At 34.5% G+C, this 71425-nt stretch overlaps 6 protein-coding genes across 9 annotated transcripts; 3 read left to right on the top strand and 3 right to left on the bottom strand.

Moving 5' to 3' along the window:
- Positions 1-16427: 16427 nt before the first annotated feature.
- LOC113709896 (caffeoylshikimate esterase-like) lies at positions 16428-17634 on the bottom strand. The gene has a single exon (XM_027232741.2). It carries the CDS (start codon positions 17621-17623, stop codon positions 16613-16615), a length of 1011 nt encoding a protein of 336 aa, XP_027088542.1. The 5' UTR covers positions 17624-17634; the 3' UTR covers positions 16428-16612.
- Positions 17635-25889: 8255 nt separating this feature from the next.
- LOC113710295 (WPP domain-associated protein) lies at positions 25890-35289 on the top strand. 3 transcript variants are annotated; one of them, XM_027233217.2, is made up of 6 exons: positions 25890-26146; positions 26722-29237; positions 29834-29960; positions 30709-30810; positions 34301-34379; positions 34812-35289. In XM_027233217.2, the coding sequence occupies exons 2-5, from the start codon at positions 26734-26736 to the stop codon at positions 34376-34378; spliced, it is 2811 nt and encodes a 936-aa protein (XP_027089018.1). In that variant the 5' UTR covers positions 25890-26146; positions 26722-26733; the 3' UTR covers position 34379; positions 34812-35289. The 3 variants fall into 3 exon arrangements, 2 of the variants coding, with proteins under 2 accessions (XP_027089018.1, XP_027089017.1); XM_027233216.2 differs by having other exon boundaries at positions 34852-35289; XR_011821337.1 differs by lacking the exons at positions 34301-34379; positions 34812-35289 and having other exon boundaries at positions 29775-29960; positions 30709-30758.
- Positions 35290-36815: 1526 nt separating this feature from the next.
- On the bottom strand, positions 36816-46285 carry LOC113709277 (uncharacterized). Of its 2 annotated transcripts, XM_027231997.2 has the most exons (7): positions 45916-46285; positions 45284-45431; positions 42489-42680; positions 41008-41136; positions 38401-38570; positions 37932-38062; positions 36816-37031 (listed from the first exon to the last, which is right to left on the bottom strand). In XM_027231997.2, the coding sequence occupies exons 1-7, from the start codon at positions 46088-46090 to the stop codon at positions 36954-36956; spliced, it is 1023 nt and encodes a 340-aa protein (XP_027087798.1). In that variant the 5' UTR covers positions 46091-46285; the 3' UTR covers positions 36816-36953. The 2 variants fall into 2 exon arrangements, with proteins under 2 accessions (XP_027087798.1, XP_071922283.1); XM_072066182.1 differs by lacking the exon at positions 37932-38062 and having other exon boundaries at positions 45916-46225.
- A 1249-nt stretch (positions 46286-47534) lies between these two features.
- LOC140014666 (uncharacterized) lies at positions 47535-51445 on the bottom strand. The gene is made up of 3 exons (XM_072065750.1): positions 51178-51445; positions 48441-51105; positions 47535-48297 (listed from the first exon to the last, which is right to left on the bottom strand). The coding sequence occupies exons 1-3, from the start codon at positions 51443-51445 to the stop codon at positions 47535-47537; spliced, it is 3696 nt and encodes a 1231-aa protein (XP_071921851.1).
- Positions 51446-59037: 7592 nt separating this feature from the next.
- Positions 59038-62612, top strand: LOC113710319 (probable receptor-like protein kinase At1g30570). The gene is made up of 2 exons (XM_027233262.2): positions 59038-59470; positions 59662-62612. The coding sequence occupies exon 2, from the start codon at positions 59748-59750 to the stop codon at positions 62337-62339; it is 2592 nt and encodes an 863-aa protein (XP_027089063.1). The 5' UTR covers positions 59038-59470; positions 59662-59747; the 3' UTR covers positions 62340-62612.
- A 3256-nt stretch (positions 62613-65868) lies between these two features.
- Positions 65869-68873, top strand: LOC113709447 (uncharacterized). The gene is made up of 3 exons (XM_027232208.2): positions 65869-66198; positions 67223-67820; positions 68151-68873. The coding sequence occupies exons 2-3, from the start codon at positions 67362-67364 to the stop codon at positions 68580-68582; spliced, it is 891 nt and encodes a 296-aa protein (XP_027088009.1). The 5' UTR covers positions 65869-66198; positions 67223-67361; the 3' UTR covers positions 68583-68873.
- Positions 68874-71425: the final 2552 nt, after the last annotated feature.

Genomic DNA, 71425 nt, shown 5'->3' on the forward strand with positions numbered 1-71425 from the left:
ATACTTTGCACTTTCAACCGAGTACCATTTTTTCATTTTGTATTCTAAACTCTCAATTTTAGATACTTTACATCCTACACTCTCAAGTTTATTAGATCTAAGTTTAATCAATGATAACATTAGCAAAATTAACTGTATAGAAGGCCCTACAAATCAGTGAAAATTTGTTGAAAGTGGTAAAAAAAAGCTAAGGTATCACAGGTAGAATAAAACGATACATTGTCATTAATTTACACTATCTTTTATCTCATTAATTTTACTAATAATATTAGTAATTAGAACCATACAAATCAATGGTAATGTGTTGAAAGTAACCAAAAGAAATCAGGATATTGCAGGTAGAACAAAATGATACATTATCATTAATTTATACCAATCTTCATTTTGTTAATTTTACTAATGTTTTCATTGATTGGATTTAAATGGAAGAAACTAAAAATTGAGGGTGTAAAGCATCTAAATTGAGAGTTTAGAGTATAAAATATCTCAAATTAAAATTTAGTGTACAAGGTGAAAATGTGATACAAGTTCAAGAGCATAACGTAGCTTAATGAATTGTCTAGCTAGACAATGCCCCATTTGGCAAATGAATTTTTTGGGTATTTGCCTAAAATTTGACAATAACTTAATGTAAAAGTTGTAGGAAAAATTTTTAAAATGGAAATTTTTTTTTTCTCTTTCTTTTTTTTTTTTCTTTTCTTTCCTCTCTTCTTCTTCTCCTTTGTCAAAAACAGGCTCATGATATCTTTTATCGTTTCGCCAGGCAAGGATGGTCCCTTCTCTTTCTTGGGACCAGTCATTTGCATCATCAATAATTTAGTAAAAACAACTAATTCTTAGGTAAACAACTAAATATTGTTTTGAAACTAGACCTGTCAATTGAACCATGTGAGTCTGACTTTAACAAGCCTAGATTTAAACTCATCTAATTAGTAACACTTTTTGGGTTTCAAATCATGAGTTTTGAGTTAATAAATGTAAAAATCACACTTGGTTCATAGAACATTCGAATTTTGAATCTAATTCAGGTTTAGCCAAAATTCACTTATTACTTCTTAATTTTCTTAATATAATTACTATAGTTATTAAGTCATAAAATTAATTTAATATCCACAATATTAAAAATGTATGTGAACTAGTAACAGTCCATTAAAAGTTACATAAATCAAGAATTTTTCAACAACAATTATATCTAATTCATTCAAAGCACATGAAAAATAGTAATAAAATATGATCACTAGTCAATACATTTTCAAAAGTTAGAAATTCTCCATAACCTTCTTCTCAATTTCCTCCTACTAATATTCGTCCACTCCCTTTGTTTACAGTGAAAATATAGCATTTGAATCCAAATAGAAATAATCAAATTGATTTGTCTCATGAGTCATGTAAAAACCCATAGGAAAGAAGAAAATAGACCAAAAAGTGATGCTGATCAATTAGATAGAGATTAAGCTGGTAAAGTATACAAAATACATGCTTTATAATTGAAACTATCATTATATGCTTTTGTAGAGATGGAGATTAGAGATTGGAGAGGCCAATCATGGAGGTGGAGTAGAGATTGAAAACGTAGAGGCTGCTGTGACAGTGGGTCAGGGGAGAAACCAGAGGGATTAGGGCTTTCGTCATTCTTTTGTCTGAATCTTCTGATATGTTTTTTTTCTGTATTTAATATTTCTAATATATATTGATATATTTTGACATATAAGTATTAGTATTTAGAAATTATATATTTATTTTGATATAATTATATATACCAAAGTATAAATATATTTGACAAGCGCGGGATATATATAACAATTAACTCATCCACAGTCAAGTTTTACATTTATAAATTTCTAAATACCCCACATGCAATTTTTCGCAAGTATACGAGACGAAAGTGAATATAGGGTATTAAGGGTTGAATCCGCAGGGAAGAATGTCAATTATCGATGTTTTTCAAATTCCTTTATTATTTAGACTATCATAAGTACAAAATATTAAATCTACATTACAAACATGAAATAAAATTAATAAAAATAGCAATATAAAACTCCTAGAGGTATGGAATTCCTCACTACTCTTGCAAATAAAATTACCGATTAAGTGAATGTTATTATCTTGTCTAGTTATGGTGTAATTTCCTAATGTATGTGAAACCTACTCTCGTAGTGAATCAACTATAATTGTAATTAAACCATACCTACTCTCATGGTTATGAAATTAACTACAAACTCATTTCTTCTATGAAATTACATGAAACAAGTCACTAAAACTACAAAGATGCACCTCTACTCTCGTGAGTGTACTCTCTAAGTTTATCACTTCGTTGAACTAGTATTAAATCCCAATTTTCATTACAAACTTAACTCCTTAAGATTATCATAATTAATGGTCGGTTAATCATGATTAGAAAAGCAAAAGTGATAAATAACTTGCTCAAAATAATATCATTAAATAACCAAGTAAATATCACTAACAAGATATAACAAGTTCATCCATAACTTAAACATAAACTTTAACTAAACATGAAGAAAAAGATCCAAACTTGTATTATAGTTAAATATGAACTTAAATACAAAAGAGAAAGTGATAGGAGAGAAGTCACCCTTGTCACATGAGATACATCTCCCCATCTTTGTTTCTCAAATCTTCATCTAAATCTAACTATAAATACAAGAAGGATAAACTACACTAACTATACTATACTAATGAACTAAGAAAAACTAGTGAAGACTACATTTTTGTGAAGTTTCTCTAGCTTTCCAAAGTTATCAAAATGTTCTCCAATACCTCTATTTATAGAGAGATTCAAGCCACAAATGAGTTGTTTCTGGTTGGCAAAGTTGGCTCTTGAAACGCTCAAAAGTTATTTTTACAAAATTCCTGACTTGCTTGCACATCTCCAGTCGGATTTCTTGCAAAAAAGTTGGTCAAAAAACTTGTATGAACAGAGCACAAGTTGCAAAGCAAGTTGCAGCCGCAAAACAAGAATATGCAGCCTTGAAAACGCGACCTAACTCGTTTTTGGTCAGTCTTCATCCTTACTCTATTTGGGTACCAATTTCAACCGATATTTTCTCAATGTTGGAGGCTGAATTAGGTCTTGTACAAAACATAAAAGTTGTAACCCTTTGAGTTAGCTTTCCAATGACTAAAGAATCATCCAATTTAGAGCTCTGTAGACTGAAAAATTACCAAAATACTCTTAACTAGTCAGAATCCTGTTTCAGCTTTCGACAACAGAAATGACCGACTATATTTTGACTTGGAAAACTCATGAACTGGATTTCGATGTTTCCATAACAAATATAGAGCTATGTGTTAGCCTCAAAATAGCATAAGAATCACCTCAATTTGATACTTGTAGTTCAAGATATAGCCGAAATACCAACAGGTATCAAAGCTGAAAAATTGCCTTAATTGCATTTCATCTCTTGCACTTCATATTATCTTTAAAACCACTTCAAATCATAAAAAACCATCCAATTATCTTCTCAATTCACTCCATTTGATGATTGAATCATTAAACCTACAAAAACATGAAGTTTTTACCATTAAAATTCATAGAAATGCAATTGTTCATACTTAAATCATAAAATGTATATTTTCACTAGAATCCTAATTAATTAGCTATAAAAGTAAATAAAACACACCACCAAAACTAATTAATAAAATATACTAAAAACATACAACAAATGCACTTATCAGTATTATATATATAGGTACAGATTAACGAGTCGGACCTATATCAGATTTCAAGTCTAAATTCGGTTCATATTTAATTCGGACATAATATTTAGGCTTAAACTCAACCCAGCTCAATAAAAAATTAAACTCATCGAGCTTTTTATCATGCTGAAGTCGGATTGGTCTGACTCCATTGACAATAAACCCCAAACCCCAGGCCATCTTCAACCAATAGCAATAGACATTAGTGGCTAGCTTTTGAGCTAATTCAGAATACCTAATCCAGCAAAGCTACTTACTTCTAGAGTTTAGGCTAGTTTTGGGATGCCCTTTGCATTTCCTTGTGAACTTGATTCTCTCTTATGGTTCATAAAATTTTCTTTAAACTTATCTGCATGGGAACTCGGAGGAATTAATACAGACTTAAGGGCATTAGTTTTAAACATACTTTTTTGGGGTTAATTTATATAAAGATTGGTTGAATCATAGGAGTAACCTTTAAAAAAGAAGGAAAAAGAAAAGACATACTTATAATTGCTCTGATGCATTTGATTAGAAGGTATGAACATATATCGAGTTGATAATTGGTACCCATGTGTTTGGTTGAGTTAAATTTCAGAAACTATGAAAATGATACCCAGCATACTCTTTGAATCGGAAGAAAAAGGAAAAGATTTCAAACATATATGATCTACATCATTTTTCTCCATAATTATTTGAGTGTTACTGGGTATTCTGTTTAATTCGATATTAAATGCTAACCAAACAAGGAAGAACTTGAAAATGGACAATGTCGCCTGCTTACAAAATGATGATTAAAGTTAGCTTATATTAAGCCCTGTAAATGTTGGACTTAAAATATTCCTTCTTCTATAGATTTGACAGGTTGCCACAGAAAGGTTTTATCTCCTATGTTAGGGTTATTATTACTTTACCCTTTTAACGTTTGGTGTCGCTATTAACTTTTCATTTAGTGTTATTTTTTAGTCACTTTAATCCTAAAACTAACGGTCAAATTTAACGGAGTTTGTTAATTCAAGTGAAAAGACATGATTAGCTCTTAAAATTATTATCACTTTATGCTTGTAAACAATTGCCTTATTATCAATTTACCCCCCCTAGAGTTATTTTTTGAGGAATTTATCCCACCATTAAATCAATTTAGTAAGTTAAAAAGCTTTAGAAAAAATATCCTCCTCTTTGTATAATAAAAACAATGAAAAATTTAGAGCGGCTCTTCTCCTTTTTAATACCAAGAAAAAAAACGTCAAAACATTAATCTCTTTCTTCTTGACAATCTTATTAACATTGAAAAGAAAGTAGAAAGATAGGAGGCAAAGAGAGAGAGAGAGAGAGAGAGAGAGAGCCCAATTCTTTTTTGAAAAAATATAATAAGAAAGAATTTAATATTTTTATTGTTTTAAAATTACTTTACTTTTTTGTTAACTACCCAATTTCAATCATAATCCCAACGACATTAAAGTAATACGATAATATTAGATTTTTCCTCATTTTCTTTCTTTGCAAAATCTATTTTTCTAATTCATTCTCTCCTCTCTCTTTTTATTTCTCTAGTATTAATAAGTGTGAAAAAGAAATTTGAGAAAATATTTTAATTTTTATGTTTTTGGAACTCTTAGAATGAGAAAAAGGCAAAATTACCATTCCAAATTTTTTATTTTTAATTATATATAAAAAAGGGTAAATACATTTAAAAATTTTTGAACATATTGGTAAGATTAGCGATAGGGTAAAATGCCTAGAAAATAATAATAGGGAGCAAAGCGATTGTATCACTATTATTTAAAGGGATAAGGTGATAATAATAATGTAGCAATGCTATAAAATAAAGGGTATTTTTGTCTAGAATTTGTTAACATGCTGAGTTGAATTACCTATGGGGTGAAGTGACTAAAAGATAATAATATGAGGTAAATTGATAGTAGTAGTATAGTTTAAGAGGGTAAAATGATAATAACGCCTATGTTATAATTCTTAGCTTTCACCTTTGTGTTATGCCATGTTTTAGATAGTATTTGTAGTTTCACATGATTCAGTGAGTCTATGGGACAAAAGATTACCTTATTATAACATAGTGTAACACGAAAATTGTATCAGATCATCTACAATTGCCATGTAATTTGTTACAGGTATTACATATGGTACTTGGTATACTGGGACAAGTGCTTTGCTCATTAGATTGTCTACGTACATCCAAATCCATGAAATGAAACAAAAGCTCACGAGAAAAAAGGAGGATCTATAACTTGTGGATTTCCACTTGATTTCCCACAAACTTTTTTGGGTTAATGGCTTATATTGGCATTAAACTCTTTCTTTAGTGGTCAGGTAATAACAGAAGGGATAATTTTAGAAACCTCCCATGAGGTTTCTAACAATTTCACTTGAATCTCTCAACTTATGAAAATCTCACTTAGCCCTCCTTTTTGGAACTTTTATGTAACATGTAAGCCCAAATCTTAAAAGGTTGAATAGAAAAAAAATTGTTGGAGAAAAAAAATGTAATTTGGTGCCAAAGATGCCCTAACTATTTGTTGCAACTATTTATTAATTTTGAGAAATTATTAAATGAATTAAAACTTGGCAAACAAAAGTAAAAGCCTGTAAATTTCAAAAATATGTAGCATATGTATTAGCAAAACTTTAGATGATTAGACTAACCAACATCTAAATTTGCAAAGTAACTCAACTAAATATAAAAGCCAAAATAAAAAACTTAAAAAAATTAAATGATGTAGGACACTTTTTTTCTAATAGTACATAACTGACTATTAGAAAAGTGTGCCATTTGAATTGTGAGGAGAAATTCGCACCAATTTACCGAAGATAATTGGCCAATTTTCTTTCATTTTTTCTTCAAATATAGTCCAATAGCAATTTTTTAGGGATTGTTAGTTAATATCACTAAATACTAAGGATATAAAAGTCATTTTGCCACGCATTATATCAGCCATGGGTCCCAATTCTCCATTAAGGGAAGTATATGAGATTTCTAGAAGTTGAAGAGAGGCAAGTGAAATTATCAAAAACAGCAGTGGAGGTTTTTGAAATTAGCCCACAGCAGAACAACATCCTACTGGGAATTTCAACCCAAGTTAAATACTTGGTTAATTAATTTAGCCGACACGTAGTAATTATATGACTGTTACTCAGTATTCTGTTCAATTCCTCATTACTCTAAATGCTAACCAAAAAGAAGAACTTGAAAATGGACGATGTCCCGTACACAGAAAATGGTGGCCCTAAAAATATTCCTTCTTCTGTCGATTTGATTCCAAATGTTCCTCACAACAAATTTATGCTTGAAGATTAGAATAGGATAAGGGTTAAGGAAAAAAAAATGGCAAGAGAATAAGGATTATCTAGAATTATATGGCAATAAAACGAATAAAGGCAAAAGAAGAGAGATGGAAGAGCATAAGTTATTTTATGAAACACGTTCCAGCCACTTATTATGTTGTCAAGGCACGTAAGAAAGAGACAAAATAAAATGATAAAACTTTATATATACTTTTCATTGTTTTAGCACACCAACTTATAGATAAGCATAATTGGTTTTGCAGGTAAAACTCGTACATAATACAAGGCAAACGGATACATATAACTAAGCTGCAAATGCACCTTTAGTTTGACATATTTTTCTCGAGGGTCAAATTATTATTGGTCAAAATTCAACCAAGCTCATGGATATGCTTGAATGTGTATATCTTATCTTATCTTATCTTATCTTAAATATATAAAAGGGGGAACGCCCATTTGCTACAGTGCAGCATGGGCCGGTTTCCACCGTAATTCGGATGACTTCATGGGGTATTTTGATCTTTCTCTGCCAATTATTGATGTGTTGCTCTCTGCCAATTCGATCCAAGCTGCGGGAAAGGAAAGATTTACAAGTCCACAATTGCGGCTGGACTTCAATTTGCTACCAAGGAAAGGAAAAGTCAACACAGGAGCTTTTCCCCTCAATGGCTTACAATAGCCTACGAGAATGTTTCCTTTACAAGTCCACAATTGCGGCTGGACTTCAATTTGCTACCAAGGAAAGGAAAAGTCAACACAGGAGCTTTTCCCCTCAATGGCTTACAATAGCCTACGAGAATGTCTTTCCCTTATTATTATTAATTAATTATTAACATCTAATCTAATCTAAAATATATAAAAGGATCAACGCCCATTTGCTACAGTGACCGATTTCGATGGTAATTCGAATGACTTCATGGGGTATTTTGGTCTTTCTAATGTGGCATAAAGGTCAAATTTGTGGCTCCTGAATTTTCTGATATTGACTTTACATTTTCTTTCTCTATAATGCCCTTAGTGGTCAGGTTTTGCCCGTAAATTTGGAGACTTGTGTGTCCGTTTATTAATGTTTGGATAGCCTTTCTTATAATTTTGACCATGTTTGTGCTCTTTTATTGTTCTTTTCCTTTACCTTATCGGGATTACCCGATGGGATTGAGTTCGAGGAGTCAGAAATGCCCATTTTTTCTCTCATTTCTTCATCGTTGTCTCACTCTTCAGCTCATCTTCCCATCAATCATTCTCTTATGGGTTAATTACATTTACCTCCCCTGACGTTTGATCATATTACCAATCAATCCCTGTAATTTGTCCAAATAACAGTCTCACCCTTTGAATGATCAAACATTTAACAAAAACCCCCTTAATGCCGAAAATGCCCTTATTGAGGCCATGTTGCATTAAAGAAAAACATATTTTTATTTTATTAACCCTGAAGCAATAAAAAAAAAAAATTTTGCTTATTATTTTATAAAAATCATATCTTTGCTTCCATAAATAGTTTTGAATCAATAATTATTTTAAATCTTAAAATGAATATTAAAAATTAGATAAATTGAAAGAAAAATGAAAAAGAAACAATTATTTTAAATCGTCAACTATGGTTCGAATTTGTGGTTCAAGGCATGTTGCGGAGAGCACAAGGCATGTTCTATACTTACTAAGATTGAGGGTAATAGGTTGTGACTTTAGTATTTATGTTCACTTGTAGCCTTTCTATTATTGAAATTTGCAAATTATTTCTTGATAATCTTACAAATTAATTATATATGTGATAAATATCATTGTTAAGTTTTTAAGCTTAAAACGACTTATAAATCTCAACTTATTCAACCGTTATTGTAAATCTCAGACTCTCTTAAAATATGTATTGCTAAGTTATCTACATTTTCAAAACACAACTTTGTCAAATCCAGCATAAACTTTTCTGCATTTCATGAAGTATAATAACATAAAGGAGGGCTTGCGCTAACATTTCTCTTAAGTATTTAAATACTTTGCACAAACAGTATTAACATGGTTGAAAACATAGTTATATTAGTATTAACATATCCAAACACTTCTAAGACAAACTGCAAATGAAACTTTGAAAACAAATTGACTTGAGTTCTTATCCTATCTTTAGAATTCTTTTTCTGTGGTTTATATGCTCAACAATTAAACGCTTGCATATTGTATAAGCAAGTGCAAGATTTACTATAAGCCCAAAAATGCGCCCTTTTCTTTTGGACCGACTTTCCTTTGTTTTCTAATAAATCTAACGCATTCTTTCTTCTTTTGGCTATCTACATTGAATTCTTCTAATGTTACAATTGCAAAGCTTTAAAAATATGTGAAGAAAAATAATTTTTTCTCTTTTTTTTTTTCCATTATGGAAACACCAAATCTCCTTAATTTTTATTTATTGCTTTAGGGAATGTTATCCTTAAATGTCGCACTAATATTGCACCAAATATTCATCCAAGTTATTTTTTAGAAAAACATTTACAAGAATTCTTACTTTGATCGCCTGTCAAGGGATTTTTTTTTTTTAATTCCTTTACCCAGCTTATCTGATTTGATTTTTTTTTTTGTGGATAAATAAGCTAGAAGAAGAGCATGCCTGCGGCAAGTGATAAGTGATTATGATACAAGCTTTAAGATTCAACTCTGATAACACTTCAGTATTTGTGTTCACTTGGAGCTATTCTAATATTGTTTGACTTTTAATTGTAGTAATACCCTTTCATATTACAGCAATCATTTGAAAATTAAGTTTAACTCCCTGGCTTCGTCACGGGCTACCCGCGCTGGGCGCGGGGGCCAAAAACTAGTTTATTTAAATAAAGCAAGTAAATTCCTATTGAGAAGTTGACCATATGCACAAAACTCGACTACATGTAATCAAAATCTTTAGAATTTGATATATTTAGCTGAAATATCCACTAATTGAGGAAGTATTGGTCTAGTAGCTAAAGTCGAAATCCTAAAAGTTAGAGGTTTTATATTCAAATCCCCTCTCCCTCCCTGCTTTTTAAATCTCATCTTTGCCCTGCTAAAACAAGAAAAAAAAACTGAAATATCCAATAGAAATCCACCTACAAGAGCAAGACCCTGACCTCTTTTTTCTTTTCTTTTTTTTTTCCTAACAATTAATCTCTCCACCTATGACTCGTGAGCTTACGAGAAAAAACAAAGTTCCATACAAGATTGATCATGATGAAAAGTTCCATACACTTCTTATTCCTAGTTAATTAAGCTCATTCAGGAAGCAGAAGGGGATTTACAATCACATGTAAAGAGTAACAAAGAAGAAGAAAATTAACCGTGCATCCAATAGAACCCGTGATGAGGGCTCCAATACAAAAAATAATTAAATAGATTTATGGAGAACATTGAGTACTATGAGGGATTTTCATCTTAACTGCAAAATGTCATTTCCCTCTATGCTGGTATTAGTTTTGCCCTTTTTGGGTTATTTGTCCCCCTATAAGTGAGTTATTGAATCACATCATAGCATATAAATTAAGGATTTTTGTGTTCTAGGGACTCTATATAACTACACCAAAAAAAAAAACTATGAATATTTATAATTGAATCTAGTTCTTGAATTGTGTATACTTTTTTCGTAAAAAAAGGTGAAATTGGATTTACCTTTATTCATTCAACTAAAGCACGGAATAGAAGAATCCCATAACATACATGACAATTTATTAAGATTTTTCACAACAAGGAATCAAAGACTTTTCACAAGAAGGCAATCAAAATAAGGCCAATAATTAAAGGATTAAATACCATGTCTAGGACGAGCACCGAGCGCCAAAGCAAACTCCCAGAAGGAAGAAGAAGTACCAGAAGGTTATAAAGGCCTCCAAAGACATTTGCAGCAAAGAAGTACCTAGATACATGGCATTATCTCCATTTAGACAATTAAAGGGAAAAAAAAAAAAGAACAAGAAAAAAGCCAATTTTTTATCTTAAAATTCAAAGTGAGACCCAAATTATAATACAGCACAATTGAAATAAAAAAAAAAAGACACAAAAAATTGCTCGCTTGAAGCTATTCCAGCAGTTGAATTTTGCTATGAATATGTAATCATCTGTTTCAATTTTCTCAGAACTGGTGGCCATGACAATTGCTGCAACGATGGCTGATACAAAAGCAAGGTTTCTTGCAATAATTGAGCTTGTTGTCTTTGTCATCGATGAGAATTCTATGTTATGGTTCAAATGTATGACCCGCTGAAAACATGAATAAAAAAGATTAAGAGATCATCAAAATCCAAAACTAAACTAGGTTTTGTTAGTAAGAATATATAAGAATCATCATCTCAAAATTCTTTTACCAGAAGGGTTGGTTGGGTGGAAAGAAGAAGAGTCAAGGGACAAATTAAATAAACGATCAGTTTTGAATCTATAAGTGACAGCACTTTTTAATTGGAGGCATAGATAAAACTTCCAATCCAATAAAAAAGATTAGGAGATCAAAATCCAAAACTAGGATTTGTTAATAAGAATAAGAATCATCTTCTCAGTACTCTTTTACAATTAAGAGAAAAATTCAGCAAATGATGAGTGTTAAACCTGCAAGTGACAGCATTGTTTGATTGGAAACACAGATAAAAATTCCAAATGAAAGTATTTTCTGAGGATTAAAGGCCAGTAATCATGTTTAATATTGCATTTGAATGAACTTAATGATAACCTTTTAAGTGATACATATTACAGCTAAACATTACAAATCTACTTCGTAGAGAGATGTATTCGTAGCTTAACTATGAAGTAATTCATTAATGTATGTAGTTCTTCATGTGAAATCAAGCATTGCCTTTCTTCTAATTGCTATTTTCTTTGTAAGACCTACATTTAATAACAGTTCTATAAAGCTTTAAGATTTTAGAGTTTCAGCAGAGAACTAAAAAACACACACAAAGAATGTAAAGCAAGGGGAAGTTAGATGGTGTGAATTATGGAGGCAAATATATGTACTGAAGTGTGTGTATGCAACTGTGATCATACTGATCTCAAATCACTAACCTCTTTTCGAAAATTGTGGAGGTAAAAATTCCTGAAAAAAGCTACACAAAAAAAATATTCAGCATAAGAAGGCAAAGTTAATTTTGGAAAGAAAGTTGAAGTTAGTTTAGGCTTAGAACAAGGGGGGAAAAAAAAAGAAAGAAAAGAAAAATCAACACCAAGCTGGGATCATAGTAGAGCAAGAGAAAGAAATAAAGAACTCATATGCAATAAATAGATCAAGGGAAGAGATTGCAACAGACAGTATAATTCCTGCAATAAATTTTATCATCTACTCGAACAAGGTTTTAGTGTGAAAGAAAATAAAATAAAAAAGATTGTTTATGAAAACATTAAACCTCTATTGAAGAGAAAAGTAGCCTAATCAACATAGAATAATGTAACTTGTGAGTTATGAATTACCTCAAGATCTTGCAGACGACTTCAAAGAAATTGTCGAAAGAGATGGTGTTTCAACTTTATGTGCAGCAGGGCTTTCTAATAACCTAATAACTAAATTAAGTTGCAGAATAATGAGAAAACCACCTCCAGCTAGCTTCATTGTTTATTTTAGGCAAGAGAATATGGAAACATTATTGAAGATTGTGTTTGTTGGATTCTGTGGGAAAGAAAAAAGAAAAAGAGTATTCCTCCAATAATTTTCCTGTTTTTTTTAACGCGTTTGTTTGGCTTGCAAGAAAATTGCAGAGACTATATATAATTAGGGAAAGTCTTAAGTAGTAAGTTGTTGCTTATTTTGAGAAAACTTAAATAGTCCTCAAAACTTGGAGTAGGTTTAAATGAAACTCGAATTCGACCATTTTTTGCATATTTTGGAGTTTTACAAAACTAATTGTATTATTTTCTGTCTGTTTTTAAAGCATTAAACAGAGTACTAAATTTTAGGTGGATCAAGATGCAAAAACTTTTCTTATTGTTGAAGAAAGAAAGAGAGAAGAGGGCAGATTTTTTCAAGTAATCTATATATATATATATATATATATATATATATAATCCCAAAATGTTTGAGGAATGAAATGCCATGCGTATTAAAAAATTATTCTCAAGAAATATATCTTGGAGCATGATTGGCTGTGCATTCCTAGGGTTCCCCCAATATGTTCATTGTTTTAATTTTCTTTGCTATTTTTGTTCCTCCTATAATTTAATTCAAAAAATGAATAAAGAACGGTACACCAACTTTATTTTCAATTTCACATGTTCATCAATCAACAGAGATCTTACCAAAATAAAGTTACGTGTCCGCGAACAATATATTACATCGAAATTCATGATCCAATCTCCAAGATAATGCAATAAAAATTTCAAGTTGTCCCTCAACTTCAATGTCTTAATCAAATACTTTCAAATCTAAGCATGAGGTTTTAACGTTAGATATGACTAATTCAACAAGATAAAAATTTCACATGAAAATATAAAGTGTGATAAGTATTGCCTTTTTTACATATTCTAGATCAACTAAATTTTGTTTTTTTTTTTAAAAAAAAAAGGTGATGGCATGAACAATTGAATCTTGTAAACAAATTATCGTTTTTTACAATTAGTATGCAATTTGCTAAATAAAATTACTCGGACCTTAGTTATTTCTCAAAAATTTGTCTGTGTATATAAACGCCACAAGTCGGGTACTACTCGCGGGTTCTCAACCCTCTAACCTTAGCCTGCACTACATGTCTATGGGTACCCAATCCTCCTTTGCTTTGATTAAAAAGTACAGATACTCCAAATTTAAGAAGGAACAGGACAGGTTCTGCATCTCAGCGATTATTTTCTTTTGCCCATCCCTAAAGATTAAGGTGTCTTCTGGTTAAACAGTAAGAGAAAACTTATTACTGTATTATACTAGTTAGACTACGGGCCACCCGCCAAAAAAGATCAGGAAGATCTATCTAACAATAAATCTTAACATAAAGCATGGTATAACCTTAGTTTTTCCTCCAATAAACCAGATGCATGTCAGAAACACCTTTTTGATACTGGATCTTGTTGGTAAAATTGACCATTAAGTTTTCTTCAATAAACCAAATTCATGTAACTTTTCGGAATTAGTGGAATAATTAGTACTATTTGATTACATATGTTCTGCTATTACTGAATCGATAATCCTTTTTTTCTTTTTTTTTTCTTTTGGAGAATTCATCAACAGCTTTTATTTAAATGAAAGAATGAGGAAGAAAAAAGAAAAATAAACTTTGTAGACAGGGTTTTTTCCTGAGGCGTTAGTTCTTGCAAGAAGTTAAGTTAAACCAAAAAGTGCCAAAATGCAAGGGAACTATAATTGTGAGGTCTATGCCTTTGATCTTTAAATGGCAATCATATTTGGGTCTAAATCAAACTAAACCATGTCAATTAAATGCTCATTAGAAAAAATCCTTTATACAAACTTCAAATCTTTTATATTTTTATTTCTTCCTTTTTTTTTTTTTGGCAGATCTGTACACAGGGGAGGGATGCCAGCTTTTATTTTATTAAATAACTATTAAAAAGCAATTGAAGGAGGGGAAAACCTCCAGTACAATTGAAAGTAGCAAACTAGGACTACAACTCTCTTACATTTGTAATTCTCAGATAAGGAAAACTAAAACTATCTAGTTGTACTACTGATTTTACATTTTTTTGGTAATTGCTGGACAGAGTGGAAGAGAAAATGTCTTGTGAAATGAAGACCCATTTAAAATCTGCAATTGGTGTTTTAGTTTAGAAAGGGATAATTTCGTAAACCTCCTTTGAGAATTATCGTAAACCTCCTTTGAGATTCACGACAATTGCAGCCACCTTGCTTGAGATTTGAAAAACTACACTTATCTTCCTTGGTATTGTGAAAAGACTATAATAGTTTTGACGACTCCACAAATCCTAAATGAAAAGTAGGTGTAAAGAAAAGGAAAACCGTCATATTTTTCAAATATTTCTTAATCCAAAAGTTCTACCCTCATCTCACCTAATACATTATATTAGGTTTCTAGGTCATTTAAATGGATTTCTTGTTTAGTTTCATAAATAGCTGACTGGTAGGGATGCATTTGTTAAAATTAGTTTCATCACAACTTACTTAGCAAAGAATAAAAGAAGTCCAAACATTAAAAATAAAAAAAAAATGATGTCTTGAAACATGGCCAAAATTTTGCTGCAAAGATTACCTTAAAATTTTTTGCTTGGCAAGTAATGTTGATATTTGATTTCTTTTGTCATTTAATTTGTTTTGTAAATCAAATAGGGGCAATATAGGATATTCATTAGACTTTTTGTACTTACATCACCATTTGTTATCAAAACATACTTTCTAGGGGAGGTTCCCATAATTTTTCAAATCTCAAGAGAGAGGTGGCTGCATTTCTGAAATTATCCCTTTTAGAAATCACATTGCACAAAGGCCATCTAGAAAACGTGGACGAAGTAAACAACAGTTGCAGCAATTGAGAATCAAACTTCCGCAACAATCCCATTAATTTGTCTTGCAACACATAATTCCAATCCAACACACAAAAGCTTGCGCCTCTGCCTGTAACACCTCCATCTCCCCAAACTCCTCGTAATGAGCGACTACTACTTAGCCACGATGATCCCGATCTATCCCACCACCCCTCACACGGCCACCTACCACGCTAGCATCCGAAATCAATTTGAAAGATCCCTGCTGCGGAGGCTGCCATGCCACTGATATTTCTACTTCTTCCTCTATGAGAAGAGTTTCTTGGATCTTGCTTCTCTATTTAGCAGTGTTTTGAATCTCAAACGGGTAGTAACTCAACTAAAGTACCCAAAAAAAAAAAGAATAAAATTGTTTTTCTTCCTGGTCTTTTGCAATCAAGAAACAGGGGTCAATGAAGTGCTGGTGTTTTCCAATTCAATGAAGTGCTGGTGTTTCAATCAGCCTATTCTCGGTCGAACCGGTCAAAGTGACCGGTCTGGTCCAAGTTTAGTAATCACTACTCTCTGACTCTAGCTACTCATTCTACACGTTCACAAATCACAAGTGAAGCAATTTTTCTTCTGAAACTAAAAAATATAAATGATAACCTGAAACGTTGCATTTATTAAGTCAGAAGAAAGCTTAATTGCATACCGACATTCATGACAATGTCATACTATTTGTCCTTAAAGTGAAAAAGAATATGCCTTTGACAGAAAACCAAATAAATTCTGTATCAAGATTTACTCCATGTACTGCAACTGCTTAGCTCAGGGATCTCACAAATTTGAATTGTCATTTTTTTTCAAAATTTTTTTTTCGAACATATTTCTCAAATATCTTTTTACTTCACATATAACAAAGTACTATAACATATTTTTCTACAAATACTTCAAAAAATAGCAATCTAAACGGTTAATTTCTAGCATAATTTGCTTAAAGTAACTGAATAAAAGAATAGGCTAATTGGACAAGATTTTAAACATTTGAATTTCACAGTGTCTGTGTGAAAACATAAGCCTAATCTTATAGGTATTATGTATTTATAGGTATAGTAATCTCTTATACATTTTCACTGTGTCTTTCTATAAACAAGATAACGGTAATTCTCATGGACTTTCTATATCGTAAATTATTGAAATACATCAATCAGGGGAACTTTAGGAATTTCGAAGGAGTGAGCCTAATCTAATTTACGTGAACCAAATCAGCTCTCACTTCAATCCAAGAAATTACTATACCAAAAATAAGCTCAACACTTTCATTTGGTTCTCCAATTAACTGATGCCGCATTCCAGGAAAAATCTTCAAAGTCTTATCCTTGCTAGCTGCTGACTCAAACACAAATTTAGCAGCCTCAGGGTCACAAATCCTGTCATCTTCCCCATGCAAAATTAGCAAAGGAACCTCCAATTCGTGGCATTTCCTCTGAATATAACTGCAAGTTTTCATCAGCTCTTGAGCAGTAATAGCCGGTGGTCTTCCCGAGCTCGGCCGGTTTGGACTTTTGGCCACCAGCTGCTTCTTCCAGGCCTCCTTGTAAGACCCTCTTGCTGGAGGTTTCATGAAAGTTATCCTCCAAGAAGGTGCAATAAAAGCAGCCACTGGGAGAAGTTTCTCCAATGGCCATAATGGTTTGAACTTATTCGAAACTCCACACATAGGACCGCTCAAAACTATACCATTCCATTCATTTCTTTGCCCCAAGCCAATGAGGATGGCAATTGCACCTCCCATTGATTCTCCATATAGAAAAGCTGGCAATTTTGGATGCTCAGCTCTTGCTGAATTGAAGAAGAGGATGCAGTCAGAGACAAGAAACTGAAAGTTGGAGATTTGACCAGGTAAGCCTTCGGAGTATCCATGGCCCTCAAGGTCAAGAGCACAAACGAAGTATCCAGCTTTGGCTATGGCTACTGCGTTTAGTTCAAACAGCCAGCTGCTTTCTGAAGAATAGCCATGAACCATTCCCACTAACCCTTTTAGCCTAGCTGTGGAATCTGGCTGCCATGATTGAGTGAAAATCTTCATGCTTTTCTTGTTCAGCATGAAGCTTTCTTTATGAAGTATTTGATGTTTCTTGTAGAATTCCTCTCTTGTAAGATCTCCATAGGGGCTGTTTTCATTAGCTTGGTGAATGGGATGGGAAGAAGCCATACTTTTTCGTGTCCTTTTGGCTTTGCTGGATGTATAGCTCATTGAATATTTATAGTTAGCCAAACATGTAGGAAACTCTCTCTAGCTGGTGTAGGCTACTTCTACATCAAGGGATATCCCATTTCTTTTCTTTTCTTTTTTTCGTTTTATTCATTCATTTATTTATTTATTTTGGGGAATGGAAGTGAGGGGAAAATTAGGAAGATAAAGTCGAAGCCCTCCATTGTTTTTTTCCTTTTTTTTAAGATAATTTAAAATGATTTCGTGTAGAGTTCCATATTTGTTTTCATAGTAGACCTATCAAATTAATCAAGGAGTGCACAATTAATAAGGCCAAATTACCTTTAACCCTTCTATGATTTAGCATTTTATTACATAATTTTTTTAACTTAAAAATCTATACTCAACCCTATTATAATTTGGCCTAAAATTTCATCTTTATTTTTTTTGGTTAAAACTAACCGTCAAAATTAAAATGTCAAACAAAAACTACTTTGGCAAAAGACTACTTCGGCTTACTAAATCATAATAAATTTTAATTTGCCCCAAAAACTGCTTTGTTGTAGCCTATACTTATCATTCTACACTCTATGAATGATAGTGTTCATTTTCTTCTACGCATCTGTATGAATGGTGGCGTTTCGAATCATCCAATGTCAATTCTCCAACTGTGATAACGGTGGGCACTAATGAATACATATGAGGAGACGCATCAAACTCCATGCATGACAAGTCGGCTGTCCTTTTACGTATTTGGCTTGTACACAAGACAAGGAATTTCAATATTTTTTCATACTTCTACACAAATTAAGAAATTTAATGTGCCAACAAATGATTGATCCTCACCAACTCGAAAGTAATAAAATGTAAACCGACAAGCATATGAAGAGGGTACAAGTGTATGATGTTGGTTTTAAGATGTCAAACGACATTAAAGTCTGCAAAATAGCTGTTGTTAGTTGCCAGTTGTATTATGAGGTTTTAAGAGAAGAGACATTAATTGAAAGCAAAATCTGTAAACCCCAAGAACCTATTATACTAGCAAGGCCACAACGTAAGAATCTGAAGATGATTTATCCATTTTGATGTTTAGTTGGTAAGCTTTCTCTAATGAAATTTTATGAGCTATCAGATACAAAATGAATGAATAACTCAGATTAATTTTTAAAAAATCCAAAAACAAAACCGTCAATGACCTAAATATGGACAAGATTTTCTTCTTTTGAACTTTTCCTATTACCTGCAAAGGTTTTAATAATAATTTGAGGATTCTTTGGTTGCTTTGCAGGTCTAATAAATGTTCGGATTGGTGTCTGCCGAGAGGGGTGATTTGTCATCCATTGCCGTCTTTTGTTTCTTTTATTCAAACCAACATTAAAGCATTGCCATCTCAATTACTAACCACTTTAGTTAACCTACACTTTTTTGATGGCATCTTTCAGCTAAGGATTGACCCATGTTTCAAACAGAAATAGACATTTTTGGCAACATGACCTGATACTTAGGGTTTCATGGGATTCAATGCTGCATAATTGTGAGTATCAATTGCACAGAATATTGTATACAAATAACTCTAAATAATTACAAAAAAATACTATTCATTTATGTAGCCAAGCACATTTTAGATTACTCCAACTTTCTTCTTGCTACATAAAATTCAAATCAGAAGATCTCAATCATGAATTATTTCCAAGAATGGTTATTGTCATTTGTCAGGTGCTGACTTTCATTTGCTAAGAAACTCTTCCTTTTCTCGTTCTCTTTTTTCAAAAGCATATGTAAGTTAATAAATATTGTCAAGAAAAACCGCACCGGAAGCCAACTAGCTGACAACAACAAATCCAGAGAAATCTTGTTATATACTTCAGTGGACATAGTTTTATACAGCAGTGTGAATGTGAAGGAGGATTTGATTGCACCTCAACTGCCAAATTATCCTGGTGAAAACTTGTGGGCTTAAATTGATAGGGATGGTTTTCGGACCTAACAACCATAACTCGTTGACATTCTTTATACTGACAACAGATAAGTTATTAGAAAACCAAAAATAAATAAATAAATAAACCAACTGACCAAGTGATAATTGGACCGAAGATCTTCATATGAAAAAGTTTGCAACTTCTTTAGATAAATTAAGGGATTAAGCTTGAGAAGAGGAGTAGAAGAGAGGCAGCTTTCAGCGATTTCGTGCTATATGCAATTTCTTATGCATCAAGCAATGAAAACTTGTCATATTCAATATGGGCTGATTATGCTGGTTGACCCTAACCTGCGACTTACAAGAATAAACAAACAATATTTTAACATGTTTTGATGGGAATTAGGAAGATCAAAATCAAATTTAGTTTTGTGCTTGATGTTATGGTAAGAAATCACATCATTAGATTGCCCTCTAGCATTTATGTAGTATTTTTTGCATGGCATGAATCATGAGAGTCAAAGTCGAAGGTGAAGTGATTGTTGTATCCCAGCTCAAGAGTGTTATCGTTACTAGCACTTTTTATGGAGTAATAGAGAAGAAGAGAAACGAAAACTTCAAGCCCCCCAAAATTTAAGTATTTGTATGTATGAAGAATCGGAAGAGGAAAGGAAAAGAGATATGTAAGTAAGATATGGGGAGACTGTGACATATGTTCTTTTTCTTTTTTTTTCCCTTTTCTTTTTGCCTCTTATTGTAGTAATAGACATGAAGAAAAGGAAGAAAAACTGGACTTACTATTTCCAAAGAGATGGAAAAAGAAACAAGAGAAAAGCAATCACATTAATTAGGTTCTGCCAATTGAAGAAAATCAGGCATTTATATGATTTAATATGGGTTGAATTCAGAGATTTAGCAGTGTCTTACTCACCAAACAATGAAACAGTGCCATTAATTAACATGGGCAGATTGAACTGGTTGACTCTAACCTGCCACTTAGATGAATAAACAAATAATTTTTTACGTGTTTTGCTGGCTTTGTCCTTGACATTATGGCAAGATATCACATCATTAGATGGCTGTTTAGCAATAAGTAGCACTTTTTTGCATGGCATGGATAAGTTTGGTACATGTTTTGATGGTTAAGAAAAAGATCAAAGTTACTTGTATCCTCAACATTATGGCAAAGGATGGCATCATTAGATGGCCGTCTTGCAATTATGTACTTTTGTCATGGCATGAATCATCTAGTAGCCTAAGTCAAAGGTGAAGTCAGTATAGTGTATTTGTATATTGTATTCCAGCACAGGATCATTACCAGCTTCTTTTGTCCAATAAAGAGGGGAAAATAAAAAAAAAAATTCAAACCTCTCAAAATTAAAGAATTACTTTATATGTGCGATTAGAGAAGAGGAAAAGAAAAGAGATGATAAGATGTCATAAAGAAGAGTGTGATACATGTTCATAGGTAGTAGACACAGGGAAATGAAAGACAAAGTAGATTTACTGTTTCCAAAGAGATGGGAAAAGGGCACAAAAGAAAGCTCATAACATTAGGCTCTGCCAAATGAAGAAAATCAAACATTTGTCATGATTAATTCATGCTATGGCCTTTAAATTTTGTGGCAATTTTTTTTTTTTTGGTTTTTTAAGTTTTAATTGAAATTTTACAATTCTTTTGGCACCATTATTTCAAGTTTTAGTAAGAGCTGTACAAGTAGCCCTTTGATTGTGCCAATTTAACAATTTCCACGAATTATATGCTCCAATTTCAAAAGTAGCCTTTTGATTCTTTTCTGGGAAATTCGTCTGTCAACTCTTTCTAGCTTATGGATTAAGGCAAAAAAAACAGTCTGAATTAGGTACAAAACTAAACTATATGGAGTAGGGCATAAATCCAGGCAAAATTAGGTAGTATATAGTAAAGTCTAAAGTATAATTTCTCTCCTATCCTTTGGCATTGACCTTCTTAGGAATTGCCAAAAACACCAAAGTTTTTATACACGAAAAAAGTTCCAAGCCGATAAACCAGATTCTTGTTTTCTTTTTCCCTCCTTTTTTTGTGCTCTAATTTTTCTTTTCTTCATCGTTATCCAAGCATATCTAATCCCTTGAAATTCCTCTCTTCTGATTCCATCTACTATCTCAATTGCCTAAAAAATAAAAGCGAGAAAATTTAAATACATTTCTTTTATCTAATGTGAGATTCCAAACCTTACAATCGAAAAAGGAAAAGAAGATGATTTGAAAGTCGAACTAAGAACATCATGGTCGCCTGACTAATGTCCTATGCAAAATTGAGTATTTAAGCACAATAAATACTCAATTTTGTATGGTAAGTTAATTAATTAATGAACCATGAAAGAGAAGCATATGAAAATGAGATTGTTGATCAAAGATGAGTGTCCTCAAAATAATAGCGGACCCAAGATTTGCAACTTGGGGCGGGTACGTGTTCATCACATCCACGATGCTTTTGATACATATTTACACCAGATGAATCTGATGAACATATTTTGAGAGCCCAATTAATTACACATGCAAGGATCTAATGGAAGCCAGTATGAGAAAAGAATCCTCCAAATGAATATTTCAGACATTTTCTGGCCCGATGTTTGTGGAGGATTTAAGTATTCTGTTGCGAAGGATGAAATTTAATTCGTGATCTCAATATTAATTTGGTTAAAAAAGTATATAAATTTTGGGAAGTGAAATGCAAGGGTGGAAATTAGATAGCAATTGAAGTAGCGTAAGTTTTGAGGTAATAATTAAGAGAGAATTGTGATTTGTGTTCTCAAAGTTTAGATACTGCTCTAAAGTAGGTTTTAACGTTTCTACAAAACAATTCTGAAACTTTAATGTTTCCAATTTTAACCAAGGTGGTATATAAAGTCACGAAAATAAATATCCTTCCATCATCATCATGATTCCAATTCTAATAGGAAAAAAAAAACCATAATGTTTTAAGGTATACCAAGTGACCACTTATTGATACACACGATCTGCACCGAATTTATGATATGCATGCAAAAATTTATAGTTATTACCCTTTTTCCCTTGCATTTAAATACTTGGCTTATTTAACTTAATTCTTTTTTTTAAAAAAAAAAAATTAACACCTGAATCTCATGTTAACGAGTGTCCACTCTTAGACAAAAAAAAAAAAAAAAACACTGGTGTGTTAGAATTTATTCAATTAGCTATGATGAAAGTATTCCACGAATAAAATGCGTCTACATGTTTATCAATTCCACGCAAGTTTGAAGTCTTCTAGTACTATATTTGCAAAATACCCCCTTAAAATTGTCAAAGACCAAGATCAATGCCACAACCTTTTTCTCACCCCCAAAAAAAATGTAAAATTGGTAATACAATCTTATCAATGTAGTGCAAGCCAAGAGATTAGACAAATTGTTAAGTGTCACATAATAAACCAACTTGATTTCAATCTAGAATGAAACATGCACCGATAATTTACTACTAATCCTCTGACATTAAACAAGAGATCAATACTAAATCATCAATGTGTTTGCTTCAAGATTACGTAAGTATAGAAAGACTACTCAAATGGTGGAATACCACTTATAATTTTTTTTTTCGAAACGATAAATTGTATTGATTATGTCAAAAGTACGTACAATCTGAGCAAAGACTCAATAATCACTATACAATTTGTGCATCTTTAGCACAATGGAATAGGATAGACCCATTCCATATCTTGAAAGCTGCTCAAAGCTTGAGCACCAATTGTATAACTAATCTTAACACAATGGAATACCATGTCTAGTTAGTTGATAGGAAAATATTTGGGTAAACCTAATCTTATATATTAGGTGCTTTAAACTAGCATTAGCATTTGTGCCTTATTCAGTGTATATTGGTCAATAAAACCAAACTTATCCAAGTAGTATTTGCTTGCTTGATTTAGCAAATTTCATGCATGACCAAAATGTGCAAATATTTCATCAGTCGGGTCAGTGTTGAATAGTTTTTTGGTGGACCAATTGCTTCAAACCAATTCACTTGTTCGACCCGTGAATAAGGACAACTTCAGCCTACGGATCCAATTGAAAGTCTACTGGGCCTCCTCTAACCAAGTATAGCTTAACTTTCATAACCTTTTAACGATCTGCGTTGGGTTCCAAGCAATAATTTGCCGGACCCATCAGCGCTTTTTTTAAAATATATTTATTTTTTATTTCTAAATACAAAAGTTCAAATTTTTTTTATTGGACCTGTCTAACGGGTGTCGGACATTGTTAAGATGGATTTCAAGTGTTCATATTTTGAAAAGATAACGTTAATTAGGGAAATATATAAATGTAAGATAGTATAATAATTATTTGTGTGTGAATTCATATGATAAGTTAGGTGTGATATAAATATATTAATGAGTGCCCATTGGACGCCTATTAAAAAAATCCTTTTTACTTTTTGAATATTGATTGAGTTTGTGTTAAATGCTTGATTTTTGTAGGGTTTGGCGGAAGAAGAAATATGTGTTCGAGTTGGAAGAAACACGGGTCAAGAGTTTGCATAGAACAAATGTGTGAAAAATTACGTTAATTAGGCTTTAAATCAACTCCAAATCTAAATTTTAAGCCCTTAAACTTAGTATGTGCATTGCAAATTTAGCCAATAAAAATGAGAATATTACACATTTATCAACATAACATATAAATCATCCAAAATCAAAAGAATAGGGTGTCAAGTCACTGACAAGGCAAATGCTTTGGGACAAACTTTCCAAGTAGACAAGGTGGCTACTAGTGGACAAACTTTCCAAAATCAAGAGAATGAGGTGTAAAGTTACCAAGTAGGCAAATACTTTGGGTAGACCCAGTCTACCGCCTAGGCTGTGGACCATGTAGCCGAAAACTCGCCACGTCGTTTTTTTTTTTTGTCGAAAAGCCTGAAGATTTGTAAAGTAAAAGGGGCGACATGCCTTATTTATTTTTGCAGGGTCTATTTTTAAGTGACGGACCAAATCTATATAAGTCTTTGCCAAGTAAGTATTGAATAAAAAAAATTGAAGGTGCAAAGTGGAGACTTTATTAATCCCAAGTATTTTTTTTTTTTTTTGTCGCAACGATAGATGTCCTATAATCTAATCTAGCCTAGTCTAAAGGGAAGGGGAGGGGGTTCGATGTGAGTACAGACTCTATCGATGAACATCAATTAAGACCGCCACAAATTTGTCAAAATTTGTGAGAGTCAGGAATTGAACCCCTGACCTCCAACATCACCTTTAATGGTGATGACCACTGGACCAAATGGCCAGTGGCTATTAATCCCAAGTACTTGGCATTCATAAAGCAGATTTTTTTTTCTTTTTTTTTTTTTTAAAGAGGAAGGATCAACAATTCATATGATGCAATATTAGTTTGGCTAACAAGCTACCTAAAATTACATTCTAGCTTTGAAATAATAACCTTTAACCAAACTCGATATTTAAGATGAACTTCAATGAAAGGTGAGGTTAGTCAGCTCTTAACATACCTAATACTATTTTATTATCCTACAATGTTCAAAATCCTGAGCGGATAAGTGAAGTGCCACTGTTGATACTCTTTATTTAAAGAAAAAAAAAAAGAAAAAAAATCCTCTGATGAAAATGAAAGTTACCAATGTTAAGATTCTAAAATACTTTCTCAACCATCCTAAGGATCTTTTGGAAAAAGAAAGGAGAAGAAAAGAAGCAACCACCAACATTTAATAAATCTCCATCAATCAGTGGTCACAATCAATTGGAAAGCAAAACGCGTCTGCTTATAGTAAATGCTTATTACTTAACTCGGTGGGAAATTTTCACTTTATGGTTTTGGAAGCTTTCGAGCGGGCCCATCAATGCAATTATGAGCTTCCATGATTGCTTAACAAAATTTTTAAACAAACAACAACCTTAATCATGGAAAATCTTAATAAAATTCCACTTTTTTTTTTGTTAATAACACTCATATTATTTATTTTATCATATAATTTAATAAATAAAAATCATGTCATAAATATTCTTATGAATTATGATGGTCATCCTGTGGAGAGGATTAGTAACTTAGTACCCCTCTTTTTAATGTGGTCTTGGAAGATTGGATTTGATAAGAAAAGAAAGAAAAGAAGAACAAAAGGCTTTCTTTCTGTCATTTGGGAATTTTCGAGAGATACAAAAGAAAAGAAAAGAAATCAAAGAATTTGGATGGAGAGTATGTTGTTGCTTTTATTGATATACTTTTCCGCCCAAATGTGATCGAAAAGCAAAGGAATGTTGAGGAAGTCTAACAAAATATTTTAAAATATCTATTTTATTTTTAAATATATATTGAACAAATTTTTATTAACGTTTATATATTTCAAATCATCTCATTTTTTATTTAAATTTCCAAACAACATTAAAACATGTTTTCCTTTTTTTCCCTTCCTTTCTTTTCTCTTCTTTTCCTTCCTATTCTGAACTCCCAAACTAGCTATTAAAGGTTCTTTCACAGCCCTCTCTCTCTCTCTCTCTCCCGCTCAGTCTAACCTCGAACAGCTTCCCGCAAACACACATACAAACACGCAGTAAATCCCTCAAAAACCCTAACAACTTGCAGAAGTAAAAGAAACCCACTTGAAAGCTGTTGCCAGAGAGCAAAACCCACATTTTTTTAACGGTAAGGTTGGGTTCAAATGCTTTCTTGACCGTTAATTTTGGATAAAGTTCTGATTTTTATTTGAATAAGGTTTAAGAAGGAGCAGCCCTCTTCATTTCTTTTAAGTTTTTCTTTTTTTGTTTTGCATTTGTTGCATAAGTTTTGTTACATTTGAACTTCTTATTTGGTTTTTTTTAACTGTAATTTTGTGTTTAGTTCATTTAAATTTGGTACATCCGGTACAAAGTTGAGCTAAATTAGGCATTAGAACTTGAGCTAAGAGGAAACAACTCTTTTTTCTTTTTCACTTTTGCCTTATTGTATTTTTTGCTTAATCTTAAGATTTTTGATCAAGCATGTTGAAGCTTGTAAGTGCTTAAATTTCTTCTTTTTTCTTCTTTTTCCTTTTCTAAACTTGTTTTAGGTTGGATAAGGAGTGGAGAGTCAAGAGTTAAATTTATTTAAATTTCTTTTCTAATTTTTTCACTTTTGCCTTATTATATTTTTAGCTTAATCTTAAGATTTTTGATAAAGCATATTGAAGCTTATAAGTGCTTAAATTTTTTTTTATTTTTCCTTTTCTAAATTTATTTTAGGTTGGATAAGGAATGGAGAGTCAAGAGTTGATGGAGGGTGAGAGAGTGGAAGAAGGGAATGTGAGTGGATTGGATGGGGATGAGGGGGAGCAAGCGGGGCTTGGTGAAAATGTAGGGGAGAATTTGGAGGATGAGCTGTTGGTGGATTTGGATACTTATTTGGATGATATCGATGACCGACTGATGATTTCACGGATGGTTAGTGACTCTGTTATTAAGGGAATGGTGAATGCGGTGGAGCAAGAGGCAGCTGAGAAAATTGCGGCAAAAGAACTCAAGGTGGCCAACATGGAGGAGATTTTGAAATTTCATAATGTGGATTTTGACGCTATTGAGTCTTTTGGGCCATCCATGATAGAGGATCAGCTGGAAAGTATTCGTAGTGGGAGGGGTGTGACTTTTGAGGAGGCTTGCTCAGTGCATGATAAGATGGGGGAGTCCTTGAAAGGCCTAAGTAGTATAGTAAGAGAGCAATTTAAGAACCTTGAGAAGGGAATTGTTGGTGCTGGAGGCTGTAGTTCAATTAAGAGCATTAATTCTGGTTCAGAGTTGGTAGGACTAGGTGGTATTCTGTGGGAGAAGGAATCTGAAAGCTGGGTTGATGTAGATAGGATGTTAGACACTTTGACGATGACACTAGAAAACATCTGTTATCAGGCATATGACATGTTAAGGTTGTCCAAGTCAACACTTAGTCAGTGGCATTGGGAGAGAGACTTGCAAGAAGAACTTGAGAATATGGTCATGCACAGTTCAATTCAGACTATTCAGGAAGAGTTTGAGCAAAAACTCTGGAGTGAAAGTGCTCTGTTAAGTGGCAGTCAAAGTGTTGATTGGATCGAAAAGTTCAGTCAAATTTCTGATGTACGCAAGGAGCTAGCTGCCATGTTAAAGTCATTGTCCCATTCAGAAACAGAGCAACTATCATCCCATGGATCTCATGATGCAGATCATTTCCACCGCAGGGCCTTGAGCAACCACATTAATTCCTCATCATCTCTTTGGGATGGAAATGGAAAGTTAGAGGGTTCTACAACAGATGTGCCCGAGAACTATGAAGCAGTTCAACTGAAACACCTGAACAAGGAAGAACTGGTGGCTCATTTCAATAACATCATAACAAAGTTGAGGAGAGACCATGAATCAACTGTGCATCAGCTGACTGAGGATTATTATAGTCTAAAAAGGGAATACCTTAAGTTAGAGGGTTCTACAACAGATGTGCCCGAGAACTATGAAGCAGTTCAACTGAAACACCTGAACAAGGAAGAACTGGTGGCTCATTTCAATAACATCATAACAAAGTTGAGGAGAGACCATGAATCAACTGTGCATCAGCTGACTGAGGATTATTATAGTCTAAAAAGGGAATACCTTAAAGAAAGGGGTTCCTGTTTGCCACACAAGAAGGATAAGGAATTTGATCTATTAAGGAAAAGGATCCCAGCAGTTATTCTGAAATTGGATGACATCCTTGAGGAAAATGAAAAACCACCTGCATCTAATAGTAATACTGGAAGTTTCCATGATTTAAAAGACAGACCTCTTGGCCTGCTCTCTGGAAATCATCAACTAAAAGACTCACTTAGAGACAGGAAAAATGAGGTGAAGCTTCTGTCATCCCAAGTTGCTGATGCTGCTGAAAAAAGGTTGGAGCATTCAATAGTTGAGGCCAACTCTGCTTTGGAAGATGCACATATAGAAGCTGCAGTTATTGAAGATATATATAAATGTGTTGTAAGTGAGATAGCAAGATGCATGAAATGTGCAACTGAAGAATCAGACCTGAAGTATTTAATAACGCAGCAGGTTTATGATATTGTTTTGAAGGGAGTTGTTGCCAAAGCTGAAGTTGCACCAACATTTGAATTTGAAGATTCTGAATTAGAGTCATTAATTGCACAAGGAATCTTTGATGTATTACTTAGAGAATCTCTTAAGAATGCTGTTGAAGAACTCAATACATGGTATGGGAAATATTTGACAGAAAGTCAAAGTCTAAGATCTCTTGAGGTGAAGGCTGTGGAAAAAGATAATCAATTGAAATCAGAGGCTGAACATCACGAAAGACTGAAGCAAGAATTAGCAGTGTCAGTGCAAGAGAAAGAGAAGTTTGCAATGGACATTTCAAAAGAGAGAGAGCGGTTTGAGTTAGCTACTCTAGAGCTTAGAACAGATGCAAGTCAGCAGAAACTACTAGTTTCTCAGAGAACTAATGAATTGGAATTGGTAAGGGACCAATTGGCAGAAGCATCATCACAAATTGAAGCAGATAAAGTGAAAATCCAGATATTGAATAAAAAACTCAAAGAAGCATATCAGGATTTAGAGGAGGCTGACAACCAAAGAAAGATGGAACTTGCTCTAAACCAAGCAAAGCATGCAAGTTTCTTACTGATGAAATCTAAAGAAAGGGAACAGATGGAAGCGGTAATTGTTGATGTCCAAGGGCTGTTGAAGATGCTTGCTGATTTTGAATGCAAAGTAACAGGGAAAATGAAAGCAAATAGCCTGAGGTACATATATTCTGCTAGGTTTTTTCATTTTTTTTATTTCATGAGCACAGTAATCGGTTGGAGTTTGTTTAAAAAACTACTAGTTTGCTATTATCTAGTGCTTATTTTGCATTGTTTGAAGTTGTAGTGAGTTCATTTTGAAACTCTAAGGCTTTATGCATTCACGCTTGTGTGTTATGTGTGTTTGTCCCTGCTTGAGGATGGATGTGCATCTCTAATATCCTTGTCTCTTAGGAATAAGTTCCATTAACTAGCATCAATTGCATTCTTGACATCATAAACAACAAGGTTCACCTGACCCCAACCGGAATTGCTTTTCTATTAAAGTAATTATGAGTTGAACAGATTAGTCATTGGTAATAAGAGTAAGGGAACCCCAAAGAACAGGTGTCCACAGGACTTGGCATGGGTGCTGTTATGTGATCTTTGTTGGATATGGTCAAACATTAGTCAAGTGCTTTGACTTAAAATGGAGCTTTTAATCCTTATTGGCCCCTGCTTACAACTACTTACAACAAAAGTATTCCTCTGATGCAGATTAGTCTTAATGAGCAATCGAGTTCATGTACAATTGAAATCTTCCTTTATCCTCTCAGGGTCGAAGATTCATCTTCTCAATTGAATTCTCTGGTCAAGAAAGCTAACTCGCTTAAAAGGACAGGGCGCATGTATCAGCAGAGGCTTGAGAGGAAACGTGCACATCTTCAAAAGGCTGAGGCTGAGGTTATTAATTATGCTCTTTTGTTGCCCTGTATACAAGGTTTTGTCTGCTCATCATGTCAAATGAGTACTAGTTGGTGCATTTTTATATGGATGGTGAACTGAGAAAATTTGGTAAATCAATCAATTATGAGTAAATTCTGATATTGTATTTTTTGATAACAGAGGAACTTGATTATTGAATCATGCATAAGATGCTAGTTAATGGTTGATTGATGTGTGTGTCCACATTAGAAAGATACAATAACTTGTAGAATGGACCAGAAGTACCTAAGTAGAGATAGGGCCTTTTATGGTATTTGAGAAGGATATTGTTCTTAGTTGATATTTCTCCGTCTTTTGCCCTATGACTTGGTTGATAGTGCTAATTGAAATGGTGCGTTTATTATCAAGAAACAAACAGCAAAGTGTTTATGTACATAATATAGTTACTCCTTTCATGCTACATCCAGAATATTAGTGCAGTAATTTGTCCTTGGTTCTTCTGATAATTGACAAGCATCAAAGATGTGGTGTCTTGAAAATAAAGTTGAGAGCAAGACTGAGGAGGATCTTAGTATAATGTTCAGCATTGGGAATAAGCCATATTTATGGCATTGGTTTAGATTATGGGAGCAGTGAGTAAGAAGATATTAGATCCTACAGTAAGGAAACACAATGTTTGGTTGTTAGGAACTTTTAGACCCTAATCTAGATGTATATTGTGGTCCTCCATTTGCGCTTCTTAACTTAGTACTCTGCTGCAATTCAGGTTGATCTTTTGGGTGATAAGGTGGATAAGTTTCACAACTTGCTTGAGAAGATATACATAGCCCTAGATCACTACTCTCCAGTTTTACGACATTATCCCGGGGTAAGTTCACTACTCTCTGTTACATCATGTCACATGACCTTGTTGGTTTTTATATAGATGTATGCACTTCAAACACCGTGACCATTTTGTATGGTTGTCTAACCGTTCATCTATCTACTAGATCTACTAGACTAATACAAGCATATGCAGTTTCCTAGACAACCTTCAGCTATCTAGATATTTGCATCTGTCTGGTTAATCAAATGAACTTAACGCAAAAGTTGGATACTGCAATTATTTAACCGCTTTCTTCTCCTTTCCGAAAGAATTCCTTTTTAGTTCATTCCCAACTTGTTGAGTTAAACCTTGCAATTTTAACCTTCTCACGAGCCCAATCTCATAAATTTCTGAAAAAACGTTTTGGTCTTTGTGAGGCATTTTTTTGAGTTTAATCACACCAGTTTTAAAATTTCTTCCCGTGTTTATAAGCCAATCTGTTTGAGTTTAAACTCTCCATGTTCTCCATGTTAACATTTACTTCATCTCCAGTTATGGCATTTTGAAATGAAATCATGCAACACATCAATTGTTTACTACCTTAGATGTTGATGGTTTGAGTCTTAAGATTGAATATAGAGTTAGCTTTTGCCTATGGTCTACATAACAGAAAGTGTTGCTAGTTGTTCATATATACCATCTAAAAGCCTATCTATTGGAATTAACCACAGTTCTGAGATGCTATGGCCATGAAGGTTCCCATGCTGTATTAGCTAACATCTTTTGCTCTGTTGTTTGTGATCCTTTTTCACCTTATAGAGCAAGCAGTAAAGTTTTGTATCGTTAGACATGTCTAGTTTTAACTTTTGCATCAATTGAATGGTTTGTGCTCTCTCCTTTTGCTTGGAATGCGATTGAAGAGAGGGGGGGGGGGGAGTTTCCTTATGAACCTGCAGCTAAGCCAAACCCCATGAAATGATCCATTCCTTTCAATCTCACTGAGCTTGAACCCCTTCGTGGATATGATGCTGGGCAAAACCCACTTAATTTACCATCAAACCTGTCTCTTTTACTTGTTGGATTTGTTTTCCCCCTTGAACCATTATTTATTACAGAAGGATAACATACAATCACTTTTGAATTTGTGTTCTGTCATGAGCTAATTGTGATTACTTCTTTTGGACTTTTCTAATAAAAGTGGAAAAAATTTCAAAATTTTTTCCTTTAGACAGAACAAATAGCATATGGATAATGTAGTGTGTTCCACAAAATATATCGCACTAAGAACTTGAGTACATGTTTATCCAGATTAAACAGAAAATGAAAATATAATATACAAAAATTTTGAAATAGAAAAAGCCCAAGGCAACTATACAAGGCCTTATATTCTTCATATATACTGTGGCTTGTTGTTCAAAGTACATGAAAATTTTGTTAAAGATAAACCCAACATTTTACTAGGAATAGTTGTAATAGTTTTTCTTTTGTCAAAAATCAGATTACAGTAAAGATAGGATAATGGCCTTAGGCCTGGGTTGGAAATTTGAGTAGACCTAGTTAGTACTTATCCATTATATCCAATCCAAGTTTGTAATAGATTAAAAAATTTACTTATATTGGAATTCAGGCAGTGATGGTTTTTTTTTTCAAAGCCCAAAAGCGTAACAAAGTTAGCACTCTAGAATAACTACTAAGTGTCATCATATGATGTACTGCCATTGCTAGAGTTGTGGCCAAACAAGCATGAATCTCATTCTTTTTTCCTGCAAAATTGTCTAGAGTCAATACTTCTTCAACCTCATTTTGCCAAAGACTTTTTCAAGTAGAAGATGATTTGCAGCCTGCAGCTAAATTAATTTGTCTGTGGGAAGATAATATACTCTTATAGACTCTTTTATTTGGACCAAAATTACATCCCAAGTGATCTGTGCTGGAATTTTTCATATAATAGGTGTCCAAAATAATTTCATGCAGTAAACATATAAAAATTACTCCATAAAAGAGGATGAAGAATTTGGAATATGATGTGTAATTCTGGGATTTAAGAACTGTTATCTTCTAAACCAAATTGTATGAAGGATATGTAGTAAACTGTATATAAACTGAAGCCAAATATGCCAAGATGGCAGAGAAGAAAAAGCTCAATGGTTTCTGTTGTCACATAATACTAACCACGTGAGCAAACAGGTGGACAAGAGAAATAACTGGAGAACTGGGAGGTAATCACGTACTGAGTACACTCCAAAAGAAGTAAGGGAAATTGGGAGTAATTGTCATCTGTTATGTGGTATTAGAACTCAACGTGGTAGGGGAGAGTATTATTGAAGAACTGGGAGGCTCTTTTGGATTGAAATGGAGAAAATGGTGACACAGATAATTGACTTTACATGTAACCAGGAGATTATCATTAACAATCTTTTTGTATATTCTTTGCTTTGTTATTGCTGGGTTGAAAAGATGCCAAATAATCTTTGGAAAGTCTTTAATACTTAAACTAGCACTGCCTAGTGGGGACCATGACGTGCTACTCTGGGGCTAAAACTTAATGTCATATGTCTGGCTGTGCTGGCTGTGCAGCGTATCCATGAACTGTGGTAGCATATGTCTAAATTTGCATTTTTCTAATAAATCATAGGTCTCCTCCATTTCACAAGTGAGATCCTTCTTGCTGGGTTTTGCACATTTTAATTTGCATGTCAAAAATTAACTGAAGTATTTTGTTATTTGATTGATGGCTTGTATCTCTCCTGACATAATTTCTCCCCAAACTGTGGCTTTTCACAAATTTTCTCATCATTATAAGCACTCTTACTTACTTTTCTGTGAGTACACACGCTCCACCTATTGTGAGTAACTTGATCTACTGGCTATTTATGGGTCAGACCTGCAATATTGAGGGGGTTGGGACTCAAAAATGTATAAGAATGCTATTTGCCCTCAAGCTCATGGGCTTCGCCATGCTTGTTCGGATTGTGACTTCTGTAATGCTTTCTACATTTTCTGCTTTTTGGAAAATGCCCCATACTTCTAGTATTGCGATACAGCTTGATTCTTCTGATTCAATATTAGGACAGTGTGAAAAAGGCTGCTTTCAAAACATGTCTTAAAGGAGTACTCCATATTGGTCAGAGTCGATACTTCTTTTTCACTGAGGATGGATCATTTCCCACAGGGTGGAAACTTGACCTATATATTGTTATTCGTGGTCCAACCTTTGTCAAGACCTTCTTAACCTCAACTTGAGGAGCATAGACATTCGTGCTTTTCTGTGCATGCAAAATTATTAAATTTTCCCGCTGAAGGACCGTAAATTGTGAGTAGACGATATGAAGAACAGCCCAGTGAAAACCTTCCGCCACCCCCCACCCGCAAGCTCTTTCTTGCATACTCAACTTATATAACGTCTTCCCCTCATGCAACAACCTAGCCCGTTGCCTCCTGGTCTTCTGTTAACAGACTAGGGAATCTGTTTGCCACATGATAATGCTTCTATCATCTAGTTATATATCTGATATCAGTTTGTTTTACCAGAATTTCTTTTATCATGTTGCAGGTTATGGAGACCCTTAAACTCATTAGACGAGAATTAACTGGAGAATCGATGAAGCAACGACAATTTTCCCCATGCTAAGGTAGGTTCTTTTATTGTAGAAGCCTTAAAGGCAGGCACAAAAACCGATTACTTAACCCGCCCTATAGAAACAAAAAAGGAACCTAAAAAGTAAATTTAAAGCTGTAAGATGAAAGAATAACTTAGGAACGGTTTTCTTCATCTGATTTACCTTTTACTTCCTGTTTATGTGCTATTTTTGGCAGTAAGTCTTAGAGGCTGGCACCAAAGCCAACCACTATACCGCTATATCCTCCCCCCGGGGGGGAAGAAATGAAAAGGGCATTTCCAGAAATAGATTGTAAAACAGTTAATCGGATGAAAGAAATAGACAAATAGCCTAGAATATGTTCTCTTCACCTTATTTGCCTTTTACTGCCTAGCTATGTTCTATAGCCTACAGGGTATTTGCTTGGATTCTTGCTGACATACTTAATTTTGAATTGGTTAAAAGGGTGTCTCCTAAAGGGTTGTATATTTCTTCTGGTGAGCAGAATCAAACATCATTGCATGCTGCTCCTGCTGCTGCTAGTTTTTGGGTTCGCATGGAACCAATTCCAAGCCAATCAATCCTCTTTGGCGAGAGCACAATCTTTTTTAACCCTTACTTTTAAGGGAGGTATTTTGCAGTTATGATGGTGGAACATTAGTTAATCATATTCACCAGAATTCTGGAAAGCACCTGCAGCTGCAACAGAACGACAGATGCCAAGAATCCCAAGTTACACTACTGTCCAACCTGATATGTGGTGCAGAAATCAATTTTGTTGTGCAATTATTTAAAGGTGTATCATCAACTATTGTAGCCAAAAGTTTCTTAGTTTCAATAGCAGTCTATAGTAGTAACATTTCTTTTCTTTTTCCTTGACCAGTTGATTGTATAGCATTTACTGTAAATTTCTGTGAATGATGTATAAAAAAATGGTTTACTACACCGTCTACCTTGCTGGCTGCTTATATTGTTTGTGCTAAAGACCTCTGCTGGTTTATTCGATTCTCTGCACAACTCAAATGACCAGAAGTACCAGTATAACATACTACGAAAACCTTGAGATAATATAAAGCCTTCTTATCTGATCGGCAGGAAGAGAAGGGAGCATGCATCCCTTTGGATGTCCGTCTTAATGGTGTTTTTTCTGCGAAAATGATTTAATAGAACCTAATTTCTGCTTCGAATATGGAATGGAAGTTAAGCGTTAGTTCCTGTAAATTTGCATTGCATTGAAAACCTTCATCAACATTTCTCGTCAAAAAACATTGAACTTATGTCAAAAAAAAAAAAAAAAAAAAACCAACTTCATCCTAATTATGTACAGACCAAAGTACAAGGTCTCTACAATTGACAAGTTGTAATGAAAAGAGAAAAAAAAAATCCTTTTTTAGATGCGTTGAAAGTGCTATCACTCATCCAATAAAATTTCTTATTTTCTTAACATCTGATCGTAAAAATACCTTTGTTGTGTGTTGAGAGTGAGTTCCACCCTCAACAGATTTAACTAACCTATGATTGGATTTATCTATCTTTCACTATTTAGTTAATGAAAAAAAGAAAAGAAAAAGGGTAATACCTTTTTTTTCCCAATTTCCAAATTAAAACCATTGAACAAAAAAAGAGATGAAAACCATTCAAGAAAAAAGCAGAAGCTAAAAGGAGAAGAAAGGGCTAGGAAATAAAAAGAGACCATTTATCGTTCCCTTGCCATCTCCAAGATGAGGATGTCTTGATGGCAAAATGTGTAAAGCAAGAGAATTTAATCATCTGAACAGAATTGTTTTTTTTTTTTCCATTTATGACAACAATTAACACAAAAGGGCACATAGCATTTGACCAATTAGAAGTAATAACTTCCTTAGTCCCACTGTTTCCCCTTTTCCCACAATACCAAAATTGAGAGAGAGAGAGAGAGAGAGAGAGAGAGAGAGAGAGAGAGAGAGAGAGAGAGAGAGAACCTCTATCAACAAGAACAACACTTTCCCTAATAGACTAATTGATATTAGAGTTAAAAATGATTTGTAAAGACATAACCGGAAGTTCAGGTTATTGATGTCTAAAATCAACCATGCATCCCTTGTCTTATAACTTATAATTTTCTTTCATTGTTTGGTTAAAAACCAACACAATTAAATGCATTTCTCAGAATTTTATTTTCTTTTCATCGATAATCCCAAGATCAATTGACTCCCCATGGTTAAGTAATGTTTCAGAGAGAGGAAATTGGAAATCAATCACCCGAGAAAAGAAACTACACTCGTAAAGAGCACAAATGAGAATAGGTGAAAATTTGGGCTGTCAGCCAAAATTTACTGCCAAAATTGTCCGAGGTAGGCCTTAAGAATTAAAAGTCATTAGGTCAAATCCCTCTCCCTCTTTTCATCGTTTCTTAAATCCCACCCATCCCTTGTATTAAAAATAAAATAAAATACAGACGGCAAAGCAATGCAAAGCAGCAAGAACAAGTATCACAGAAATTAATATTCATTGAGAACTTTTATCCCTCTGTGGCTGATTATTTTATCAATTTCCACAATTTATTGATGATTGGTATCAATCTGTAATACATAATTTCTGTACAATTGAATAATTTTCCATTCCAAGTCATCTATGGCCATTTGCCGGTAGCTCTTTCATCAAGGAGTTCCAGGCCACAAGGGCTGCTCCAATAGCAGGCTCCACCTAAAAAGTTTTTAACAGTTTGAAATTAAGAACCTCTAGAACTGCATGATGAGAAAAGCTTTCTTAACACTAAAAAGAAACACAAGCACAAACAGGCCAAGTTAAAATCCCAGATGCCTCGTACTAAAACAAGTGCAAATCTTTTGTAACTATTCAGTTGAATGCGTTGCTATTTAGAGTTCTAGTGGATGGTTATAAATTGAGTAGTCAGAAAAAGCAACTTCTGCAAGGATTCCTGCTTTTCTTATTTGCTTTTTGTTCATTGTTCTCATATCTAGCATTCCCTCAAAAGAATAAAAGTGAGAAGAATAATCGTATATAGACAGGTCTTTATTGGTCCAACTTATTTGAGACTAAAGACAGCATAAGGCTTGTTAATTTGGTACCTGAAAAACTACATCAACCGCTCACCCAGACTCTCACTTTATTAAAATTCAACCCAAGCTTCTTCCATGCTTTGCAAGTAAGGGAACAATAAGCTAAAGCAACTTAATTGTTAATGCAAATCCACAAAAATAGATGCGACATCCGATACATATACCTTGTCAATAACTTTTCTCTTTCACCATCATATCCAAATATGCATGCACCTTCACTTTGCTAATTTTGAGTTTGAATGGGGGAAAACAGGGAAAGGAGGTGAATGAGTTAAAATGGTAATGTGTATAAATTGTCAACCATATAAAAGACCTCCTCCCTCCAGAAATTTATGAAAATGTTGAATTGAATAAAAACTAGATGAGCATTAATTTATTAGCCCTATACTGAAAGATGAACACTTCTAAGTTTCAAGATTCTCCCTTAACACATTTCTGCACTCTCACAAGGGTAACAATGCTACATTGGCGTGGGGCAAAAGAAAGAAGTCATGCATCAAACAAAAGACTTGATTTTACTAACCTTTGGTCTAATCGGACAAGCCCCAGAATAGGTCTTCAATATAGCATTGATAACTTCTCTCCCAATATCCCAACTCCTATTAGCTTCAAGAACACCGCCTACCATGACAACAGGGAAAGAACCCTTTCCGTCTGGAAATAAAACCATGCTTTTCAGCTTTGCAGTTCTAATGAAACCCATGAGCATGTCCATAGGAAATTAAATTGTTCTTCCACCCCCACCACCATTTCCTAAAGCTGAGTACAGCTGGATCAAAATTTGTGAGAATTCAAAGCTATCCTCATATTGCAAGATGTAATTACCAGAAAATTTCAAGAGCTTAGATTTCTTCTATGCTGTTTCAAATAATCCAACCTTTTAGAGAAAACGAAAACAACATTTCCATTCAAGTATTTGAGAGTGAGTGTGTGTGGGTGTGCATGCCTGTGTGCACGCTCAATGCAATTAAATATTAAGCTTAAGCATTGACCTTCCCCAGCCAAGGATAGCCTTTGAACAACAGCTTTTACACTTGAACCCAATTCTTCTACTGCATTGTTTAATATTTCAATTGCAACTTGATCACCAGCTTCTGCACAAGATACTACAACAGGAACAAGGGCTGCAATACGAGCCCAAGATGGATCTGCATAGGTCCACCTAAATTCCAATAAAGAGAACATGAAATTTTGACGGTGCTTCTAATTAATATACCGCAATCAGAAAAATTTTATACTCCAGTAGTAAAGTTGCAATTTTAGTCCGTTATGTTTAGAAGGTCTGCAATTTAGCCATCTCAAACTTCTATTAGGGTAGAGTCCCTTACCTTTCTAAAGCTCATTAACTTAGGACAGTCAATAGAATTATTCTCAGTTTTGATAGATCCACGCACTTTTAGACTAAGGTTCCGTTTGATAAAACTGAATCTGAATTCTGAAGTCTGAATACTAAAACAATTAATTTGCTGAATTTTAAGCGCTGAAAAGAAATATATGAATGTCTGAATTTTAATGCTAAACCTATTTATACTGTTTGATAAACATTTATAACTGAATGCTTAATAAATTAAATTTGACAACTTTGCCCTTATATCTTTTCATCCAAAAAAGAAATAGAACCTATGATTTAATTAGTTTAAAATTGTTAGGTATGAAAATGACAATATTTATTTTTAAATCAAATTAATATAAAAGATGAAATATATTAAACGAGGAGTATGGAGAAGATGTGAAAGTCATTAAAAAGAAAGAAAAGAAAAATAGAAAACTGTTATATAGAGAATATCAAGTTGTTTAATTAGATAAGAATTTTGAACATAATTAACAAATAAGGGTAGATTTGGTATATAAGATAAGATAGTTCAAGTAATTCTATTGATTTTTATCAGAATTAAGCATTCAGTTAGGATTCTTGTACTGAAAAAAATACACACAAGTTCAGCAGTGCTTAACAAGTTCAGCAAATGGATTTTCATTTATCAAACACTCAAAACACCTGAATGTCTGAAAAAGTTCAGTTTCAGCACTTTTTTATGTTATCAAACAGACCCTAAGTTAGAAGTTGTAAACAGTTGTTGGGAAGATAAAAAACATCCCTTGTATGAAAACTGTAGCTTTTGACCCACACTTTCCACTTTTCCCTTTCGAACTCTTAAGTATCTTCCAGAGACATTAAGTTGCTATTAAGAGGATAGAACATTTGAGAAACACATAATAATAGACCCACATAAAAGTCAAAATAGGACTACAACCAGGTACGACACGAATGACGTTATGCTTAAAGCTGGTATGAAACAAATGACATTATACTAAAAGCTTCTCTTTTATCCAAAAGGCTGTGAACATTTACCTCAGTCTCAACCTTCAAGCATATTTAATAGGTTAAAATGGAGAGTCAATTTTTTAGTTGTCCTTATTTAGCAAACTATACAAGTTAAGTAAAGCCAAATCAGAAATTTGAGGAACTACATTCAGACATTCCGAATGTAATGGATTGTCCTATTTAATGGTTCAGTAAGTGGCAAATTACTCATTAAACTCCTAGGAAAAAACACCAGTTTGAACCCAGCAATCACACTGTTTGTTATCTCAAATCTTAGACAAGTAATGGTTGACTAAAGCCTGAAGTAATTTTTGTCTGATATGTCATTAACGCCTTGTTTGATCAGACGGCCCAATTCAGCACTTAAACTTAATAGATTCTGATCTTACCATGTTCAGATGCGTTTGATAACCAAAAATTGATCTAAATTAATTAAGTGACACTGAATTTTCGAGACAAAACTTGCTCCTAAAAATAAGTGATAAGCTATTCACTTATCACTTAATGTGATATCCACTCAAATGTATCAGATTTAGTACTTAACAATTCAAACACTTAATGGATTCAGAGTTCAAATTTCAAATTTCAGACTTCAGTTTTATCAAATACACCCTAAAATCACAATAAGATCTATATCATGGCCTAAACGACTTTAAAAGAAAATACTTGATATACATATCGAATATCTAGCGATACACATCTTTTGAAAAATAAAAAAGAATACCGTAGATTAAGACTAAAAATTTGATTGATAGCGATCCCTCTCTCTCTCTCTCTCTCTCTCTTCCATGGGCATGTTAAATGGATTTCCATTTCATTTCAGACTCCCAAATACATTAGACCCACATTTACTTTTAAATGGCTAGCAGAGCAATTAACACTAGCATAGTATAACTAACCTCAATTCAATATGTGAGCCACAAAACCAAACAATAGCCAGGAATATGAACAGCCTTCCCTGATCATGGAGATCTATAGGTTTAAAACCAAATGCAAGAGAAAGCTCTAAGCTGATCAACCTCAAAAGCACTGCTATGTTACTTCTTTGATTTAATATTCTAGAGATGATTTCACCCTGTTTAAGAACTATCATTCCATGTGAGAAGGCTTCAGTCTAATGACTCAGGAAAACTTCAGAGATGGTCTTTGCATTCTCACATCTGCAAACTGCCAACTCACAACTAACCCTAATGCTGAACTTTAGATCATTATTAGTATTTGATCAATGACTTGTGACAGAACTGACAACAATTTTTTATAGGTATTGAAGAGATACCCTATGAGTTCATCAGGTGAAGAAAGACCAAGTGAATCCAAAATATGATCTGTCAGCATTGTCTGCGGGCCACGACCATCATGAGCCCTCACTACAGCCGTCAATCCCCGAGAAGCAATTCCGTAGCCACTGCACAGAATCAGATATATCTTAGATACAAAAGAACCAACTATACGGTTAAAATATATACATATATATATAAATATATATATATATGGTCAACTCATATAGTTTAAAAACACCATCTTCTTTAGTCATCTCACAAACATGCTACAAGGAATTCAGAAGCTGATAAGTCCAACGTAGAGCATTTTCTGAGCTATACTGTTAATTCTGTCTTGTCCAGGTCAGACAAGCAAATTCAGACACAAAAGCTGATTGGAGAAAAATGCAAAAACAATCTTCCAGAAAAAGTAATTATAGGAATCCTTTCACAAAAATGTTTCAGACCATCCATTCGCAGAAATGCAAATGTTTGGAGCTATGAAAGCATACAAGTCCAACATAGATTTTATATGAGTAGCAACAACAACAAAACCCAAAAAAAAAAAAAAAGATTGCTGCAAGGAAAATCTGCAATGGCTCTCTGTCATTTTCTTTTTCAAGATTCTAATTATTTGAAGTTAGTAAACAAAATCATCAAGAGATGGGAAGAAATTCAGTTTTTGTCCATTAAATTTTTGTGCCATCTCATTTAGTCCCTGTCATTTGGTTGTAAACAACACAAACTTTAATGTTAATTTTCGTCATTCCTTTAAAATTTGATCACAGAGCTCCAGCAACCTAAGATAAACCTATGCCAAATATCCTTGCCATTGCTTTAAAGTAACAGCAGGACACCGACATTTTGTCCTAAGATTGATCAATATATTTCACAAGATTCTCTATGCAAGAAAGAATATTTAGCTCAAAGATTCTCCATGCGAGAAAGAATATTTAGCTCACTTTCATTTGATAATCTGCAATTTTTATTTTGCAGTCTCTGCTGAATTTCAGTAGAAGCATTCTAAACAAAGAAAATACAAAATTATGAAAGTTGATTCATTAAATCAGAAGATAAATTAATCCATAAACTTCGAGGGCCAAAGTTGATTCAGTGTGCATATTTTTTGAGTCACAGCTAAGAAAACAAAATCCCTCATCCAGCATGGTGAACTACAGGTACCATGTTTGGGAACTACATCGTGTTGTATATCCCTCTTTTCCCCGTCTCCCCAATGCCCTTGCCACTTTCGTATTCCTAGATGTTTGTTATGCGCCCACAATTGCCAAATGAAGAGTCGAATAAGCACCAGTTTCAGTTATCTTAATCAAGCTATGATGAAGGACAAATTATTGATTTTTGCTTTCTACTTAAATTTAAGAGGATAGACTAATATTGATTGCTAGAACTATCACATCCATTTCATCACTTAGATAAAAGACAAAAAGAATCACAAAGAGCAACTTTTTATACAATAAAACACATTTCCTAACATCACCTGCCCCAGTCACCCAATACAGGTCCAGCACCGGCAGCACGAGCTTCCCTTCCATCTTCAGTAAATCCAAAGGATATGCTCCCTGTACCAGCAATAAGCACACAGCCATGAAGTTTCCCCATAGTCCCACTTGCAAGAGCTGCAACAGCGTCATTGTGAACGTATATCTTCACATGAGCAGGGAAAAAGTCCCTGCAAAATTACAGTAATTTAGAACCACTTGTTGGAGTTTTTTGAATCTGCCATATGTTTCAATAAAAAGTACTTTATGTTTGTCTTCTTTAGGCCTTGTAACCTTTTCTGAACATAAAATGTCAACACAAAATGAACACACAGATAAAGCAGCCTAAAAGTTTGGGGTTGATACACACCGTTAAATAATAACTCAAAAGGAACACATAATAAAGCAGCCTAAAAATTTAGAGCAAACAGTTAATATCGTTTGTTAACAAAATTCTTGAGAAGTACACCAAGAGATGTTTTTTCCATTTTCATGAAGCAATAATTCTAGAATACAGGCTAGTCTCTCCATTAATTTCGACTCCCATAAGCTCTAGCAATGCTTCCATCCAAGTCATGAGGCCTTTAACAGTTCTTCAATTGTCCTAAAGGAGCCATAATTTTCTAATACCAAAATTCAGAGAACAGAGGTTTCAAATCAGGATCATGTGATCCAAATTAAATGCTGCACTTATTCACACTACAGTTTGCAAAGCTCACAGTTTCTCCAACTTCAAAACACAACAAGCCTTCTATGATATATAAGTTATGATACCCTTAACAAACATCCCACAAGCATGAAAGAGAAGGTAGAAAGAACAGAAAAACTAAATGATCACATAAGACATGAAGCTTAAACCATTGGCTAAACAGTTCAAGGTAAATTGGTTACTTTCTCAAGAGCACTGTGCACAAGAACGACATGTCAACTACCAATCTCTAAAAGGCTGGCAATACTGCCCATGATTACTTTCTTTTCGAGGAGTATTGAGCATGAGCAAGACATGTAAATGACGAATCTCTAAAAGGCTGGCAATATTGCCTGAGAAATTCTTTTAATACCAGAGCCATTATTCATTAAATGGCAAACTAACCTTCCCCAAGTCAACCCCAACATCTTCATTAATTCATATGGAACCCACTCCCTCCACTTCTGTTTGTCGTATTCAACTCCCTCCCCCTTCTTCTACCTCTCTCTCTGACACCCTACTCCTAGCAGCCCTGCTGCTGCTCCACTCAGTCCTGCTTCCCCTTCACCAACCATCCACTTTATTTCCTTCCCCAATCCCAGGTCTCAACAAGTACCACTCCCAACCAGCTTCTCTCTTGCTCTTGTCGATGAGTATCTCTCTACAACCTCCCTACCCTGCTGCCTTCCAGATTTGTTTCCTCCCAAGTTTGGTACAGTTATCAGAATGGTTTTTGACTGGTATTGTATGATACCATGATTTTTTCCTTCTGGTTATATATGGTGCTCATCTCATTTGTATTGTTGAATCTTAGTCCATTCATGATAGATCTGTACATTTCCAACTTACATTTTGTGCTTTCACGTAAAATTACTAAGTTGTGCGGTTGATCTTTATTCACCAAATATTGATTTACTAAGCTATTTCGGGGTTCTACCAAGATTGATTCAAGTTAAAATTTAGGAATATGAAATCAAGGCCCTTGATGTCTTATAATGTTTCAAATTTTTTTCCCCTTTACATTCAAAAAAGTGTTTTAGGAAGTGATGGCTCTATATGATTTTAACCTTTGCACTTTGAAAATGGAGCTAGTTAGTTTAACCAGCAACATCACATCAGGTGTGAATGTCAGTAGCCATTAAAGGTGGTTGGTTGAGAATAGAAAAAGATTCATAGTGAAACTGAAAATGGAAACGGGAGAGTGAGGAGTATAAGTAAGAGAAAAATTCATTGGTCAGTCCCATAGAAATGTTGGCGTCAACAGGGTAATTTTCCATTTGATAAAAAATCGCTCCAGGATTATAAGAATTGCTCTGGCAATATCAGCAACCATCTCTAAAATCTTCTTCCTACTCTTAAATTTTACTTATTGACTCACCCAAAAAAACATTATTTCAATTCCTATTCTATAAAAGAAGATTTCTAAGAGAGAAAAATTATTTCAAAAAAGTACCACAAAGTAGTCTTTCCTTCAATGCAGAAGGGGCATTATGTTCTTCCCATGGGTAATAGCAAGCAAAATATGCTAGTATGCATGCTTCAACTTTAATAACAACCATAAATGCCAAAAGTGATTGCCCCAAGCAAAACGAGAAACCTTCTAAAGCATTGGTTCTTCAATTCCTTCTTACCCAATAGAGAAAAAGCAGTGTAGGCAGACATAATATTACATCCAAGCATACTGACCCAAGATTGTAAAACTATTTATTGCCCGAACTTTCTAAGGCATGCTAATGTCCTAGAACTCATCAATCAGTATTATCATTGGAAGAATATACTAGAGTAGCTACATACAATCATCTAAAAATTGTACAAGAGCAGCTTCTTTGGCACGTTCCAAAATCCATGTAGCCGTCTATGCAGTAAACACTATGATGATCAACAAGGTTCAAATAGCACTATTCAAAATAATCATTCATTGGTTTAGGATCCTTTACCATCAAGGAAGATAAAACGGATTGTAAACCATAATGGATGAATGGATTCATTAACTCCAACTGAAGTTTTTAAATATAAGCCTGTATCTTAACAAATACGTGATCTAATACTTACCAAACCCAAAAGATAATATAAAAGAGATCATACTTAAACAGAAAGATACCATACCTTATCCAATTTAATACTCTTTCCTCATCCTTCAGATGATTAACTCCAGATACACCTAAACAGACAGCTCTAACAGCCGATCTTTTCACACCTGATTGCGAAAGCGCTTCTTCCATAACTTTTTCCAATGTATCTTTGGCAGCATCTTCTGAGAACACAAAACAGCAAAAATAGCAAATGACATTTATCGCTAACGAGCAACTGGTGTTTTATCTTTTCCCCTTTCTCAAGCACACTAGGAATAGGTCTTACAAATAGCAGGGATGAGAGTCAAACCACAGCCTACAACCAATTGTCATGAATTTTCATTTCAGGTCAGAAACTAAAAACCAGCAAATTATTTCTATAATACATACAATAATATTCCTCAACTCCAAAAAAACAGAAATCAACTGAAATCAACTTCATAATGAAAGCCATCAAAATCTAAATTCAACCCAGAAAACAAAATGCAGGCCACAATAAAATCCATGATAACCAAATCCCTCTTTCCCCCTTCCTTGTTTTCATTTTGACCTTCTACCAACCTGATACTAACAATTAACTTCAAAAATCAATTAACCCTTCACAATACATAACCGTCCAGAAATCATGAAATCATTTCCTATTGAAATACAATAGCAAGAATATACCTCCGACGCTGTTGTAATTGGAGCACCCGGCGGCTGCCCGGCCAAGAATAGGAAGAGGGTCCGGCAGGTGATGGGAGAAAGGGAGAAGGGGCATGCAAACGCAGACAGTAGAGGTAGTACCGCCATCCACACCCAAGACCACCTCACTCTTACCGCATTCTGACTCTGACCCCATCCAGAAAGTCAACCCAAATTTTTTGCTTTTCCCCCGTATTTTTCTAATTCTTGAAAATATTTTTTGATGGAGAAATCAGAAATGAAGTGACAATTGACAAAGCAAGCAAGCAACCTACTCCTGGTTATTCTAGCAGTAGTATAATTTTGAGAGGGAAGAAGAAACCGTAAAGGTTTGTTTTTTCTTGCGAATGATAAGATATTTGTTGGAATTCGGAACTTTTGAATGTACTACTACTTTTTCTTGAGTGCGTGTTCAAGGATTGAGACACATATTTCTTGTCCTTTCTTTGGATTATTTGCACAATTTTCTCATTTTCAATGGGGTTTATTAAGGGTTAATCACACTTTGCTCCCTGAAGTGAAGCTATGGGATGGTCACGCTTTATCGCCCCGAATTTCGAAAATATACACTTTACCCCCTTGTTGACCAATTAAACGACACACACCCCCCCTTCCCCCAGTCTTGAATTTAAGATTTTCAACTTATAATTCATTCCGTATTACTATCCAATTTAACTTTCTCTCAAATGATTTAAATAGTGAAGATTCGTTAGTGAAGGTACAATTGTACCCTTGTACTGGAATAAAAAAAAGGCATGCCATGCGTATGTAGGGCAATAAACCCTTGGAAAGAAGTCCTAAAACCTTTTTGAGAGAAACCAGAAAAGTTTGCCTAATCCCTTAAAATATGCTAAATTTTCACTCAATTAAAAGGTTTATTCATTCAATGAAAGGACGAATTAGGAGATTTAAGAAGTATTGAAGTGATTCTATCGAGCATTTAGCTATGCTCGAAAAACAGTTGTCCGTGATTCATTTGTTGAAGTTTGATATCTGAAAGTTGAGAATTTTAAGTTCATCTGGTGAAGCTAGACCACAAAAAATTTTGGTTTGACCTTGTTTTTATTTTTATTTTTGGCATGCATTGCACTTCTTGATGAATATTTCCTAGCTAGAAAGGTATAAAGGTATTAATACAACAGCCATAAACTTGACTATTAGGCTACAAGAAGTCAATGGTACTCTTCGAAGAGAAATATATAATTGGAGTGACGAAGTTAAAATACAGTATCATAGATCTAACGGTAAAAGTGTATAAACTATCGGCATTAGATGAATGACAACTATGCAAATTTTGAATTTGAGTTCCAACTTTTGCATATGTGCCATGGATTCAACGGTGAAAGTGTATACACTGTCAGTGTATATAAGATTTACACTTTTCAAATTTGGAGGGGGATAAAGTATGAATACCCCACCCCATACCTTTAGAGAGGCAAATTGTTTTGTCCAAATTTCAAAACAAGCCTTGCTGTTTGATCAAATAATTGTACAACCTTTGATATCTTTTTTTTTTTTCAGCAACGGTAGTTTTTGTATTGAATAGACAAAAGGATATACACTTATATGAGCAAAGGCTCAAGCAGTACTATACACAAGTGTTAGACATACTGAGAATTGATCCATTCCTCATCTTGAAATATGCCTAAAGCATAACCACTAATCAAATCACATCTGGAGTCTAATCTCCTATCTAAACAAAAGGAGCATTTCTGAAACAAAGCTCTTAAATTGTTAATATCATCAGTCAGGGTAGCCATTTTGATATCCTTGGCTATTCCTTCCGTTAACCCTTTCAACAGCTGAGGGCTGGGTATGTAGACTGTAATTTTCTGCCATTGCTGTTGTTTGGCTTTTATAATGGCCATCTTCACAGCTTCAGCAATATTCTGCACCTGATTCCTTGCTTTCCTGTCAATAAGTGCCCAGGCTGCCACCAGCTGATGGTTGAAGTTAGTTGCTATAATCCCTGTGCCAATTCTATTAGTTGGTTCTTGCACTTGAGTTGAGATTCTGATCTGCATTTCATCACGTCCTCCCTCCTCTGGTTCTGCTTCCTCTTTATCTCTTGCAGCAATCTCAGGGGTCGTATTCTCTTTGCTCCAAACTGTTGCTTGTTCATGCCATTCTTGTTGAGCCTTTTTGACTGTTTTCCAGGGATGTTTACGTTTTGCATTAAACTTCCATTCATTTCTCCTCTTCCAAATTTGCCAAAGGATGTTCACGGTTAGTTCTATATGTTCCCTGCCCTCTGTCCTACATATGGCATCCAGCATAGCTGTCCACCAGGTTGTGAAGTTCCCTGTCTGATCAGACAAACCATCCCACTGTACTGGTGCCATCTTCCAAACCTCTTGAGCTCTGCTGCAATGAAAAACATATGTTCAGTTGACTCTTCCTTTTCACCACAACCATCACAGATTGGATCACCTTGGTGTGTCCTTTTGAAAACAAGGTCGTTAACTGGTAACATACCATTTAGACACCTCCAAATGAAATGTTTTAACTTGCTTTTTAGCTTCAGTTTCCACAGCCACTTCCATTGTTTACCTTTGGAATTTGCTGAACTTGTTTCTGCTTCGTTTTCTCTTCTTCCCCTGGATTGAGTTCTCTCTCTACACAGTACCTTGTATCCTGAGTTGACCGTGTAGCTGCCATGACCACTATGTACCCAATAGTTACTGTCTTCCCTACCAGAGATACTGATAGGGATATCCAAGATTTCCACCGCATCTTTCTGGTTAAAAGTTCTAAGCACTAATGGTTTATTCCACCTAAAACCACTGATGAGCTCATCCACTCTTCTGATATTGCAGTTCTGAGGCATTGCAGAAGTGACTTTCCCATCCTCATTACCAGGGATCCAAATGTCCTCCCAAATGTTTGTTGTCTTGCCATTGCCTATCCTCTTTCTAGTTCCCTTTTGCACCAAATCTCTTACGTTCATCAGACTTTGCCAGATCCATGAAGAACACTTTGGGACTTTGCACTTGAAGATAGAGTCCCTATGGAAATACTTTGCCCTCAAAACCTTGCTGACTAAGAGGTTTGGTTTGGTAATCAGCCTCCAAACCTGTTTAGCCAGCAAGGCTTTGTTAAACTTCTGTAAGTCCTTGAAGCCTAAACCTCCCTCTTTTTTCTCCATGGCCATTCTTCCCCACGAGCACCAGTGAATCTTATCTCTCCCTTCAGCTTCTCCCCACCAATACTTAGCAAAAATGGAGGTCACTTCTTTGCACAGTGTGTTTGGAAGTTTAAAGCAGGACATTGTATACACTGGCAATGCCATAGAAACTGCCTTCAATAAGACTTCCTTCCCTCCTTGGCTGAGCAGCTTGTTCTTCCAGTTCTTCATTCTCTTGCTGATACTGTCCTTAATAAAACCAAAAACTTGCTGTTTTGATCTAGTTATCACCATAGGGAGCCCCAGATATTTTCCTTGAGTAGCCACCTGGATTGTGCCAAGGCTTTGTCTCACTTCCCCTTTCCTCTGATGACTGACATTGCGACTGAAGAAAACTGAGGACTTTTCCAGATTTATGGATTGACCAGACCCCTTCTCATACTTCCTCAGAATTTGAACAAGTTCACTTGCTTCCTCTTTGTCAGCATTACAGAAAATCAAAGAATCGTCAGCAAAGAATAAATGAGTCAATCTTGGCCCACTTCTGCATATCTTCACCCCTGTGATCCTTTTATCTCCTTCAGCCTGCTTTAGTAAATTGGAGAAACCTTCTGAGCACAAAAGGAAAAGATAAGGTGACAGTGGGTCACCTTGTCTTATTCCTCTTTCTGGAGTTACAAATTCTTGTGGTACTCCATTAATATTGAAAGAGTAGGTAACTGAGGAGAGACAGCTCCAAATCCACTTCCTCCATACTGTGCAGTAGCCCATTTTTTCCATCATGGCATCAAGGAATTTCCACTCCACTCTATCGTAGGCCTTTGACATATCTAGCTTCACAGCCATAAGTCCATTCTGTCCTTGTCTCTTATTGTTCATGTAATGCAAATATTCATGAGATAGAATGACATTGTCAAGAATTTGTCTGCCTGGGATGAAAGCTGCCTGAGTTTTGCTAATGCAGTGATTTAAAACATTCTTGAGTCTATTGGCCAGAATTTTAGAAATCACTTTGTAAACAACATTACAGAGACTAATAGGCCTATAGCTCTTCAAGTTGGTAGGATTCTGGATTTTAGGGATGAGGGAGATGACAGTGTGATTCCAAGACTTAGGCATGTTGCTAGACCAAAAGAAATGCCTAATGGCAGCAATTAAATCAGATTTCACAACGTGCCAAAATTTTTGGAAGAACAAAGGATTCATGCCATCTTGGCCTGGTGCCTTATTTGGATTCATGGAAAAAAGAGCAGATTTAATTTCCTTCTCCTCCACTTCCTGAGTTAGCCTTGCATTCATCTCAGTAGTGATAGTGGTAGGTATACCATTTAGAATCTCACCCAGACCCTCACAACCAGAACTAGCAAAAAGAACTCTATAGTATTCAGCCACTTCCTTTCCCAGCTCCTCCTCACTCTTAGTCCAAGAACCATCATCCCTTTGTATGTTGAGCATCCTATTTCGCCTTCTTCTCCCCTTCACACAAGCATGAAAAAATTTTGTGTTCTTATCCCCTTCTCTCAGCCAGTCAATCCTTGCTTTTTGAGCCCAAAACTGCTCTTCTTCTGTGTAGGCCTCTTTTAACTGAATTTTTAACTCTGAGATTTTATCCTTAACACCTGACTCCTTAGATTCCTTTATCTCCTTAATCTGTTGCTTCACTTGATTGATTTTTAGCAAAGAATTTCCTGTGAAATTGTTCTTCCATTTGAGTAGAGCCACTCTGCAGTTAGCAATCTGCCTTGTAATCCTATACATCCTATTTCCTTCCACTGTTTGTTTCCAAGCTTGCTCAACCACTTGACTGATCCCTTCCCTCTTGAGCCATCTCTTGTCAAAAGAGAATTTTGATCTTTTTTTATCCATTCTAGGCCAATTATCTATGAGCAACATGCTGTGGTCTGACCCAACAGTTTCCACGTGATCACATTTAGCCTTGTCAAAAAATTGGCTCCAGTTAATGGTACTTAATCCTCTGTCCAGTCTTTGCCTAATCTCCCCTTCACCATCCCAATTGTTGCTCCATGTCCAGGGATTACCAGTAAAACCTATATCCACAAGATTGTTGTATTCAATAAAGCTGTTAAACTACTTGAAACTCCTCTCTGCTCTTGCATTACCTCCCCACTTCTCTTCATTAGTTAATATATCATTAAAGTCCCCTGCCAGAAGCCATTTATCTCCCCACAACTGTCTTCTCGCAGTCAAAACTTTCCACTGTTGTTTCCTAATATTAGCATCACAGCTCATATATACACCAATAAACCACCAGTCAATCTGCAGCTCCGGATCAAAAACCAAAGCCTCTATAGTGAGAGCTGTTGTAACTACTTCCCTGACCTCAATATCTTTATTCCAAAACAAAGCCATACCTTCTTTCCTATCCATAGCTTCTACAATCACACTTTCCTCAAACCTCAGAATTTTTTGGACCCTTTTCATGTAATTATACCTATTTTTGGTTTCACTCAGAAATATATATTTGGGGAGAGGAGGTTATTAGCCTCCCTCAACTGGGGAACTGTCAAGGGGCTCCCTGCTCCTTGGCAGTTCCACACCAGAACCTTCATTGAAACTTGAGGGGCCAGTTTAGGTTGGCCCCTTCCCCCTCTTGTTTCTCTCCAGGATTCACTTCCCCAACTCCCAGTTTGTTTCTCTTGTGAACAATCTCCGTTACCTGCACTTCCACCATCTCCTCATCTATCAAATTAAGTTTCCTTTTTCCTTGTTGAATAGCCAATATCCTGTTCCCACTCAGATCCCTCAAAGGCTGACGAGAGATTTTGGGAGATCTCAACTGCTTCTTCATTTTCCTGTTATGTTTCTGGGCAGCCATAGTACCCAGCTCAGAACTTCCTGGATCGATTATCATTAAAGCTGTTTCAGGGCTGCCAGAATCATCCTCCATTACTGTGACTTGCATAAGCTCTTGTGCTATTTGTTCAAGTCCGTTTCTTTCCACTGCACCTTTGTTCTTACCATTTATCTCTACCTCCTCTAGGATACTCAAACTTGCTTCCTCTAATACACATTTACTGATTCCCTTTGGGAGAGATTCTGTAGCTTCTGAGGTAGAGCTCTCCTTCTGACTGTTCCAGCTATTTTGGATTAAGCTTTTTCTTTCCAATTCTTTACTGCTAGCCTCACCTCTTAGTTGCTGAACCTCCCGCGATTCATCCTTTTTGGACTTCTCCTTGCCTGTCATATTTTCATCATTACTCTTCCTAGTTTCATCATTCCTTCCTGACATAGAGTCCTTATGACCATGTTCCATATTTTCCTTAGCCTTAGGATTTAACCGTACCATCTCTCCATCTCTAAAGCCCCAATAATTCATCTCAGAGTTATACTTATTCTGTTGTTCCTTTTGGGGTGATGTTTTACCTATGTTGGCTCTCATCCATGGGCCATACTGGTGTTCCTGCTTCCCTTTGCTTACCTGTATTACTTCCTTGCATTTCTTTTCACCATGTCCAATCACTCCACATTTGTAACAGAAGTCTGGGCACCTCTCAAATCTGAAGTTCAACCATCTCAGGATTCCATTTACTTTAACTGTCATTCCCCTTAAGAGAGGTAGGGAGGTATCCATAACCACTAATAACTTTAGATGTCTACATTCCTTTCCTCCTACTTGAGGCACCACAACATCCTTTACTTCATGAAATATCGCTCCAATTTTCCATCCTGCTTCTTTTGATATCCAATGCACAGGTAGGTTCCAGACTTGAACCCAAAGGGGTGCAAGACCAAAAGCAGAAGAGTCATCCTCAATACCTTCAAACCAGTGTTTTATCACCAGAATTTGGTTGTCCATGACCCAAGGTCCTCCCCCTACTATCCAGTCTCTATCTTCCCTGCTTGGTACATAAAACTGAAACATATTTGGACCCAGCTCTATAATCCTAAGATTCCTTGGATACCCCCAAGCTGAGTTCACAAAGTTCTTAACTCCAACAAAATTCACCACTTTCTCACCTTTGATCCTACCCACTAAGCTTGACTGACATTCTTGAATAAAACTGAAACATCCTACCCACTAAGTTCTTCCCTGCTTGGTACATAAAACTGAAACATATTTGGACCCAGCTCTATAATCCTAAGATTCCTTGGATACCCCCAAGCTGAGTTCACAAAGTTCTTAACTCCAACAAAATTCACCACTTTCTCACCTTTGATCCTACCCACTAAGCTTGACTGACATTCTTGAATACCTCTGTCAATCTCTTCTCCTCCCAGGTCAGTTCCCTCCAGCTCTTTGTCAAAAAGAGCAAATTTCCTTATCGCATCTGCTAGTTCTTCCGCCATGGGGTATAAACAGATTCTAAAAACAACCTACTTCCACTACTGAGAAAAACCAAGACAAGACGGCCAAGGCCTAAGAAAAACAGAAACGACAACTACCTCGGCAGACAAAGATGTATTAAAAGAAAGAAAGACTCTAAACAGAAAAAACCAAACTACTCAACAAAGAGGAAAAACCATAACTTTTAACCTTAAAATCCTAAACAACCTGAAACAAAGAGATTGATCGGGGTAAACCCCAAAAACTTTTAAAGAAAAAAGTAACAAAAGCAAGAGTGAACCATGGAAAATATGGCTGTGAGGATACCTGTCAGCACCCTATCTTCTTCCATGGAGTCTGTTTCCTTGAACCAGAATTACCGAGCTATCTTCTGCTTGCAGACACTTGCCGACGTTGAGCTGGAATCTTAATAGAGAAAAACTGTCCCCCTAATGGGGAGCAATAATCTTTCCAAGATGTTCGGCTTTAGCTAAATCATCACTTACAGACCGAACTTCTTAATTTCATCAGCAATAATGTTGTTGATCTTTGTCTGATTCTTGGGATTGAGTGTAAAAGTTTGCGGAAAATTTTGAAAAGTTTTGAACTCTCAAAAAAGAGAGACTCGCGCTCTTACCCAGAGAGAGAAACTCTCACTTTTAGGAGGGAACTTTAATAGCCTCACCTCTTACCTTCTTTGATATCGCCAAATTCAAAATTTTGTATCTTATAAATTAGGTCGTTGATCGATAAGATAATAGTGCGATCATGTAAATAGTCAATTTCAAATTTTTATTTTTTTTATTCATAAATTTTAGAAGTGCAGCCTCAATTTAGGCCACATAAATGTGACCAAATGGAACAGACAAACTACTGCCATGTGCCTTTGCCTACAATTTAGGGGAAACATTGATCCATGTGAATTAAGTATTTTTAGGCGTGTTTTTTAAAAACTTAACTCTAATTTTATACATAAAAAATTTTCAATGTAAATATATTTGGAGGTATTTTTAAATTTTAAATTTATATTGAGATAATTTAAAAAATTTTTGGTCGTCCCCTAGCAACCACCCTTCACCATCACTCCCATCCTTTCTACCATCACACACCACCTTCTGCCGCCGCCCCTCCCTCTCCCTCTTCCCACTCTTCTCCCTTCCCTCTCCCTCTTCCCACTCTTCTCCTTTTTTCAACAGATACTAGTTCTATATTTCAAATGGACTACCAAAAAAAATGGAAAGTAAGGAAATGAGGAGGTATGGATATATTTCAGACTACCTTTCTGTTTCCAAAGTATGCATTTAGTCTTTGCATTATTTTTCTTCCATCTATCAGAACATCTACTTTATTTGTTAATATCTACTTAATGACATTCTTTCCTTCCCTTAATCCAAATGAAGCCCAAGGAAACAATAATAGTTCGTCTACTAAATTATATTACCAATTAGAAATTACAAATTACATAGTGTCAATATATTTCTTTAGTCACAAGTAGGGAATCAGATATTATAGCGAAAGTAATGATACTTGTGACTAATATCTTCTTAGGGATAAGAAGAACTCTATTAATATTTGAACTCATCCTTGCTATTCATTGTCGTAACAATAACACACAAACTAAAAAGTTTTGTTTGATTCCATTTCTCAAACCTTTTATCTCACTTCCTTATTTTAGAGCAAATGGGGCAAATATGGCTATAAAAAATTATTTAACATCCCTTTTTTAGTTATCAAAAAAAATTTTAGTCAAAAAGGTCATTCAACTAATTAGAATTAGAACATACATTTTGAGATCAATAGGTATATGTTTTCATAAAATAAGTGATAAAAATTATGCTTTTTTTAAGTTAAGTGACTAAATATGTGCTTTTTTTGTTAGTTAAGTAAACATTTTGGATAATAATAAGTTATTTGTGCCTAGACCTAGCAATTATACCAATAAGTTATTTGAGAGATTGGGTTCGGTAAGTTGGGTATTGGGTCAATTTTGGGTTGGGTAATAAAAACCCATACATATTTTGGGCGGTTTGGGTATTTGTGTTGGGTACCCATTACCCAACTTAAATTAAAAAACAAATTAAACGCAAAATGCACCAATTTTGCGGCCACTTCAAGATTTTAAAATTCTCATCAATTTTGTGGCATCAAACGCACTTGCTTTATAGAAAATAAGGGAATCATCAGCAAAAAAATGTGAAAAATGTCAAAACTACCTCAAAAATTCTCAATGAAGATAATATATTTTTCTTAAGTGCTTTTTGATTAAGTTGGAATGACATTTAACTTTCATATTTGTATCTATCAAATAGACATGTCATAATTTTTAATCTTTTTTTTGTAATTAAAATCTAATCTAATTAACCGACGGAATAGGCCATCCGGCATTCACGGACGAAATAGGTTATCTAGCATTCATGGACAAAAGGTACAAATGTTTCTACTTAAATGTGATAATAGAAAGTGATTATAATTGATGAAGGTACAACCAAACTTGATGAGAATGCATGGCTTATACTAAGCAGATGTCTAGTTGCATAGAAAGTAGGAAATAGAAGTTGACTAGAGGCAATGAGAACGCAATAGAACATGCATGTGGACGCAGATGAAATTTCGACTTGGACGTCCACATCTACATATGTTAGTAATATCTAGATTTTCAATAGCTTTGGCACTGTTTGGATTAGTTGTTTTTTAGAGTGTTTTTAAAAAACTTTGCTGTAATAGAGTTTTTAGATTATATTTTGGAATATTTTCAGAAAATATTTTAGAATATTTAAGAGTAGAAGAGTTTCTAAAATATATTTTGACATAGTTTTTAAAATTTTTAAAAAAATTAAACTAATTTTTAGATTACCGTTTAGAATACTTTTCAAAAGTTTTTATTGTATTTGAAAAATTAATTTTTGAAAAACACTCCTATCCAACAAATTTACATTGGAAATTTACATGTTAGGTGGGATCCACTTGACACATTAAATGAGATCGAGTGAGATCTTTGTATATCTATGTCAAACTCTTTCATTGGTTCGGGAGCAACATGTCAAATAATTACTCTAAAAGGATAATAAAATCAAATATTTCAAAAGAACTTAAAAAGTGAGTGTGTGTTTGTATCTGTGAGTGTTTTAATGTGTGAAAATATATCTATCTATGTGAAAATGTATTTATGTGTGTGAATTTTTTTTTGTATATGAAAATATATTTAAAAGAGTTTATGTATCAAAATCTATTATTTAATATATTGGGTCATATTTGGGTCATGGGTTTAAGATAACCCAATATGACCCAACCCAAAATTAACCCAATCTAAAGTTGGGCGGATTAGGTGTAACCCATTTAAATGAAAACCCAACATCAACCCCCCCAAAACCCACCCAACCCGCCCAATTGCCAGGTATATTTGTGCCCTTTACTCTTAATATTATGCTTGGACGAATTGATTAATAATATTAAATCTAGAAGCATGCAACTAAAACTTTGACAAAAGAGCCATTTAAAGCAATGCAAAAAAAATATTATGGTAGAGAGACATAAAACTCCTAGTTAGCTAATATGACAAAATTGAGGAAGCACTATACATTCTAGTCAATTAACTCGTATACACATCGAATGTTGACGTAAAAGAAAATTGGCCATGTAGAAATTGTTAATCATAGAGTATTTGAATAGTAGATTATGTGACATAATATTTGAAATAATTACTTTAACACTTTTTATGATGTAATTTGTGTGAGATAAAAAGGTTGTTCGGAAGATAAAAAAAACCGATTGGGAATTGCAATTGCGATGCAAGCAAAATAATATTTTGCTGGTTATGGGAACTTTGCTTAACTGTGTTATTTCTTTGCTTAAATAGTTGATGAGAGCAAATTTTTTTTAAGACCCATAATGAAACTTTGCTTCGTTTGGATGGCTAAATTTAAAGGGCTCTATTAAAAAATTTTACTAAAGCATGTTTATTTATAAATATATTTAAGAGAAAAAAATGAACCAAAAACATATTTGAAAATTTTCAGAAATACATTTCTGTAAAACATACCCCAAAAAAATAGTAATCTTCCCTTTCAAAGACAATATCCAATCCTCTACCCAAAAGAAAAAAAAAAAAAAAAAGAAGACAATATCCAATCAGTTAATGCTCTGTGTAGAAGGACCAACTCACAATCCACTATGCCAGAAAAGCCAGCTTACATGTACCTTTTTTTTGTTAAAAATATATAGACATGCAAATTTCGAATGATGAGAAAATGATCACAATTTGGAGATTTTTGAAATTTTGAAGAAAATGTACAATATGATGCTCTTAAATTCAAAAAATTTGACCAAGCTTAAGTTTGACAACTTCTTTGAAAAAAAAAAAAAATCACTTGAATAAGTAAATTGTTTCCTATAGTTGTTCAAAAAGAGAATTAATTTGCATAATCATGAGAACTAGACCCCAGTACAACAACTTCTCCCAAGTTGTTGTAAGTTTGGTACTCAATGAAAATTGCCACATTAGACAAGAGGAATTAGAGGTGGGTATTAATTATTACATGCATTTAATTAGATAATAAATTAAATCTAATTTAATTGAATTATTAATTAGTGCCCTTCAAATTTTATTATATAATTCTCCTTTTGTAAAAAAAAAATTAAGAAAAATTTCTCCCAAGTCACGACAAAATGCTATGTACTACATAATCAAGTAAACAAAATTGCTTCAAATCTACCACAATCCAATAGAAAAAAAAAATTGAAATAAAACTTGAAACCATAATCTCAATAGGAAATGAATAAATAATACTCAATTAATCCCGGATGCCTACAATTTAGGAGAAACATTAATCAGTGCTAGTAATTGGAGCTGTACAATTATTTATTAAACACTACTAGTAATTAATTACTATAAATGTTGACAACCGATGGATGGAGTACTCTTGTACGGAAAGTAAAAAGACAAGATTTTGCCTTTGTTAATGTCAAAAGACTCAGACAACAAAACAAGACAGCCCACAAGGTCCTCCTTGAAATTTATTCGGCAAATTGCATCAAAATTATTTCAACTGTTGATTATCTTCCAGACACATCCATGTGATTCCCCCCTAACATTTCTCCTGCCCTTCAATAATAGATGCCCATAATTTCTTGTAACACCTGTCACTTGTCAGCTTCATGCCCATAAAATTGGAAAAAAAATTGCTTTTTTTTTTAGTATTTTTAAAAAATTTTACTGTAACAGTGTATATAAAAAATTTTTACTATAAAATTTTTGAGATATTTGATATATTGTATGAATAAGATTTTTTTGAATTATTTTTATTTATGTATTACTGTAGTATTGTATTTAAAAATTTTATTTTTAAAAAAATGGTCAATCCAAACTTATTTTATTCATGTTAATTCAATTGGTATAAAGGAACATTTTTTTTTTAAATAGGTTGCGTCTATTAGTTTTAATATCACCATAAGCACTTAGTTGGTGAGTAACTTATAAATATCCACTTGTCCTAACTATGATAATAATCAAAGTCGAAATCCACTTGTCCACTCAAATTTGTTTTCAAAAAATAAAAAATACCACTATATGGCAGATTTTTTGCTTTTTGGAAAAAGAAAGAAAAGAAAAAGAATTCTTGCACTTTGGGTTGTTGGGAAAGAAAATTGATGTTACAGCAGTTACAAGAAATATATGAGTATTAAAGTTAAGTAGTGTAATAACCCACTTGATTAAAAGATATGCTTATGTAAGATTCTTGACTCTTTTTTCCACACAAAACAGACCATTGCAATTGACATGAATGTTTCCAGTCTGTTTCAAACCACTCCAGCCAATGCCGTGTTTCTCTTTTTCTACAAAGGGGAGTAGAAACTTGGATGCATTATGCCAGAAATCACTGTAGCTACTTATAGTTAATCTCCATTGCAGTTTCAGCATAATTATTGAAGAAAACTCGTGCCATACTTGTTTTCTCTTGAACTTTCTTTTCCTTTTGCAATTTCTGCACAAAATTTTGTTTCCAGATCTGCATATTGATTGGCTATTGTCAGTTGAAGATATTTATCTTTTGAAGCATCTTGCCTGTGGGATTGTGTTTCTTCATCCCATTTCTCAAGATTTGGCAAATGCCCAGAAGGGTTCAGTGAAGGTAACTTAGATGCTTTTGCTTAATTTTTGTTTCTGTTCTTGAAGATGTTGAGAAAGATAGAAACTTGTTATCTTTACTGAGATGTATTTGGATGTCAAGTCATTACTGTGATTCAAGATTTGAGCTTTTTATCTGTTCTTGCTCCTTTTCTTGACTAGCTGTTAGTGGTTTTTTCTGCATCCTTTTTGAAGGGATAAAGGGTGAACACAGAAAGAGAAGAACAGGTAAATTAGGAAGGCGAAGGAAGAAATATTGGTGAAGCATCAGGGTCCAAGGCATGGGATTCTTTGGCCTATTTGTTATAGGGATGATATGTGTACTTGTTAGAATAGGAGATGCTCAGATGAATGCATTTTTAGTTAATTGTGGATCGAATTCCAGTATTAATGTGAATGGCAGAAAATGGATTGGTGACTCATCTCCAGGGAACAATATCACCATGAGTGCACCTGGTATTGAAGCATCCACTGCCATGGTCAGTGGAGATACAGTTTATGCATCACTATACAAAACTGCTAGAATTTTTACCGACAGATTAAATTACACGTTGCAAGGAGCACAGGGCAGCTATTTTCTTCGGCTCCATTTCTATCCATTTGCATTTGAAAATTTCAATGCAAATCAATCTTACTTTTCTGTGGAGGCCAATGGTTTAAAGTTGGTTTCTGAGTTCAATGTCCCTGGTGAGATTGGAGACAAGAATAGCAATTTGCAGGCTTCTAAAGGCAATTCTAGTTTTACTTCCTTGGTGAAGGAGTATTTCTTCAATGTGGAAAGCAATGGTATTGCAATTGACTTTATTCCAAGCAAAGGTTCTTTTGGTTTTGTGAATGCAATAGAAGTTATTCCAGTTGCAGATAAGCTCTTTCTTGACTCTGTAAAGAAAGTGGGTGGAAATGGTGCTAATAGTTCTCTTAATTTGAGCAAAAGGGGGATTGAAACTATGTATAGGTTGAATGTAGGGGGATCAACAATCAATCCTGATCAGGATTCGGAGCTCTGGAGATTATGGGAGCTGGATTCTGGCTACATGATCAATGTAGATGCAGGGTCAGAAATCAGAAACAAATCCTACATAGTCTATGCTTTACCTAATGACACCTATTTTGCTCCCATTCCCGTATATGAATCGGCTAGAACTATGTCCAATAATGATGTCTTGGAGAAAAGGTTTAATATGTCATGGAAATTGGAAGTGGATCCTGATTTTGATTACCTTGTCCGATTACATTTCTGTGAGCTGGTATATAATATATCAAATCAAAGAAATTTCAGAATCTATATAAACAATAAAACTGCAGCCGACAATTTTGACATCTTCACCCGAGCTGGTGGAATGAACAAGGCATACCATGAGGATTACTTTGATGTGATGCCTTCCCAATCGAACAACCTGTGGATACAGCTTGGTCCTGATGCAAGCGCTGCTGCTGCTGGAACTGATGCTCTCTTGAATGGTTTAGAAGTTTTCAAGTTGAGTCGGGATGGTAATCTAGCTTTTGTACAGAGCTATCAGAAGTCAGAAGAGAAGAAGTCTTCAAGATCTTTGATACTGTGGGTGGCAATTGGTGCTGGCATTGCTTCTATTGTCATTCTTGCAGCTATCGTAGTGCTTATTTTCTGGTTATGTAGAAAGCCAAGCACTCAACAGGGTGATACGAAAAAGACCTCTCCCGGATGGCGACCTATATTCCTTCTTGACAGCACTACTAATGCAAAGGGATCACTACGAGGTCAAAATCCCAGTGGATTTGCAGCCAGTAGATCCGGAAGGCGTTTCACCCTTGCAGAGATTAGAGCAGCCACAAACAATTTTGACGAAAGTTTAGTGATTGGTGTTGGAGGATTTGGCAAGGTGTTCAAAGGAGAACTTGAAGATTGCACACTGGCTGCGATTAAGCGAGCTAATCCACAGTCTCAACAAGGTCTCACAGAATTTGAAACAGAGATTGAGATGCTATCCAAACTGAGGCACAGGCATCTGGTTGCAATGATAGGATTCTGTGAAGAACAAAATGAAATGATCTTGGTATATGAGTTTATGGCTAATGGTACACTTAGGAGCCATGTCTTTGGGACTGACCTTCCATCATTGACATGGAAGCAACGAATAGAAGTGTGCATTGGTGCTGCCAGGGGCCTGCATTACCTTCATACAGGATCAGAACGGGGAATTATCCACAGGGATGTCAAGACTACAAATATATTGTTGGATGAGAACTTTGTAGCAAAGATGGCTGATTTTGGGCTGTCCAAAACTGGTCCATCATTGGAGCACACACATGTGAGCACTGCAGTCAAAGGGAGCTTTGGATATCTAGACCCTGAATACTTCAGAAGGCAGCAGTTGACTGAGAAATCTGATGTCTACTCATTTGGGGTGGTATTGTTTGAAGTCATATGTGCACGAGCTGTTATCAACCCAACGTTGCCAAAAGATCAGATCAATCTTGCAGAATGGGCAATGAAATGGCAACGCCAGAAATCACTTGAAACCATTATTGACCCACGACTCAATGAGAAATATTCTCCAGAATCTTTAACTCGATTTGGAGAGATCGCTGAAAAGTGTCTTGCAGAAGAAGGGAAAAGCAGGCCAACCATGGGGGAAGTTTTATGGCACCTGGAGTATGTCTTACAAATTCAGGAAGCTTGGCTGAGTACAATTGCAGCAGAAATGTCCTTCACTGGTAGTCAACCTCTGGAGCTTCCTGATGATAATGATACTACAGAACTGGATAAGGAAGGTGGTTTGGATAAACCATGTAAAAACGGTGAATCTGCAGCAGTGACAGCTGATCAACCTGATCAGTTAGTTGTTGGAGGATCTGAAGAGTTTCCGCAGATTTCAAGTCTGCAAGGGAGGTGATGATCTAAAAAGGCATGACTGTCATGTAGTACTTACTTTACGCTCTTATAGGCCTCAATTCTTTTAATTTCTTTCGGCATCGGTAATCCTTGTTCTGTATCTGCATTTCCAGAAGAGAGTCTAAAATAGAGCGGGAAAGTTTAGTTTTCAAGCTTATTCTAGTTAAATATCGAGTCTCCAAGGCTCTTTTCATTCTTTTATTCTTGTGTGTGATTTCCATTTGGAAATGAAGTGCTCAATTAATATGATGATATGCAGTTTCACTTTTCTTGACTTCTACATTCATCTAGTTTTACATCAGCTTTGATCTTTACCATATGAAACCATTATGGTGAACCACACACTTGGACAAAAAGAGGAAATTTCACAAGGCATAAGGAATATAAAGGGTAATTCTCAAAGAAGCTTTCATCCACCATAATGGAGGAGATTTTTCAATATGGACTCTTCCTGCCATTTTCTTTGTAGGTATGATGAAATGAACCTCAGAAGCCAACATCAATTCTTCCTTAGTCCTCATGTGGACCATATAAATTCAAGGCAGCTGCTTAAGAGCCAGAAAATCACATGGATTCTGGCATTAAAGAATTTTACATTCTATGTTACAAACTATCTTCTTGTGAATGTTAGAAAGAGATATGAACGAGAAAGAATGTAAATGGGAAAGATGGGATTAGAATTCAGCATATTTTGTCTAAAATCTCATCCAGTAGGTAGTGAGAATTTGAATGTGATTTCATCCTTTGTTTATAACCCTTATAATCACAATGCGATTGCATCTATATTTATAACCTTTAGAAACACAAACGTCTGTAATATTCTTGAATTCTTGTAATGAAAACTCAACAAATTGGAACTTGAATCATGTGTTTGTGGAAATCTAGAAATTTTAGCTTAATAATCATGTCTTTATTTAATTAAAGTACGAAAGAGATGAGATTTAAGAAGTGAGCAATGAGATTAAAAATTTGAATTCAAAACGTGTAATTCTTGAAGTCTCAACCTTTAATAATTATGCCTTACTCATGTATGCATTAATAAAATGTCCAAAGGAGTTTTTGAGTATAAATTCTTCTTAATTCATTTAGCAGTAACGAATTTTAGTTAGCTCATCCTCGTTATTGTTGCATAATGCTATCATCAAGAGGTGAAAACACTAAATTCTTTTTTTTTTTTCCCATGAAAAGATATGTCCTTCATGGCAATTGTATATTTTTAGTATCGTTACTTATTGTGCCTTACAAGTTCTTCTCTTGAGTGTCAGATTCAATGATCTTATTCTGTTGTTGCCGACAGTTGGAGATGGAAAGGATATGCAAAGGCACGGGAGAGTTTTAGAAAAGAGTAAATCTTATATAAACTGACAGTATATACATTAAGACACATATGCAAAATTTAGGTTTCAAATTCAATTTTGGATTATGTGTCATGCATCCAATGGTGAAAGTGTATACACTGTCAGTATATAGAAGATTAATCCTTTAGAAAATTAGTAAAAAAAAAAATTGCTTATTGTGGTATGATGATAGGGACAAATTTTACAAGGATTTTTCTAACAGATGTCGATTGGACACTAGTTAACGTATCCAAAATTTACATAACCTGTAATGTACATACACACACAAATAATTATTATCACCCTTATATTTATATACTTATCTATTTAATCTCACCTATCCTTTCTTATATTTATTTACTTTTCCTAATTAATTGTTCATCTCCAGAAATATGACATTTGAAGTATATTTTAACAAGTATTCAATAGACATCCGTCCCAAAGACGCTTCTTATAATGCCGACTTTTAAGAGGGTTACCATCATTTAGGTACTCTCCTAGAGCAGCTAAAGCTGCATTTCACAGTGAAATTTTCACTCCACCAACGAACTTTTGCCAAGTTATTTTCCTTACATCTAAATTTAGAAAATCTCCTGTACAATAAAGTCAACATAGTAGTGAATCATATTATCCACCACTATTAAATTAGCATGATGATATTCACATTTCAATAATTGCTAACAACGCTCTATCCTTTAATTGTTTTTTCAAAAGAACAAGAAGTAAATTGAGTGTCACCAGTTAAAGAAACTGAATTGTCAACTAACCCATTTGAAAAACTAGTAAGAAATTCGTCTAATTTACACAAATTTTTGGGAATGTCAATACCTTAACCCTGTAATTAAGACAAGTTTAACGTCTTAATTGAAAAGTAAGTTTACTCTTTTTTCTATTTTCTTCTAGAGCAAAATAAACTTGACGGATTCAGAGAATCAAAATGGATAATGCCAAATACCAAGAAGAAAAGAAAAAGAGGCCATAATAGAAAATGCGAAAATGTATTTTTGTTTATATGAATGAAACAAAATATTTGTATTCTTTTTTTTTAAAATAAACATAAAACATGTTTGGCTCGTAACGCCATTTTAAAAACACAATAATAGGGGTAATTTTAGAAACCTCCCATGAGGTTTCTAACAATTTTACTAGCCTTCTCTGAGATTTATAAAATTACACTTGCCTCCCCTGACAAAATTATGGGCCTAGTTATTTACATCACATGAGGGAAATAACTCATATATCCTAAGACATTATGTCATATTCGAAACTAATATCTAATGATTGAGTAATTAGAGCACTAATTAACGGAAATAACTGTTGAAAATTTCTTTAATGATGAACGATGACTTGCAATTACAAAATAATGTCAATTGATGTATCAAATGACACTATTTTATGATTGATAAAACCTGACAATGACTGTAAATTAGTTGTACATAACGTGAGAAGAAGAGCTTTAGTAGAAGAAAAAACACAGGGTAAAAGAAAGTTGTTCATGAGGAAATTTTCTTTAAAACTTTTAAAATTGTCATAGTTTTAAAGTAATTTCGTGGATGTAAAGGATAAAGGAGGGAAAAGAAAGGCAAAATTCATGTAGACACCAAATTTTTGTCAATTTTTGATATTTTCTTAAATTTTTGTCAATTAAGGGGGTCATTTATTGTTGTCTATTTTCTTGATTTTTTTCTTTAGATTTCTTGTAGATACCAAATTTTTGTCAATTTTTGATATTTTCTTGAATTTTTGTCTATTTATGGGGTCATTTATTTGTATGGATTTGAATGTCTATTTTTCTTGTTTTGGAAGATTTTTTTTGTCTAAAAAAAAAGAAAAAGAAGAAAATTTTTAACAAACTTTTGTTATACTCATACACCCTAATCATTTCTCTTTCATTAAATACACTATTAGCCCAATTTACCACTCAATCTTCCTTTTTTCGTTTCTTATGAATGTAAAGAATTTCACAAATAAACCTAATCCCAAGGGTTGACCTCAAAAGCCGGCAATTTTTGAGGTCCCTGGGGACTTATCTACCCAACCCCCCAACCCCCAAGAAACAATGTGGGATAGAAATCCCACAGGAAAACCTGTAGGACGGCTTTTACTAAGAGATAAAGACCTCCCACCAACTCCAGAAACCCTGCAATCTTCCATTCCTCTTTCTTTTTCTGTTTTGATACAAAATCCATCATTACAAATCGGATCACGTAACCACTCCACCAATTATTTTTTTCTCCCTCTCGGTCTCTCTCTTTTTCTCTCAAGACACGCTACACTTGCTAGTTGCTGCCACTCCAACAAAAGTCACCAACACAACTCTTCTCACTCGGTCCCTCTCTTCTTTTCCCCTCAAAATTCATACATCACTCAAAAACTCCCTCATACTCTCGGCTCTCTCTCAATCTCACAATTCACACAAAGAGAAAAGTAAAGAGAAGGTGAAGGAAGTGGAGAATATCACCGGCAGTCCGAACCATCATCACTACCATCTATTGGTTTGCCTTTTTCTACTACAAAAACAAGGTGATGTCTTTGTCTCATTGTCATGGCGGAACATTTTTTTAAAAATTTTTTAATCTATGCTCTTCATTTTTTTTCTTTCTTTCTTTCTTTTCTTTCTTTTTTCCTTCTTTTTTGCTTGTGGTTGTAAATGGAAGGTTTCACATGAGTTTCTTCTCATTGTTATAGTGATGTGTTGGTGAAAATGTGGGGTCTAAGTCTGCCTAAGTTCCATGGATGGTGTAGGCCAAAATCATGCATGTTAAGTGTTTGGAAAAATGTCTAAGTGAAAACCGAATTAAAAGAGTAAATTTGGTGTATATATTTTGCTAAAATAGATGGTTATAGCTAGTACAAGGTCTGGAAAATGTTTGGTTATTCAAAATTTTGAAATTTTTGAGCCTAAAAAGCAATGAAATATTTTTTTTTTCATTTAGGGCTGTTTTGCTTTAATTTATCATATTGTTGTTGTTTTTTTGTTGATTAAAGGTCATAGTTGTATTGTAGAAATCACAGGTAGTGTTTTGGTATAAATTTTATGATTTTTGGTGAAGATTTGAGCGATTTTAAAAAGCATAAAACTCGGCTGTAATTTGCTCTTTTGACCTCTTTTCATTCGTTTTTTGTAAAAACTAAGGCTGAAAACTGATTCCATGCAAAAAATCGAGTGGGGAGGTGTATTTTGGTGAATTTTTTGACAGGAGAAGTGGCCGCGGGTGTCCGCCATGGTATATATATATATATATATGTGCAAATAAAACTTTTCAAGAATTTGTGCTACCTTTTTAGTGTGAACATATATATATATATATATATATATATATATATGTATGTATGTATGTGCATAAAAGCTGTAAGAGTAAGGAAGCAATGCAAAAGGTGAAAAAAATGTGATACCATTTTCGTTGATGAGGCCTCTGATTTTGTACTTCAGCTTCCATCCAACTGCAATTCAGTTTTATCAAAGTATGCCTTAGCTTTTGACTTTTTTTATTCAGTCTAAAATTGGTTTATCAAATATCACAATTAGTCGTCTTGTTTTGTGTAGATAGTCAAGTGCATGTGAGTTTGTGATGATGAGTGAGTATGGCTGCAAGTAGGTTTTGGCAAAGAGTGTTTGAATAGAGTTCATGATGACAGTTGGGTATGGATGCCAGTAGTTTTTAGCGAAGAGGGTCTGAACAAAAATGGATGATAAAGTTGTTTCTGGTGATGGTATGAAAAGGCGTCTGCCGCTATGGATGCTGGGTGATCACGCATTAAATAAATCTGAAACTGCAAGTTCGAACAGTAGGGATGATGATGATGACAAAGGAAGCAGGGCAGACGAGGAAAGAGTGACGAAGTGTCGTAGAAGGCCGAAGTGGAAGTCATGTGAGATAGGGAATGATAATGATGGTTTAGAGTTGGAAGAAAAGTCCACAGGTGTGCTTAGAAGATGTCGAGTAAGAAAGCAGACTAGAAGAGAGACGATCAGTCACGATGTTGACATGGACAGTGAAGTTGCAATCAACCAGAAAAAGCGTAAAGGGAGAGCTAAGAAAAGTCTTGAGGTTGACAGTAATACTGATGATTTGGAAGGTTGTGTGGAGAACAGAGAAGATGAAGATCTGACAATGGAAGACCTAATGAGCATTGCAAAAGAGGTTATTCAGTCTCATTTTTCCTCACTATTAGTTGATAATTTTGAGACAGGTCTGGTTTTTAGAAAGATCATGCATTCAGTTCTTCTAACCTTGGTTAAGATGCTGGCTTCTAATGTATATGGCAGACAACCTTGGTCCAACGTCAGAAATCTGCCTTCTTGCTTTACTTAAGAATGTGCTATGAATGCTTACGATTCTTTTGTAATATGAGGTGCTTAATATTGGAAAAAGTAGAATGATTTTTTTGTTCTTTCAGTTAGTAGGCTGCCTTAAAGCAAACTGAAAGATGGGGACTTATGTTGTTGTTTTTTTTTTTTTTAATCTTTGCAGTTTGTGCAAGATGATGAGGTTGCTCAACCAGTTGTGTCATTAAAACATGAACATAGGGACGAGGATGCTCATTCTCAACACATCCAGTGTGGAAGCTCCATTAGAGTCCCTCAAGGAAACACCAGATCATTTCAAGATCGAGGAACTAGTTCTTCTAGTATTGCAGTGGAGAATCTGACAGGTGAAGGTCCGACCTGTAAGCCGACTATGTCAGGAAATCCTACACAAGACATGTTGGATCTGTTTTTGGGTCCTTTGCTCAAGAAAACCCAAGAACAAGAGAAGGATGGTGTACCACTTGCAGAGGAGATAAACTTCACCCGTGAAGTTAAAAAACAGGCATATAGTGTTGTGCTTGGTGAAGAAGAACCACCCGTTGTTATGAAGAAGAAGACCAGTCTCAAGGACAAGGTAGCAATGTTTCTTGACTGACCAGGACATCACATTGTAAGAACTTCTAAGCCACTAGAGTTCCTGGAATGTCATCTTCTCTTGACCATAGTATAGCTTGTGTTCATATTGTTAGATGCTTTTCAGCCCCTCTCAAATTTTTTACTGGTTTTGAGGCTGCAATGAGTGACTTTCCGCCTTGTATAGCTTGTGGAACTAATATGCAATCCCATCGGAAACTCATGCATGAACATTGCCATGTCCATGGTGAAGGTGATGCATTCATGTCAATAGATGTATTTGTTACTGTATAATGGACGACTAACTTCTCTATTTTTTGAAGGTGACCTTATTTCAGTTTAGTTTTTCAGTTTTGTGTTTCAACTTTGGCTAGTTATGGAATATCTTGGACTGTTTCCTCCAGTTGGCAAGAGCTGTTGGTAAATCTCAGTGCCTCTTAGAAGCTGTTATCAATATAGAGGACATGCAAAGGTTTATCTAGCTTTTTGTGTGTCAAGGGATTAACAGAAATGGAGCCATTCATGGCGCCAAGTATTGGAAATTGGGTTAAGTCTCCACCGGGATGAAGGGAGGCTGTCAATGATGGAACCTACAATTGTAAATTGCACATTGTGGCGAACTCGCACTTGAAAAGCCCCAAACGCCTACATCTTGCTTGATGATAATAGGGGATATATTTTTCTTATTGTTTGTTTCTAACAACATGATCTACTTGATTTACACGATTTACAATTTAATCCATCTTCTAGATATTTTGGGATGTTTGGTACAACGGTTGCAAAACTTGATTAAGCAAAAGGGATAATTTCAGAAACCTCCTTTGAGGTTTCTAACAATTTCACTAGCCTTCCCTGAGATTTGTAAAATTACACAAATCTCCTCCGAGGTTAAGCTTTTAGTAACAAAATTAGTCCAAGTCAGACAAAATACCAGTGAAAAAGTGCTTTAAGGAGAAAGATGAAACTTTTAATATATAAAGGACAATTTTAGAAACCTCCCATGAGGTTTCTGATAGTCTGATAGTCTCACTATCCTCCCCTATCAGATTATTGGGATTCAATTGTTACATCAATCATGGTGAAATGACTTAATTACCCACACAACTTAAGAGATATTTCGCAATTATTTCACATGATTAGTTAAAATTGTTATTAACTGGTTTAACAAAAATAATGACAATTTATAAGTTTTTTTTAAAAAAATTTAATATGCCATTACAAAAGCGGAGCCAAATATAGGTGCCTTTCTATGATTGATAATTGATGTGTGTGAGTAGAAGCAATGATTCAGACTTTAGTAGTTTTGTGGAATAAGAGAAATACTTTAGGCATATATAAGGATTTAGGAGACTTGAAAAGGAAATTTACTTTCAAATTTTTCTCAAAATTTTGGTGATTGTGAAAATCTCAAGGTCAGCCTCTAAGATTTTCTACTCTTAAATTTTGGAAATTTTTATTATTTGATTGCAGATATTAAGGTAATTCTTGATGGTCATGCTTAATAGTGACCCTACAAGTGAAAAAGAATAGCTTAGATTAAACAAAATTTGAAAAAAAATGACATCATGAAGTTTGTATTATGTTCTATATGATCTACTCCATTTGATGGTTGGTATTCTTTTTTTTTTTTTTTTTTTATAGTGTTTTTTTTTGGTTGGTATTCAATTATAGTGTTTTTTCTTTACAAATACGGTGGCAGCTGACTTGAGGCTCCTCTCAACGAGGGTGGTTCCATATCTCAAACCAAGGATTCCCCACAAAGTTACTGTCCTAACCTGGCAGGCACCAATATTTCCATTTCTCAAGCTTAATGTGGATGGCTCTTCGTTGGGAAACCCGAGGCACTCAGGTGGGGGAGGAATCCTTAGAGACTACTTGGGACAGGTGATCACTGCTTTTTCTACGTATCACGGCCATAGCACTTGTCTGGAGGCAGAGGCGCAGGCTCTGCTGGAGGGCCTCAAGACATGCATTGCGCTTGGCCACACTAGAGTGGTGGTTGAGATGGACTCCAAGTCCCGTCAACGAACACACCGGCAGATCTGGAGTATAGTTTGGAACGGGCACTTTCATCTTCAGCACAGCTATAGGGAGGTGAATTCTGCAGCCAATGCCCTAGTTCGTCAGGCAAGCGTAGCCCACTCATCGGTCACTTACTGCCCTCGGAGTTTGCCAGGCCGAGTTAGAGGCTTTGTTAGCCTGGATAGGATGAATTTCCCTTACCTCAGAGTTTAATTGCTATGTACTCCTGCACTTTCTAGTGAATAAAAATGGATGTTTTAAAAAAAAAAATAGTGTTTTTTCTTTTTTTTTTATCCTAATTGTTACTTTTATTGTCATAGAAAATAGGTGTTGGTGTTGTATGAAATATAGATAAAGATTGTTGGTTGTATGCTACTAAATTGAAAAACCTTTTAATGATGACAATTTTTTTCTTGTTTGTGATTATTTAACAAATGATATTTTTTAATGTTTTTCTCTCGAATGAAAATAACAATGGTTTTTCTAATTAGAAGCTAATAGATGATGTGTTGAATGGGAATTTTGTTATACAAAATGTACATATGCATGTACTAAGCAGCGAAATATTAATAGAATTGCTACTAACCAATGTCATCAAGCGGAAATTGAATCCAATATTAGGATTAAAAGATGAACCAAACTACTTGATACTTAAATCGAGTTTAGCTTTGTAAGAGTTCGTCCGAGATTAGGTCACTAACAAGTCAAGCTAAAATTGAACAGCATTTTATATTCGATAACATTTAAACTCTAGTTCAAGTTCGATTTAGCAAATAAACAAGTCAAGTTTGAACAAAATTTCAAACCCGTTAAAATAGTCAAACAAGTTTAAACAATAGAGTG

Source organism: Coffea arabica, chromosome 9e (assembly GCF_036785885.1).
Source record: "Coffea arabica cultivar ET-39 chromosome 9e, Coffea Arabica ET-39 HiFi, whole genome shotgun sequence".
NCBI lineage: Eukaryota > Viridiplantae > Streptophyta > Magnoliopsida > Gentianales > Rubiaceae > Coffea > Coffea arabica.

Bases quoted from the DNA above. Each gene is read 5' to 3' on its own strand.
- LOC113709447 (XM_027232208.2), top strand. From the start codon at position 67,362: ATGGATGATAAAGTTGTTTCTGGTGATGGTATGAAAAGGCGTCTGCCG. The intron at 67,821-68,150 runs GTTATTCAGTCT...TAATCTTTGCAG, and splicing joins TAATGAGCATTGCAAAAGAG to TTTGTGCAAGATGATGAGGT.
- LOC140014666 (XM_072065750.1), bottom strand. From the start codon at position 51,445: ATGGATAGGAAAGAAGGTATGGCTTTGTTTTGGAATAAAGATATTGAG. The intron at 51,106-51,177 runs GTAATGCAAGAG...TTGTGGATATAG, and splicing joins TAATGAAGAGAAGTGGGGAG to GTTTTACTGGTAATCCCTGG. The intron at 48,298-48,440 runs GTTAAAACATTT...TTTTCATTGCAG, and splicing joins AAACTGAAGCTAAAAAGCAA to CAGAGCTCAAGAGGTTTGGA.
- LOC113710319 (XM_027233262.2), top strand. From the start codon at position 59,748: ATGGGATTCTTTGGCCTATTTGTTATAGGGATGATATGTGTACTTGTT.
- LOC113709277 (XM_027231997.2), bottom strand. From the start codon at position 46,090: ATGGGGTCAGAGTCAGAATGCGGTAAGAGTGAGGTGGTCTTGGGTGTG. The intron at 38,571-41,007 runs GTATCTCTTCAA...ATTGGAATTTAG, and splicing joins TCACCTGATGAACTCATAGG to GTGGACCTATGCAGATCCAT. The intron at 38,063-38,400 runs GTCAATGCTTAA...TTTTATTTCCAG, and splicing joins GCTATCCTTGGCTGGGGAAG to ACGGAAAGGGTTCTTTCCCT.
- LOC113710295 (XM_027233217.2), top strand. From the start codon at position 26,734: ATGGAGAGTCAAGAGTTGATGGAGGGTGAGAGAGTGGAAGAAGGGAAT. The intron at 29,238-29,833 runs GTACATATATTC...TTATCCTCTCAG, and splicing joins ATGAAAGCAAATAGCCTGAG to GGTCGAAGATTCATCTTCTC. The intron at 30,811-34,300 runs GTAAGTTCACTA...ATCATGTTGCAG, and splicing joins TTTTACGACATTATCCCGGG to GTTATGGAGACCCTTAAACT.
- LOC113709896 (XM_027232741.2), bottom strand. From the start codon at position 17,623: ATGAGCTATACATCCAGCAAAGCCAAAAGGACACGAAAAAGTATGGCT.